The sequence below is a fragment of the Maylandia zebra genome, linkage group LG14 (genome assembly GCF_041146795.1).
Source record: "Maylandia zebra isolate NMK-2024a linkage group LG14, Mzebra_GT3a, whole genome shotgun sequence".
NCBI classification, from domain to species: Eukaryota; Metazoa; Chordata; class Actinopteri; order Cichliformes; family Cichlidae; genus Maylandia; species Maylandia zebra.
In genome coordinates, this window is record NC_135180.1 from 9,427,314 (window position 1) to 9,498,836 (window position 71,523).

Below are 71,523 nucleotides of genomic sequence, written 5' to 3' on the forward strand. Positions count from 1 at the left end.
AGGCTCTGGATGTTTCAGGTCCAGATCATTGTTTGGAAAGCTGTTTGGTTGCGGCTTTAGGCAGCTCACAGTCTTCTGAATCTGGCTGGTCTCAGTCTTCGTGTGTAACAGATAGAGAATGAAGACAAAAGAACAGTAATCTGACAGTTACTAAAAATGCATCACTCAAGAGGATGAATAGACCATTTCACTATCGGCAAATAGCGTAAGGTACACATCGTGCATGAGAAACATTCATTAAAATCTGTCCTAGGTCAATGTTACCTCTTCAAAATCTTGCACTGAAGAAGAATGCATGGCTTCTGAGCCTTGCTGAGGCATTTCTTCATCAAGATCCTGCAACAAAGAAAAGATGGCACAAAGATTAGACCAAGTGCTCTTCTTGCAACTGTACTGGGCAGGCCTGTGCTTCTGTTTTTAATTTGCATGTGTGTGTGTGTGTGTGTGTGGGGGGGGGGGGCTTTCCACTCAAGAAATGTTTTCTTCTGAAAAAAATACTGGCTACAATAATTAACAACTGATTCCTTTGCAATCATCCATCCTCTTCCACTTATCCTTATCAGGATTGTGGGGTAGCAGTTTTGGGGCCTATACCAGCTACCATAGGGCAGTACAACCTGGACAGATCACCAGTCTAACATGGAAGGACAAGCATTTGCATTCACACCAAAGGGCAGTTTTGAATCACCAGTTAACCTAACCCCATAAGCTACATCTTTGGACTGTGGGAAGAAGCCAGAGTACACAGCCAGAGAGAGCCCATGCACTAAAGCAGTAAAAAGTGCCTAAAACAAGTTAAGAAGTTGTATAGTACTATCTATCTTAATGTTCAAGCCTGAGTTTCAAAAAATTTCAACATAGAAACAAAGCACATGCAGTCAGTTCTGCATGCTGTAGGTCAAACTGTCAAGACATACGAGAAGACCCCTCCTAAAACCAGAGTGATGTCACCATGAAGCAAACTTTGACGGAGTCCCCCAATAACAGTGTGGTCCTCCTAAGTCACATTTGGGTGGTTAACACACACACACACACACACACACACACTCAGATGTTATCCAGACTTGCACTTTGAAACAATGAAAAGGACCTACAAGCCACGGTCCATGTAAATCACATCACACCCAGGTGACTGCCAAACACACACACACACAGCATCCATAAAGAATGATGATAGATTAAATTATTAGTTCATTAAGTGGTACACTGGATTATATTTACCCTTTCAGGCTCTGGATGTTTCAGGTCCAGATCATTGTTTGGAAAGCTGTTTGGTTGCGGCTTTAGGCAGCTCACAGTCTTCTGAATCTGGCTGGTCTCAGTCTTCGTGTGTAACAGATAGAGAATGAAGACAAAAGAACAGTAATCTGACAGTTACTAAAAATGCATCACTCAAGAGGATGAATAGACCATTTCACTATCGGCAAATAGCGTAAGGTACACATCGTGCATGAGAAACATTCATTAAAATCTGTCCTAGGTCAATGTTACCTCTTCAAAATCTTGCACTGAAGAAGAATGCATGGCTTCTGAGCCTTGCTGAGGCATTTCTTCATCAAGATCCTGCAACAAAGAAAAGATGGCACAAAGATTAGACCAAGTGCTCTTCTTGCAACTGTACTGGGCAGGCCTGTGCTTCTGTTTTTAATTTGCATGTGTGTGTGTGTGTGTGTGTGGGGGGGGGGGGGGGGGGGGGGGGGCTTTCCACTCAAGAAATGTTTTCTTCTGAAAAAAATACTGGCTACAATAATTAACAACTGATTCCTTTGCAATCATCCATCCTCTTCCACTTATCCTTATCAGGATTGTGGGGTAGCAGTTTTGGGGCCTATACCAGCTACCATAGGGCAGTACAACCTGGACAGATCACCAGTCTAACATGGAAGGACAAGCATTTGCATTCACACCAAAGGGCAGTTTTGAATCACCAGTTAACCTAACCCCATAAGCTACATCTTTGGACTGTGGGAAGAAGCCAGAGTACACAGCCAGAGAGAGCCCATGCACTAAAGCAGTAAAAAGTGCCTAAAACAAGTTTAAGCCAAAAATTTCAACATAGAAACAAAGCACATGCAGTCAGTTCTGCATGCTGTAGGTCAAACTGTCAAGACATACGAGAAGACCCCTCCTAAAACCAGAGTGATGTCACCATGAAGCAAACTTTGACGGAGTCCCCCAATAACAGTGTGGTCCTCCTAAGTCACATTTGGGTGGTTAACACACACACACACACTCAGATGTTATCCAGACTTGCACTTTGAAACAATGAAAAGGACCTACAAGCCACGGTCCATGTAAATCACATCACACCCAGGTGACAGCCAAACACACACACACACAGCATCCATAAAGAATGATGATAGATTAAATTATTAGTTCATTAAGTGGTACACTGGATTATATTTACCCTTTCAGGCTCTGGATGTTTCAGGTCCAGATCATTGTTTGGAAAGCTGTTTGGTTGCGGCTTTAGGCAGCTCACAGTCTTCTGAATCTGGCTGGTCTCAGTCTTCGTGTGTAACAGATAGAGAATGAAGACAAAAGAACAGTAATCTGACAGTTACTAAAAATGCATCACTCAAGAGGATGAATAAACCATTTCACTATCGGCAAATAGCGTAAGGTACACATCGTGCATGAGAAACATTCATTAAAATCTGTCCTAGGTCAATGTTACCTCTTCAAAATCTTGCACTGAAGAAGAATGCATGGCTTCTGAGCCTTGCTGAGGCATTTCTTCATCAAGATCCTGCAACAAAGAAAAGATGGCACAAAGATTAGACCAAGTGCTCTTCTTGCAACTGTACTGGGCAGGCCTGTGCTTCTGTTTTTAATTTGCATGTGTGTGTGTGTGTGTGTGTGGGGGGGGGGGGCTTTCCACTCAAGAAATGTTTTCTTCTGAAAAAAATACTGGCTACAATAATTAACAACTGATTCCTTTGCAATCATCCATCCTCTTCCACTTATCCTTATCAGGATTGTGGGGTAGCAGTTTTGGGGCCTATACCAGCTACCATAGGGCAGTACAACCTGGACAGATCACCAGTCTAACATGGAAGGACAAGCATTTGCATTCACACCAAAGGGCAGTTTTGAATCACCAGTTAACCTAACCCCATAAGCTACATCTTTGGACTGTGGGAAGAAGCCAGAGTACACAGCCAGAGAGAGCCCATGCACTAAAGCAGTAAAAAGTGCCTAAAACAAGTTAAGAAGTTGTATAGTACTATCTATCTTAATGTTCAAGCCTGAGTTTCAAAAAATTTCAACATAGAAACAAAGCACATGCAGTCAGTTCTGCATGCTGTAGGTCAAACTGTCAAGACATACGAGAAGACCCCTCCTAAAACCAGAGTGATGTCACCATGAAGCAAACTTTGACGGAGTCCCCCAATAACAGTGTGGTCCTCCTAAGTCACATTTGGGTGGTTAACACACACACACACACACACACACACACACACACACACACACACACACTCAGATGTTATCCAGACTTGCACTTTGAAACAATGAAAAGGACCTACAAGCCACGGTCCATGTAAATCACATCACACCCAGGTGACTGCCAAACACACACACACACAGCATCCATAAAGAATGATGATAGATTAAATTATTAGTTCATTAAGTGGTACACTGGATTATATTTACCCTTTCAGGCTCTGGATGTTTCAGGTCCAGATCATTGTTTGGAAAGCTGTTTGGTTGCGGCTTTAGGCAGCTCACAGTCTTCTGAATCTGGCTGGTCTCAGTCTTCGTGTGTAACAGATAGAGAATGAAGACAAAAGAACAGTAATCTGACAGTTACTAAAAATGCATCACTCAAGAGGATGAATAGACCATTTCACTATCGGCAAATAGCGTAAGGTACACATCGTGCATGAGAAACATTCATTAAAATCTGTCCTAGGTCAATGTTACCTCTTCAAAATCTTGCACTGAAGAAGAATGCATGGCTTCTGAGCCTTGCTGAGGCATTTCTTCATCAAGATCCTGCAACAAAGAAAAGATGGCACAAAGATTAGACCAAGTGCTCTTCTTGCAACTGTACTGGGCAGGCCTGTGCTTCTGTTTTTAATTTGCATGTGTGTGTGTGTGTGTGTGTGGGGGGGTGGGGGTGGGGGGGGCTTTCCACTCAAGAAATGTTTTCTTCTGAAAAAAATACTGGCTACAATAATTAACAACTGATTCCTTTGCAATCATCCATCCTCTTCCACTTATCCTTATCAGGATTGTGGGGTAGCAGTTTTGGGGCCTATACCAGCTACCATAGGGCAGTACAACCTGGACAGATCACCAGTCTAACATGGAAGGACAAGCATTTGCATTCACACCAAAGGGCAGTTTTGAATCACCAGTTAACCTAACCCCATAAGCTACATCTTTGGACTGTGGGAAGAAGCCAGAGTACACAGCCAGAGAGAGCCCATGCACTAAAGCAGTAAAAAGTGCCTAAAACAAGTTAAGAAGTTGTATAGTACTATCTATCTTAATGTTCAAGCCTGAGTTTCAAAAAATTTCAACATAGAAACAAAGCACATGCAGTCAGTTCTGCATGCTGTAGGTCAAACTGTCAAGACATACGAGAAGACCCCTCCTAAAACCAGAGTGATGTCACCATGAAGCAAACTTTGACGGAGTCCCCCAATAACAGTGTGGTCCTCCTAAGTCACATTTGGGTGGTTAACACACACACACACACACTCAGATGTTATCCAGACTTGCACTTTGAAACAATGAAAAGGACCTACAAGCCACGGTCCATGTAAATCACATCACACCCAGGTGACTGCCAAACACACACACACACAGCATCCATAAAGAATGATGATAGATTAAATTATTAGTTCATTAAGTGGTACACTGGATTATATTTACCCTTTCAGGCTCTGGATGTTTCAGGTCCAGATCATTGTTTGGAAAGCTGTTTGGTTGCGGCTTTAGGCAGCTCACAGTCTTCTGAATCTGGCTGGTCTCAGTCTTCGTGTGTAACAGATAGAGAATGAAGACAAAAGAACAGTAATCTGACAGTTACTAAAAATGCATCACTCAAGAGGATGAATAAACCATTTCACTATCGGCAAATAGCGTAAGGTACACATCGTGCATGAGAAACATTCATTAAAATCTGTCCTAGGTCAATGTTACCTCTTCAAAATCTTGCACTGAAGAAGAATGCATGGCTTCTGAGCCTTGCTGAGGCATTTCTTCATCAAGATCCTGCAACAAAGAAAAGATGGCACAAAGATTAGACCAAGTGCTCTTCTTGCAACTGTACTGGGCAGGCCTGTGCTTCTGTTTTTAATTTGCATGTGTGTGTGTGTGTGTGTGGGGGGGGGGGGGGGGGGGGGGGGGGGGGGCTTTCCACTCAAGAAATGTTTTCTTCTGAAAAAAATACTGGCTACAATAATTAACAACTGATTCCTTTGCAATCATCCATCCTCTTCCACTTATCCTTATCAGGATTGTGGGGTAGCAGTTTTGGGGCCTATACCAGCTACCATAGGGCAGTACAACCTGGACAGATCACCAGTCTAACATGGAAGGACAAGCATTTGCATTCACACCAAAGGGCAGTTTTGAATCACCAGTTAACCTAACCCCATAAGCTACATCTTTGGACTGTGGGAAGAAGCCAGAGTACACAGCCAGAGAGAGCCCATGCACTAAAGCAGTAAAAAGTGCCTAAAACAAGTTAAGAAGTTGTATAGTACTATCTATCTTAATGTTCAAGCCTGAGTTTCAAAAAATTTCAACATAGAAACAAAGCACATGCAGTCAGTTCTGCATGCTGTAGGTCAAACTGTCAAGACATACGAGAAGACCCCTCCTAAAACCAGAGTGATGTCACCATGAAGCAAACTTTGACGGAGTCCCCCAATAACAGTGTGGTCCTCCTAAGTCACATTTGGGTGGTTAACACACACACACACACACTCAGATGTTATCCAGACTTGCACTTTGAAACAATGAAAAGGACCTACAAGCCACGGTCCATGTAAATCACATCACACCCAGGTGACTGCCAAACACACACACACACAGCATCCATAAAGAATGATGATAGATTAAATTATTAGTTCATTAAGTGGTACACTGGATTATATTTACCCTTTCAGGCTCTGGATGTTTCAGGTCCAGATCATTGTTTGGAAAGCTGTTTGGTTGCGGCTTTAGGCAGCTCACAGTCTTCTGAATCTGGCTGGTCTCAGTCTTCGTGTGTAACAGATAGAAAATGAATATACAGTGCATTTTTGAAGAGGATTTTGAAACATTAAATAAACTGTATGAGAAAGATAAGTTTCAAGCTATTGTCTTTAAAATATTCACTGTCATGTATAGAGAATTTAAGGCCCTATGATTAAGAGACAAATAGTCAGTGTGATTTCTTTATTTTTTAAGCCATTGCTAAAGGAGTAAAACAATCACCTGTAGCAGCAACGAACTGTCACTAGGGCCCATTTATCTTCGAGGGACAAAATTTAAAATGAATCTAACTAAAGAGGCTACACAGCAAAATCTCCAGTGTTAAATTAACACTAGAGAGTGTCTATATGGGTCCACACAACACTGTTGAGTGTTGAATTAACACTTTTGACAGTGTTATATGTTTAAAAGTAACCTAGTCAGTTTTGAAGATTAACAAAGACTAACACTGAGCAGTGCTGATTTTCTAACACTGGAATATTTCTAACATTTTGAGTTATTTTCCAGTGTTAGAAAATCAGCACTGCTCAGTGTTAGCCATTGTTAATCTTCAAAACTGACTAGGTTACTTTTAAACATATAACACTGTCAAAAGTGTTAATTTAACACTCAACAGTGTTGTATTTAACACTCAGAGGTGTGGACCCTTATAGACACTCTCCAGTGTTAATTTAACACTGGAGATTTTGCTGTGTAGAATCACATTAAACATCAATCACTGTTAAAATTTAGAAACCGAAAGCCATTTTTTATTTCTGCATACCTGCTGATATTTTTTTAGTGCTTTTAGAGGGCTTTGATGTGGCAGCCATCACAATTGCCTGTTTTCCATTAGTACCTACCCCTGTTTTTCCAGTAGGTTATAGTACCATGTAGTTTTTCAGTAACTACTGCACCAAGGTTCCAAGTGATCCAAAGTGATCAGAAAATTTGACATAGACTGAATGCCACCAGGTGGCTGGTCAATGGTGTCACTCGATAAGTTATGAGTGCGCCTCCTTCGTGAAAATCCAAGCCATCATTTTTGAAACTCTGAAATGTTTGAAATAGCGACCAAAATTAACAGCGTGATCCCTGAATTGAACACTAAAGTATAGACTGAGCAGCAGGCATTTTGTCACCTTGACGTCCATGCTTGCTGTGGCATTTATATCACTGGATGCTCGGCTGCATTGCTATAGTTACCCCAGGCACAGTAGGTGATACTCAATTTCAGTGAAAAACTAGATGCCGTAAGTCACGTTAAGCCAATTTGAGTAGGTACAAATGTAAAAATGGCTTAGGGTATGCAATTTATCAGTTCCAAAAAGTACAATTGTAGAAATACCTTGCATCTCCAGAGCCAATCCGAGTCACCATAATTATAGTCTATTTCTTCACCTGGACTTATGTCTCTGCTTGCAAATAAGCATAGATGGGGCTTTCCATTGATATTTAATATTTTCATCTTAGCACTTGGACTGATGTGGTTGTCGTTGACAAGTCTGCCTAATGACCCATCTTCTTGAGATGCATCCACACTGTGGGGTTAGGCAAAAAAGTATTAGCTTAACTAGTTAGGAAGCTTTTTTTTCATAAATCAAAAGCAATGTGTAATTTAATCTTAATCAAACTACACTGATATAATACGCACCACCAGAGTTTTCCATCAAACTTGAATTCAAACATGAACACCTTCAGGCTGTCATGATAAACTCTGTGTCTCCGCTCACATTCTTCTTTTGTTATGAGTTTACCTCTGTATTCCAAAAGAAAGTCTCCTTTTTGGAATGGAACAGTCGTGAAAATGCCCCGACCTGAATTGCAGAGGCATACCAAGTGAGTGACAAAAGACAAAGTGACAAACTCCAAATCTAATCCAAACTAAAGACCAACTTACCTTTGAAGGCATTTATGTAGTGGATATCAAGTCCCAGTTTGTCCCTTCCAGCAGAAACATGACAGACTGCATCCTCCCGTGGAGGAATGCGTCTCCTTCGCATGTTCTCCTGTACGATTGGCTGTATTACCAAAGCATATAAAGTATTACGATTATCGTCATCATTGTCATCATCATCAGTAGTAGCAGAACTAGCAGTAGTGTAGTTTACAGCATAAACACAGCTGACTTATTCATAGTGCTAATTTATGCCTTCTTTTAAAATGTTAAAGGCCTAGTACTCAAAATGGCGACATGTGACATTTCTGTAATGGCGACTGCAGAGAGTGATACAAGTACTGAGAAAGCTTAGGCATCAAAACTGTAAGAAGTTTTTTCTTCAGGCATATAAATAAATACACGACTAAATACACTTATACCCTTGCTTTTATTTTAGGGCTGTCAGCAGAATGGACAGACATTGGACAAACTGCCCGAAATTAGCTAACAGCGACATCAGGGATTTTGACTCAGACTGCGCTGGTTTAATTGTTAATCGCGTTAGTCGCGATGTCGGCATTAACACGTTTAAGCCACAATAATGCTTTAACACCGAGTAAATCCTAACACGGGTTAGCCCGCTTTATCGCGTTGACGCGGTTAGTCGTCAGCCCTATTTTATTTACTCAATGACAAACGCTGGGGCCGTTTTACTTCTTCAAAGACTCACTAACAGTCCATAAAGCATAAATTAAACCAGTTTAATATAGGCCTGTGCACCTATAATTTCATATAGTATTAAAGTCATGGTGCATTTTACATTAAAAAAGGCTTACCTTTGTGTTTTTAATCCGTCTTCGTATTGCCGTCGACATACACTTGTTAAAGGGCACGCGCGCGAAAGTTGTGGCGCCGTTTCCTGTAGGTACCGCCCATATATATAGCCTACCAATCACAATGACTTCCGGCCGTGTGTATTGAAAATGTGTATTAAATTGCAGTACCTACACACATCCACTCTAACTCGAAACGTCGCTGTGCAATACACTGGAATACACAAAAATCAGGTGAGGGGGTATAGGTGGACTTTTAAGAAAATCAGAAAATCTTTTAATTATAGTTTAATAAATGAATTTACACTACAGTTTAAGCAAATACAGGTCAAAAGATAAATAATGACCTCATAAGAAGTAGAAAAAATTATTATTTAGACACTTAAAAATGCATTTACAAGTCATGTTTTAGGGGGACACATGAATACACAGCAAAAAGTCGAAATGTCCCCGGAGCCCAGGTACAGCGCAGGTCAAATGTCAATCCATACCACATAGACGCACTCACACACACACACACACACACACACACTGAAGTATAAAATAAAGACAGGGGGCAGTGCTCAGCGCGAGTCTCTCTGTCTGGAGGTTGCCCTTGCTAGCAAGACGTTCTGTGTGTCTCTCTTCTCTGAGTCTTTACTGAAGAAGTGTTTTAGAACATTTTCCTTAACAGGCGCTAAACCTGCCAGGCCTGTCAGTGGTTGTAAATATAAGACGTCTTTGTAATATAAAATAACAGAGCTTTGTGTGAGACTGTGTGTGACGACAGCGCACTGTAGCGCTGCGAGCTATTTTTAGACGGTGTGTGAACATGCAAATGAGGTGGCTGCTGTGAAGCGCACAGAGGACTTTTGCTTCCTGTTTAGCGTGTTATTGAGTTTTATAATTATGATTTGCAAACAATGATACATGCCTGTAATTAAAACGCTGATTTTGCTGATTATAATACTACAAATAAGGTTTTGAATGACTACGCTGAATGTTTGATGTTTGGCTGGGTTTTGATATAGAAGAGACAAATCGTGCATGATTTAGACCGGCACTTCAGTCGGCAGAGTAAGATTGTGATGAAAATGATATTAAATAAATCTCTTAGTGTGTTGATACAGGTGGCTACGGGCCTGGACCAACTGCCCCCACAAGCACAGCGGCCGAAGCAAAATTATAGTAATGGAAACCACACTCAGCAAGAATCAGCAGCTGTGGAAAAAACAGCAGCTAGGAAAGAATTAGAGAAGAAATTAAGAGAAGTTTTTAACACATAAAATTGGGGCCAACAGACTTGTGGAGGTTGGGAAGGCGTCCGGAGCATCACAACAAAAAGGTGAAACACAAAACACACACAAGCAGAGTAATGTGAGAGAGAGGCACGTGCTAGAGGAATGCCTTGTTTGAGAAAAAAAAAGTTAAATTAACCCACCTACAAACGCACATACACGCAATGAAGAAACAGCTTACATTCATGAACACGTGAAGATTTTCCAACAAGGTTAAAGTAGCGAAACTTAACACACACCTGTTGTTGAATAATAAAGTTTTCTCTGGTCCCCTCCCCAATCAGACCAGGAGTGACATGTTTAGCCGCATGTTCTCCTTAAATTGCTGGCTCTCTGAGTGGTGTCCCAGAAACGATGTGGGCTTCATAGATAATTGGCAAACCTTCTGGAGGAAACCTGGTCTTGTTAGGAGAGACGGCATCCATCCCACTTTGGATGGAGCAGCTCTCATTTCTAGAAATATGGACAAATTTATTAAACCCCCCAAAATATGACTATCCAGAGTTGGGACCAGGAAGCAGAGTTGCAGTCTTACACGCCTCTCTGCAGCTTCTCTCCTCCTGCTACCCCCCCCAAAAACCCATCTCCATAGAGACTGTGTCAGCTTCCAAAAAGACAAAAAACAAACTAAAAACCAGCAACAAACAACTTAAACATAAACAATTACAAAGAAAGAACAATACAGTATCCACATCTGAACCAAAGAGTAAAACAGTGAAATGTGGATTATTAAATATTAGGTCTCTCTCCTCCAAGTCTCTGTTAGTACATGACTTAATAATTGATCAACAAATTGATTTACTCTGCCTTACAGAAACCTGGTTGCAGCAGGATGATTATGTTAGTTTAAATGAATCAACACCCCCGAGTCATTCTAACTACCAGAAATCTCGAAGCACAGGCCGGGGGGGCGGTGTGGCAGCAATTTTTCACACCAGCCTATTAATTAATGAAAGACCAAGACAGACTTTTAATTCATTTGAAAGCCTGATGCTTAGCCTCGTCCACCCCAGCTGTAAAACTCAGAAACCAGTCTTACTTGTTATCATCTATCGTCCACCTGGGCCTTACACAGAGTTTCTGTCTGATTTCTCAGACTTTTTATCTGATTTAGTTCTCAGCTCAGATAAAATAATTATTGTGGGTGATTTTAACATCCATGTAGATGCTAAAAATGACAGCCTCAACATGGCATTTAATCTGTTATTAGACTCAATTGGTTTCTCTCAAAATGTAAAAGAACCCACCCACCACTTTAATCACACTCTAGATCTTGTTTTAACATATGGCATAGAAACTGAACATTTAACAGTGTTTCCTGAAAACCCTCTCCTGTCTGATCATTTCCTGATAACATTTACATTTACAATAATTGATTACACAGCGGTGGAGAGTAGACGTTATCACAGTAGATGTCTTTCTGAAAGCGCTGTAACTGAGTTTAAGAATATAATCCACCCACTGTTATCATCTTCAATGCCCTGTACCAACATAGAGCAGAGCAGCTATCTGAACGCTACCCCAACAGAGGTCGATTATCTTGTACGACTCTGGATACTGTAGCTCCTGTGAAAACTAAGGTCTCTAATCAGAAGTACCTGACTCCGTGGTATAATTCTCAAACACGTACCCTAAAGCAGATGACTAGTAATCTGGAGAGGAAATGGCGTGTCACAAATTTAGAGGATCATCATTTAGCCTGGAAAAATAGTTTGCTGCTTTATAAGAAAGCCCTCCGCAAAGCCAGAACATCTTACTATTCATCACTGATTGAAGTAAATAAGAACAACCCCAGGTTTCTCTTCAGCACTGTAGCCAGGCTGACAAAAAGTCAGAGCTCTTTTGAGCCAACAATCCCTTTAACGTTAACTAGTAATGACTTCATGAACTTCTTCACAAATAAAATTTTTATCATTAGAGAAAAAATTACCAGTAATCATCCCACAGATGTAATATTATCTACAGCTACTCTTAGTACCATTGATGTTAAGTTAGACTCTTTTTCTCTAATTGATCTTTCTGAGTTAACTTCAATAATTACTTCCTCCAAGCCATCAACGTGTCTTTTAGACCCCATTCCTACAAAACTGCTCAAAGAAGTCCTGCCATTAATTAATTCTTCGATCTTAAATATGATCAACCTATCTCTAATGATCGGCTATGTACCACAGGCCTTCAAGCTAGCTGTAGTTAAACCTTTACTCAAAAAGCCATCTCTAGACCCAGCAGTCTTAGCTAATTATAGGCCAATCTCCAACCTTCCTTTCATATCAAAAATCCTTGAAAGAGTAGTTGTCAAACAGCTAACAGATCATCTGCAGAGGAATGGTTTATTTGAAGAGTTTCAGTCAGGTTTCAGAGCTCATCACAGCACAGAAACAGCTTTAGTGAAGGTTACAAATGATCTTCTTATGGCCTCTGACAGTGGACTCATCTCTGTGCTTGTCCTGCTAGACCTTAGTGCAGCATTCGATACTGTCGATCATAATATCCTATTAGAGCGATTAGAACATGCTGTAGGTATTACAGGTACTGCGCTGCAGTGGTTTGTATCATATCTATCTAATAGACTCCAGTTTGTTCATGTAAATGTAAATGGAGAGTCCTCTTCACACACTGAGGTTAATTATGGAGTTCCACAGGGTTCAGTGCTAGGACCAATTCTGTTTACATTATACATGCTTCCCTTAGGCAGTATCATTAGAAGACATAGCATACATTTTCACTGCTATGCAGATGACACCCAGCTCTATCTGTCCATGAAGCCAGATAACACACACCAATTAGTTAAACTGCAGGAATGTCTTAAAGACATAAAGACCTGGATGGCCGCTAACTTTCTGCTTCTTAATTCAGATAAAACTGAGGTTATTGTACTCGGCCCTGAAAAGCCTAGAAATATGGTATCTAACCAGATTCTTACTCTGGATGGCATTACCTTGGCCTCCAGTAAAACTGTGAGGAACCTTGGAGTCATTTTTGACCAGGACATGTCCTTCAATGCACATATCAAACAAATATGTAAGACTGCGTTCTTCCATTTGCGCAACATCTCTAAAATTAGAAATATCCTGTCTCAGAGTGACGCTGAAAAACTAGTTCATGCATTTATTACTTCCAGGCTGGACTACTGTAATTCATTATTATCAGGATGTCCAAAAAACTCACTGAAAAGCCTTCAGCTAATCCAAAATGCTGCAGCAAGAGTACTGACAGGGACTAGAAAGAGAGAGCATATTTCTCCTGTTTTGGCTTCCCTTCATTGGCTTCCTGTTAAATCCAGAATTGAATTCAAAATCCTGCTCCTCACATACAAGGTCTTAAATAATCAGGCCCCATCTTATCTCAATGACCTTGTAGTACCATATCACCCTATTAGAGCACTTCGCTCTTGCTCTGCAGGCCTACTTGTTGTTCCTAGAGTATTTAAAAGTAGAATGGGAGGGAGAGCCTTCAGTTTTCAGGCCCCTCTTCTGTGGAACCAGCTTCCAGTTTGGATTCGGGAGACAGACACTATCTCTACTTTCAAGATTAGGCTTAAAACTTTCCTTTTTGCTAAAGCATATAGTTAGGGCTGGACCAGGTGACCCTGAATCCTCCCTTAGTTATGCTGCAATAGACATAGGCTGCCGGGGGATTCCCATGATGCATTGAGTTTTTCCTTTCCAGTCACCTTTCTCACTCACTATGTATTAACAGACCTCTCTGCATTGAATCATATCTGTTATTAACCTCTGTCTCTCTTCCACAGCATGTCTTTTATCCTGTCTTCCTTCTCTCACCCCAACCGGTCGCAGCAGATGGCCGCCCCTCCCTGAGCCTGGTTCTGCCGGAGGTTTCTTCCTGTTAAAAGGGAGTTTTTCCTTCCCACTGTTGCCAAAGTGCTTGCTCATAGGGGGTCATATGATTGTTGGGTTTTTTTCTCTGTATCTATGAAGCGCCTTGAGGCGACTTATGTTGTGATTTGGCGCTATATAAATAAAATTGAATTGAATTGAATTTATCCACTAATAACAAATAAACTCTCTGGGTTGCAGGACAACAACTTAACTTAAAAAAAAAAAAAGACACTGGTCTGACCAACCAGGGAAGACACAACAAATTTAGTGGTAAAAAGATTCAAATTGTGACATGTTTTCTGCTGATTGATTAATACAAGTGATTACTGAATGAAGGAAAATCCCATTTTTGGGCTTTTAAACATGATCTTAAGAATTTTAACATGTACCTGTGTTGTCCTGTCAACTTGGCGGGTCATGAGTGGATTATATGGTGAGAAAAAACAAAAAAAGGGGGAGAGAAGGCTGACACAGGGCCTGGTCCCGTTGTTTCTCCCCTCTCTGAATAACGTAGCCAAAATAACATCATTTTCCTGTTCGTTCGTTTTTGTTTTGTGTTTGTTTTGTTTTTTCTCTGTATGTTTGATTACAGGCTGCCTTGTCGGCCCGGAAAGCCGAGGCTGACCTGGACTCCTGCTCTCCCCCCCTACCATCTTTGCTCTCTCCTCTACTATCTTTGATGTGACCCTGACCAAATGCTACAGCAGCTGGACCCACAACAACAACCTGAAAATGTCAACAGTGCTGCAGGAAAACGATCTCATGCAACGGAGACGGAGAGCGTTAAATCCAAGGCCCGTTTCACTACACGGGGGAGATTTCCAGACAGCTTCAGCTGACAGAGCTGTGACGAGACGCCCATTAAGCCCGGAGGAAAAGTGAGGCCGAGCAAGACAATGCTGACCTTAACAACTCTGCATTAAAACTGTGCAGGACAGTGACGGACCAACACGGATGATCGGGCAGCAAAAAGGGCGTGCCAGAAACAGGAGGAGTAACTGAGGTCAGGAGGCACCTCGGAATGAACAAAGGCACCAGGAGAAAATAAGCTGAAGGCACAGGTGTCGGGGCTCGGCCAGGAGCTGACCTCTGAGAAGAGCCGAACAGCAGAGCTGTAGAAGGCCGTGGAGCAAAGCAAGGGAAACATCAATGGACTTCAATCTGACTTGTACGGAAAAGACTCTGAGGTTTCTCAAGGCATCAGAGCAGAAACTGAGCATGGCTCAGGAGGAGCTGGCTGATAATCGAACCCATCAGGCTTGGAGTCCCAGACACAGGACTTGAAATCAGGCCGGACCTTGCTGGAGCAGGAGGTCGCCAAACCTGACGAAAAAGCTCCAACAGCAGGAGCAAGCCCTGAAGGAGCTACAGAAGCAAAAGGGTCAAGTTAAGGAGGAGCGGAACAAGGAGAAGATGCAGGACACTGGAGAAAAGCACTGCCTCAATTGGGGCCAGAACCAGTATGGACAGAACTTTGAGCAGCAGCAGCACCAACGGATGCAAACGGACTGAAAAGGAGGAGGGCAGGACCCCAGGGCACGCTTCAGGCCGTGGTTTACCCAGAACACCAGAACAGGAAAGTGATGAATACAAACACCCACACAAACACACACATCCACATGCACTGACTCAGAATGAAGAGAAACACACATATGCACATATGCACTCGTTGATTGAGTGAGAAATGACACACACACACGTGCAAAAAATCGAAATGCTGATTCAATTCACTGAAGAGTGATACACACACACACGCTGATGCAATGAAGAATGCTTTACTAACAAATGCTGCACACAAACATCCAAATATGGAGTCGGTTACAACAACAAGAACCCATTGATTGTTTATTGGTTAAATGCATTTCATGTCACCCAGAGGGCATTTGTGTAGATTTAGGGGACAAGGTCTAAAGCAGTTGGGTTGTGAAAACAATGTCTGTGCGTGATGTCTGTTTATGGCTTAAGGCCTCCACTGAATTGTTTATTGTGCTTCACACAGCCTCATAAGGAGCAGTGGTACAGAGTGAAAATGATGAATTAACGGTGTGAGTTTTATTTCGGAGAGAATATGAAAAGGTTGTGTTGATTTAACTCAGTTGTTTAAGTTTCTGCCAAAGCAAAGCATTTGTGTGCAACCAGTGTCCAACATGTTTTTGTCAGTGCAAAAAGGAGTTACAGTACCTGCATGCCTACACAATATTGTCCTGGGAGGGAGAAAAACTTTCTGGTGAAGTTTTGGTTGATTTTTGGGTTTTGTTTGACACTAGGTTGATTCTATCAGTGAGGTTTGGATTGTTTTCCTTCTCTAAGAGAGAGAAGGATGGTTTTAGGCTTGGACATGTTTGCAATGGGCCCCAGTATTTGTTATTATTTGAGTATTTTATTGTTTACGTTTGTTTTTGCTTTTGTTACAGTGCACTGAAATAAGAACATCTGAGAGGTGTGATCCACCGGTGGTGATATTTTGGTATTTTGTGAGTTCCCGATTTAACAAATCGGCTCTTTAATCCAGGCCTGAGAGATTGAACTTTAAAGTGCTATAAAATGTTCTTACTGAAAACAGTCGCGAAGTATTTTTCTCCATGATTATAATGGGCTTGGGAGAAATTCACTTATATGGGACACTGATCGAATGAGAAGTCCTGAGCCTAAAAGGATTGCAGTGAGTCAATCCAGTCCAAAGAAGGAAAAAACAAACAAGGAACTGTTTCCTTTAAAATGATGACGTCATCTTGCTGGTGATGGAGGCTCGAATAGGTTGCGCGTGACACTCTTCGTGAGACTCCCTTATCAGCAATACCTGGTATAAATGTGTGTGGATGTATGCATGTGACTGGACTGTGACGGACTGACGACTAAAAGTTTTAACTGACTTAATACTGAGACAAAAACGGTACTGACTTTAGGATTAGTAGATGTCCACAGACAATTCACCCAGCCTGTAAAAGAAGGGTGGATGTTTTGTCTTGCTTTGTTTTTGTTTTTGCAGGAACAGAAGGAGGACAGAGACTAAAGAGGGAGGCTGTAGCTTCACAGGAGTGTGAACTGCAGACTTAACCCTTTGGTTGCTAATTTTGAGTTACTGATGTTTACATTAAGAAAATTGTGTTTTAGTAGCTGTGTTTCGATTAATGTATCATATTATATGGTTGGGAATGTTAAATGCTAAAGTGAAGAAAAGGTTTGATTTCACTCATGACTGAACATGTTATTATTAACCATAGCGGGTCACTGTAAAGAGTCAATTAACTTTTATAGAGGTAAAAAAAAAACCTCCACTGAGGTCTATGAATAACAGGGGAATGATAGATTTGTCACACTCAAAATGGAGATATGTAATGATAGACACTTTTGGGTGCTTTCTTGAAATAATTAGCAATTTAAAAGTAAGATAGAACCAACAGGGGCATGTGCTGAGGGGTGGTACTGCACAAGAACAAGAGCAAAATAAAGAAAAATATTGTGTTTAGCTTTGAGAAATTAAAATTAAAATGTACCATTACACTCAGAGGATCAATATGAAGTTCGATATATGCTAATTTTGTATGAAGTACATGACTGGTGACTGTTCTGTCCTGAGCTTTTGTTTTTACAGCACCCGCTTGACCACACCAACAGTTTCTCGCCACCGAAAAGGGGTACTTGCAAAGAATAGAGAATGGGGAGGAATATCATCAAAACTGGGAAAGGTAAGCCCCAACGGGGGTGATAACGCCATAACTTTCACTTATGGTCAAATTCTCAAAATTTGACCCCGAACTTGAAAAATTCTTCAAACATTTAGAGACAGAGTGGAGGTTTAGATAAACATAATGTCACAAACCACATAAGGATGGAGCACTTGAATCGATAAGATGGTGAATTGACACGCAGTAAAATGTTGATCATGTTGATTATGTTTATTCCAGTGTGCAGAGCAAGATTATTATTATTAGAGAAAACAAATGAAATAACGAAAACTAGAAGTGGAAAAACATTCGCGTTAATGAAAATAAAATCAAAACAAAAAAGGAAAACTGACTAAAAACTGTAATGAATGTTCACAAAACTAACTAAACTTAACTGGAGTTATAGCAAAATGTGTTTAGTTTCATTGATGTGTGCGTGCCCTGCAATAGTGAAGTCAAGGCAGAACGTTGGTCAAGTCGTCCAAACTTATAAACAGTATATTTGCATAATGACTGAAAGCAGCCCACTGAAGGAACAGTGGGCTTGGAGGTCAGTTCCTTCATCACGATTATGCAAATTCTCATGACCATTGATCAACAACCACTGATCAAAGACCCATGAGTAGAAGGAAGAAAGAAGTGCCAAGATACAATTGTCAGAAGTGGGATTCGAACACACGCCTCCAGGGGAGACTGCGCCCTGAACGCAACCCCTTAGACCGCTCAGCCATCCTGACACATTGCAACAGCCAACAAGTTGAATAATCCCACGCAGTTGCTGATTTCCATTTGACATACTTGTATGTTAAGTGCATGTAATAAACAAATAAAAATAATTACTAAGAAAATATATTGATTTAAAAGTTTGTGTTAAATGTTGTAAGTCAGATCGAAATAGAAAGATCAGGTGTGGTGGACAGGAATGATTAGATGTCAACAACTTGATTGGATGGCCAAAGTGTGAAATGTGACGTCCTGTGAGGGAAGCGTGAAAAAGCGTGAGCAGGTATAAAAAGACATTCTGGGTTCTTCTATTTTGTCTTTTGCGAGATGAGCAGTTGGGAAGGTTGGATCTAAGAGGTTCACAGTTGAAAGTTCAAGCAGACACGCTAGAGGGGGAACCACAGCCCAACCTGTGAACTGGTTTCAAATGAATGCCCAGCTGCTTTCCTGTTAACAGGGCTTTTAACCATGTCTGAGGTAACATCTAGCAGCTGTTCAGCCATGGAAACGTAGTGCGAATAATCTACAATGTCATCCATACTGATCATTTGGCTGAATACTTTTAGGCAGGTTGCCATGAAATGACAGTTCACACAGTTTCACATTGGTTCCATGGTGTAATGGTTAGCACTCTGGACTTTGAATCCAGCGATCTGCGTTCAAATCTTGGTGGGACCTGCTTATTGGGAGGTGAAACCATACTGCATGTCACATAGTGATAACTTGTTTTTGGTCGCCAAGCGGTCGAAGGCACTGCGTTCAGGTCGCAGTCTCCTCTGAAGGCGTTTGTTCGAATATAGCAGCTATTCAGCCATGTAAACACATACTACGAAGCTCGTGGCGCCCACTTTCTGTGCTGACTTTGAGGTCGGAAGAGGTTTGGAGCTGTACAGTTAGTGAGTCAGCAGAGTGTTTGTGACTTTTGCGCACAAGCGCACCTCAGCACTCGGATACTCCAATCTGTAACTTTGTGTGGGTTGTAACTGAATTTCGTTGACCGCGGCCCTGCAGAGAATCAGTGCCAAAAAAACCAAGGTACTCCGAGTTGGCTATGCACGTGCCCGCATTCCTGTCATGATCAACCAACAACGTGCTGAAGAGGTGGAGAATTTTACATATCTTGGCAGCATCATCTCGAATGACGGGGTCTCTGATCGGGATGTCGACGGCAGAGTAGGGAAGGCAGTTGGTGTCCTGCGACGTCTCCAACCTATTTGGAACTCGACCTCCCTGAATGTAAGGGTCAAGATCAGACTACTGAACTCTATAGTCTTCCCTACTGCACGTTACGCTAGTGAAACCTGGCGCTCAACAAGTGCAATTATTCAACACCTGAACGTGCTTCAACAACGTGGCTTGCGGCGAATCCTGAGAATTTCCTACCGGGACCGAATAACAAATGAGGAGGTCCCACGAAGAGCAGGCACCCGCCCATTAGCCGATGTTGTTGCAGAAAGGTGCTTTCGCTTTGCGGGACATATTTTACACCTACCCCCTCATCGCCCAGCTAAGATTACCATGACATGGCGTCCACGCACTGGCAAGCGAAAGCAAGGCCGACCAAAGATCACATGGCGTCGAACATTTATGGACGATCTGAGAACTGTCGACATTGCCTGGGACGAAGCTGAAGCAGTCGCTGCTGACCGACATCGATGGAGATCACTAGCTGCCCGATGCGCCGCTCGGCGTAGGAGGAACATAGTACTAAGTAAAGTAACTGAATTTCAGACAGCTCTTTAGTACCACATAGTGACTGACAAGTGAAGGAACTCTTTAGTGATTGACAAGTGTTTTGTAAAGGCAGACGTCATGGTTAGCTGCTTGATTTTATAAAGCTCTCACAGAAAACACAAGTCATACAGAAATTCAATGTGCCAGAGAAGACATGCAGTATGGTTTCACCCCCCAAAAATCAGGTCCCACCGATTTCACCAGATTTCACTCCATAAGAGTTTCCTCTTTTCAAAACTCTCCCAATTCATCCAGTGACCCTGCTTGGCCAGCGCTATGGCTCTGGCGTGTCTTACTGTTTCCTCCTTTCGACACACCTCCTCCACCACCATTTTTTGACGTTCGGTTACAGATGCCTGTTGCCACCGAGGTTGCCAAGACCAAATCCTTCTCTGCCCTGTTGGACGCGACCCACCATGTCATTATGGCTCAGAGCCGATTTGGCCTGTAGCACAGACGTGGCTGTGGTCCACTTCCTCCCTGTTGCTAGGGTGGGAGCAGCGCCCCTCACTATGGGGTCCCGGGAGTCCTTGAGTGACATCTCAAGCCTCACTCAAGGAGTGCAGTGTTGTTAATCCGCCTGAGGTCATTAGCCAAGTTTTGCCTTCGTTTGTCAAGTTGCCAGGTATCATTGAGGTCTACATTATACCACCGTCCCAGGCTCTTGATGGACATCTCTTAGACTGTTGGAATTGGTTCTCCACTGATATAGAATTGCCAGTTTCAAGTGTAATTTCTCACAACAGTAAGAAGTCTCCAAAGGTTGATTCTGTTCATCTGAATGTAGCGTTTTCAGTGGGAAAAATGTCTCGTCACTCATCCAAGTGACTTCTTCAGTCTCAGCTGACTGCAGGTTTCCCCAATCTTATAAACAGTATATTTGCATAATGACTGAAAGCAGCCCCCTGAAGGAACAGTGGGCTTGGAGGTCAGTTCCTTCATCACGATTATGCAAATTCTCATGACCATTGATCAACAACCACTGATCAAAGACCCATGAGTAGAAGGAAGAAAGAAGTGCCAAGATACAGTTGTCAGAAGTGGGATTCGAACCCACGCCTCCAGGGGAGACTGCGACCTGAACGCAGCGCCTTAGACCGCTCGGCCATCCTGACACATTGCAACAGCCAACTAGTTGAATAATCCCACGCAGTTGCTGATTTCCATTTGACATACTTGTATGTTAAGTGCATTTAATAAACAAATAAAAATAATTACTAAGAAAATATATTGATTTAAAAGTTTGTGTTAAATGTTGTAAGTCAGATCGAAATAGAAAGATCAGGTGTGGTGGACAGGAATGATTAGATGTCAACAACTTGATTGGATGGCCAAAGTGTGAAATGTGACGTCCTGTGAGGGAAGCGTGAAAAAGCGTGAGCAGGTATAAAAAGACATTCTGGGTTCTTCTATTTTGTCTTTTGCGAGATGAGCAGTTGGGAAGGTTGGATCTAAGAGGTTCACAGTTGAAAGTTCAAGCAGACACGCTAGAGGGGGAACCACAGCCCAACCTGTGAACTGGTTTCAAATGAATGCCCAGCTGCTTTCCTGTTAACAGGGCTTTTAACCATGTCTGAGGTAACATCTAGCAGCTGTTCAGCCATGGAAACGTAGTGCGAATAATCTACAATGTCATCCATACTGATCATTTGGCTGAATACTTTTAGGCAGGTTGCCATGACATGACAGTTCACACAGTTTCACATTGGTTCCATGGTGTTATGGTTAGCACTCTGGACTTTGAATCCAGCGATCTGCGTTCAAATCTTGGTGGGACCTGCTTATTGGGAGGTGAAACCATACTGCATGTCACATAGTGATAACTTGTTTTTGGTCGCCAAGCGGTCGAAGGCACTGCGTTCAGGTCGCAGTCTCCTCTGAAGGCGTTTGTTCGAATATAGCAGCTATTCAGCCATGTAAACACATACTACGAAGCTCGTGGCGCCCACTTTCTGTGCTGACTTTGAGGTCGGAAGAGGTTTGGAGCTGTACAGTTAGTGAGTCAGCAGAGTGTTTGTGACTTTTGCGCACAAGCGCACCTCAGCACTCGGATACTCCAATCTGTAACTTTGTGTGGGTTGTAACTGAATTTCGTTGACCGCGGCCCTGCAGAGAATCAGTGCCAAAAAAACCAAGGTACTCCGAGTTGGCTATGCACGTGCCCGCATTCCTGTCATGATCAACCAACAACGTGCTGAAGAGGTGGAGAATTTTACATATCTTGGCAGCATCATCTCGAATGACGGGGTCTCTGATCGGGATGTCGACGGCAGAGTAGGGAAGGCAGTTGGTGTCCTGCGACGTCTCCAACCTATTTGGAACTCGACCTCCCTGAATGTAAGGGTCAAGATCAGACTACTGAACTCTATAGTCTTCCCTACTGCACGTTACGCTAGTGAAACCTGGCGCTCAACAAGTGCAATTATTCAACACCTGAACGTGCTTCAACAACGTGGCTTGCGGCGAATCCTGAGAATTTCCTACCGGGACCGAATAACAAATGAGGAGGTCCCACGAAGAGCAGGCACCCGCCCATTAGCCGATGTTGTTGCAGAAAGGTGCTTTCGCTTTGCGGGACATATTTTACACCTACCCCCTCATCGCCCAGCTAAGATTACCATGACATGGCGTCCACGCACTGGCAAGCGAAAGCAAGGCCGACCAAAGATCACATGGCGTCGAACATTTATGGACGATCTGAGAACTGTCGACATTGCCTGGGACGAAGCTGAAGCAGTCGCTGCTGACCGACATCGATGGAGATCACTAGCTGCCCGATGCGCCGCTCGGCGTAGGAGGAACATAGTACTAAGTAAAGTAACTGAATTTCAGACAGCTCTTTAGTACCACATAGTGACTGACAAGTGAAGGAACTCTTTAGTGATTGACAAGTGCAAAGGCAGACGTCATGGTTAGCTGCTTGATTTTATAAAGCTCTCACAGAAAACACAAGTCATACAGAAATTCAATGTGCCAGAGAAGACATGCAGTATGGTTTCAACCCCCAAAAATCAGGTCCCACCGATTTCACCAGATTTCACTCCATAAGAGTTTCCTCTTTTCAAAACTCTCCCAATTCATCCAGTGACCCTGCTTGGCCAGCGCTATGGCTCTGGCGTGTCTTACTGTTTCCTCCTTTCGACACACCTCCTCCACCACCATTTTTTGACGTTCGGTTACAGATGCCTGTTGCCACCGAGGTTGCCAAGACCAAATCCTTCTCTGCCCTGTTGGACGCGACCCACCATGTCATTATGGCTCAGAGCCGATTTGGCCTGTAGCACAGACGTGGCTGTGGTCCACTTCCTCCCTGTTGCTAGGGTGGGAGCAGCGCCCCTCACTATGGGGTCCCGGGAGTCCTTGAGTGACATCTCAAGCCTCACTCAAGGAGTGCAGTGTTGTTAATCCGCCTGAGGTCATTAGCCAAGTTTTGCCTTCGTTTGTCAAGTTGCCAGGTATCATTGAGGTCTACATTATACCACCGTCCCAGGCTCTTGATGGACATCTCTTAGACTGTTGGAATTGGTTCTCCACTGATATAGAATTGCCAGTTTCAAGTGTATTTTGTCACAACAGTAAGAAGTCTCCAAAGGTTGATTCTGTTCATCTGAATGTAGCGTTTTCAGTGGGAAAAATGTCTCGTCACTCATCCAAGTGACTTCTTCAGTCTCAGCTGACTGCAGGTTTCCCCAATCTTATAAACAGTATATTTGCATAATGACTGAAAGCAGACCCCTGAAGGAACAGTGGGCTTGGAGGTCAGTTCCTTCATCACGATTATGCAAATTCTCATGACCATTGATCAACAACCACTGATCAAAGATACATGAGTAGAAGGAAGAAAGAAGTGCCAAGATACAATTGTCAGAAGTGGGATTCGAACCCACGCCTCCAGGTGAGACTGCGACCTGAACGCAGCGCCTTAGTCCGCTCGGCCATCCTGACACATTGCAACAGCCAACTAGTTGAATAATCCCACGCAGTTGCTGATTTCCATTTGACATACTTGTATGTTAAGTGCATGTAATAAACAAATAAAAATAATTACTAAGAAAATATATTGATTTAAAAGTTTGTGTTAAATGTTGTAAGTCAGATCGAAATAGAAAGATCAGGTGTGGTGGACAGGAATGATTAGATGTCAACAACTTGATTGGATGGCCAAAGTGTGAAATGTGACGTCCTGTGAGGGAAGCGTGAAAAAGCGTGAGCAGGTATAAAAAGACATTCTGGGTTCTTCTATTTTGTCTTTTGCGAGATGAGCAGTTGGGAAGGTTGGATCTAAGTGGTTCACAGTTGAAAGTTCAAGCAGACACGCTAGAGGGGGAACCACAGCCCAACCTGTGAACTGGTTTCAAATGAATGCCCAGCTGCTTTCCTGTTGGGTGATTTTCATCAACACAGAACACGGGGATAAATGCATTTTTGGTTCCATCCTCTCTCCTCACCAAGGAAATGTCCTACTTTGAGTTTGTCTCCACCTGCTGGGCGGTGGCGTGTTTAGAGTGGAGGATGTAGTTGCAGCTGTCCTGCAGGTGGAGGTGGTGCCGGACAAGCAGAGCAGCAGATTTGTGAGTGTTTTGGACTTGAATTAAAAAGACCAAGACATGCTGATGAGGCTGCTGTGTGATCTAGAGACAAGTATAAGGATGTGTATAAAGATTGGGTCTAGCTGTATTGCTCAGGCTGCGCTACAGCATCTATTCACAGGTGCGATCCCACTACTGAGCGACACGGGGGCTTTGACCTGCTCCGTCTCCGACCTGGGCCGGTGCACCCCTCCTTAGGTGACCTGGTGGTCTCAGGCTCCCCCAGGATCACCATATCAATGCCGAACGCAATGCGGACACCCGATCGACATAGCCTGCTGCAGCTCAGAGCTCCTGAGCTCAAACAATCCTCAAACCTCAGCCTCCCGGTAGCTTGGATTACAGGCACGCGGCACCAGACACGGCGAGAAGCACTTACGTTATCAGGGCTTTTAACCATGTCTGAGGTAACATCATGACACTATCCTGCTGCCCATCATTAGCAAAGTTGTAATGATGGGCAGCAAAGATGAGGAATGAATGGTGCACAATTGTTATATGCAAGTTTTTAGAAAGCTCGTGGTTAACCCAAGAGTATTTTGTCACAATATCAAGAAGAGTAAAGCTTCAATGTCAGAAGTGGGATTCAAAGCCACACCTCCAGAGGAGACTGTAACCTGAACGCAGCGCCTTAGACCGCTCAGCCATTCTGACATTGCAGTGCCAGTTTGGTGGAGGTTACCACTGTTAGATACTTTGGAAGAAACACACATTATCCTTCTCATAACACATATAGCAGCTGTTCAGCCATGGAAACGTAGTGCAAATAATCTACAATGTCATCCATACTGATCATTTGGCTGAATACTTTTAGGCAGGTTGCCATGACATGACAGTTCACACAGTTTCACATCGGTTCCATGGTGTAATGGTTAGCACTCTGGACTTTGAATCCAGCGATCCGCGTTCAAATCTCGGTGGGACCTGCTTATTGGGAGGTGAAACCATACTGCATGTCACATAGTGATAACTTGTTTTTGGTCGCCAAGCGGGCGAAGGCACTGCGTTCAGGTCGCAGTCTCCTCTGAAGGCGTTTGTTCGAATATAGCAGCTGTTCAGCCATGTAAACACATACTACGAAGCTCGTGGCGCCCACTTTCTGTGCTGACTTTGAGGTCGGAAGAGGTTTGGAGCTGTACAGTTAGTGAGTCAGCAGAGTGTTTGTGACTTTTGCGCACAAGCGCACCTCAGCACTCGGATACTCCAATCTGTAACTTTGTGTGGGCTGTAACTGAATTTCAGACAGCTCTTTAGTACCACATAGTGACTGACAAGTGAAGGAACTCTTTAGTGATTGACAAGTGTTTTGTAAAGGCAGACGTCATGGTTAGCTGCTTGATTTTATAAAGCTCTCACAGAAAACACAAGTCATACAGAAATTCAATGTGCCAGAGAAGACATGCAGTATGGTTTCACCCCCCAAAAATCAGGTCCCACCGATTTCACCAGATTTCACTCCATAAGAGTTTCCTCTTTTCAAAACTCTCCCAATTCATCCAGTGACCCTGCTTGTTTTACTGTTGCACCCAACCATTCTACAACTGAAATGCCTTGGACTGTTACCATTTCAGGCAAGTGGAGTGAACCATATTTTGCTACATTCTCATCTGATTGGGGCTTCCTTTTCTTGATTTTTGGAGAGAACTCTTAATTACTGGTATTATTCAGGTCTCGCTCACATGTTTGTCCCTGGTTTCTCAGCCAAGAGGAGCTTGAACTCCAGATACTGTGAGTTCTTTTCACACATTGAGATCATTGATAATTTTTAGCAACGACGTGATCTTGTAGAAATAATTAGGTGTCATGGATTTAGCTATAAATGCGACTCTTATTTTTTACCTTACTGGAAAACATTTCTGCATTTTACCCATATTTTATTTTTAACTCAAAATCAAAAATTCCAGATTCTCCTACATGTTGGTTTTGGACCAGATAGGACGACAGATTTCAGGTGGCCCTGTGTTTTTCTCTATTACATCTGCCACTGAATCTCGATAATCTTTGTGTGGCTCCTCCTGGGTTCTCACCCTCTCCTATCTGGCTCACATGACTCTCATCTTCTGAAAAATCTATGTTTGAATCTCGCTCAATTATTCTGTTGAGAATTTTCTCTGCCTTTGTTAAAGAGTTGTCTACTAGGAAAAAGTGAAATAAATATAAGTACAAAGTCCCGACGTGCACTAGAGTACACATTAATAAATTAGTCATTTCCTCTGTGAAACTAAATAAGCATAATTCTTAAGAACCCCTCAAATTATTTACTAGATGTTTATTTTTGAAAAGTAATCAAGATCTGAGTTTAACAAAACATTTTAATTGTATCAAGTTTACCTTTCTTTCTTCCATAAAATGTGCTTGTGGGCATGCCAGCCATTTTGAAAAGGTGGGGGGAAAAAACAAAACAATTGGCAAGGCCACGCCCCCACACATTTGATATAATTTTAAAGGTACTGTTGTCCTCTCTAAGAAACATCAGGACTTAGATGAGTGGTAAGTAGAGTATGAGAGCTACAAGCAAAAACTAAATGTGTACTAGTGCGCAAAAATGAAGTACTGGGTCATCAGGAGGTTATGAGGGACATTTATAAAACTAAAAATCCCACAAACCTTGAAGGGCACTTGAAAAGCTCACACAAGAAGGCTAACCTAGCTTACCTTGAAGAGCTCATCAGGGGGAGCACACTCCCCCTCCTTGAAGAGCTCCCCCACTCAACCCGCATCCCCAGAAAACAGCTAACCCCAGATAAGGCAGCGTGATGCATCCCGAGACAACAGGACGGGGACACCTATATAACTGTGTGAGTCAATCGCCTTCAAAAAGTTTATCAATTCACTTGAACCAAAATTAGGAGCACCCGGTGCTGCAAGAGTTAATAGTCTCAATACCCAAGGATAAGCAGAAGAGCATGACTGATATGATGGAGCTGGGATTTGGTGACACTTAATTTTTGCAAAACACTACTAAAACTATAACTGGCGCTAATCAAAACATTTTTATACATATTGCAGTTTGTTGCTCATTATAGAGTTGTGCTCAAGTTAATAAGGGTTAAAAGCTACAGTCAGCACGATGTCTGGCTGATCTATGGAGGGGAAAGGCTTCGAGCATGGAAGGCCGCACGCGCTTACATAACACTGATATCATGTTATTCTCTGTGATCTTTTATTCAATTATATCTTTAAGTTAAGTTTTAAGTAGTGGCAGTTAATTACACGAGATTCATTTAATATTATATACCTGAGTCAGAGAATCACATGCAGATCAACTTGACAACCTGGGAGACCTTGTAGCTGCAATATTGTGTCTCCATAAGGGACAGTAGGCAGAAGCAAACACATGATTTTTGGGGGGCAAATGTTAGGATTAAAAATGGCTAATTTGTTTTTGATGTCTTTTCTTAATATGAGTGGCTTTAGTAATTTTCAGACACACTTTGCAAATGTGCTTATAATGAGTTGGCACTCAGTCTTTTGAAGGTCATAAGCTTCGTTCGGCGTGATGGTCCGGACTGATAAAGTGTAGGAAATGCCTTGAGTGCAGAGGGCTAAATGCAAACACGCTTACACACACATAGGATATGATTACAATAAGTCCCTGGGACATTCTGAATATTCTAAACCAATTCTGAATCACTAGAAGGTCAGTAGATAACAACATTAGGTTATTAGGGTTAGGAAGAGAGGTGTTTTGGTTTTCTGTCTCTTACAGAGAAAGGAACAGACACCAGACGAGGTCACAGATAGGCGAGGATCCTTCGCAGCAGAGATGGACACAGTGACTGCCGAGACGCCAGCTGGGTGCAAGTGTCATGGCGTTTGGGCTCCAGCTAGTCACCTCAAAAGGATGGATCCCATAAACACAGCAATAACCATGAAGGGGTTGGCGGAAATCCGGGAACACCAGACCAACGAGGTTCGAGAGGCTCTTGGGCAAAAGGGGGACGCGTTCCTGTTCTTTTTCTGGAGGATACACAGGACACACAGGACCCGAGGATACACAGATCGTCGTTTGAAATCGAGGCAGAACAATCCCCTGATCTGTGCCACGACTGAAGGGTTGTCTAACCCCTGAGGTTGAAGAAAGAAGAGCAGAGGATCACCCAACTGGACGACACTGGTAGCTGCAGCAATAAAATAAAGGCTAAAAGCTCCTTGGACAGAGGTTCTAGTCTGAGTACGTCTGAAGGGTATAAGGTAGCACCAAATAAAGCTGTGGGAGAACTGGGGAGTGTCATCTGTACCGGCTACTGTTGTAATAATAGTTTTTCTTACATCTGAACTGCGCAAACTCAGAGGTCATCTCACATGTGGTTCGCCCATCAGGGGGACAAAGGACCTCAGGAGTAAGAAGAAATGAACCCGGCCACACTGGAGTACAGGGTGTAGGTGAGCTCATTATTCTAACGAGCTCATCAGGGGAAGTGTTAGATTATAATATTATTTTATGCCATGTTAGACCCCTAATTAAAGGTTGTGAATTATTATGTAGTTTTAGTTTGCATTATTCTCCTGAATTAGAAGAAGCTGATAACTATTGCATTTGTTAAACTGATTTGCATTACATTAGACTGCTGATTTATTGTGGATGAATGATGTTGTTTTATGATGTTATAAGAAATACTGTTTGCAGAAAGTCATCGCCTTATTTGTCTGATTAGAAGAGAACGGAACATGCTGGAGTTTTCTGCCCCATCTCAGCAGGAGCAGATAAACAGGGAGCCAAGGTCGTAGCTTAGGCGCCGTGTGAGAGAAAGCATGTGAATGTTTAGGCTTTTATGATAAGGTGGGGACACCAGAGGCTATAAGAGTTTGATCAATGCTCCACCATTTTGAGATCTGAGGCTGTCTGCATACAGTGTCCATCTCCCACGCGTGTGACTATTAAAATCATCGTTTGACTTAACCCGGCCGGACCAGTGTTGTTATTGTGGTTTTTCCTCTTGTATCCATCCCCAATTTTGAACTCGTAACAACAACTACACGAAGTTTGCAAAACAATGGACATATGGCCAATCCTTTTGGTCAGGGGATAACCAAAATCGGATGTCTGGTGTAGGTTTTTTGATTAACAATAAAACTGTTAATATAGAAAAAGTGGAGGTAGTGGTGGACGGAAGAGCTTTATGTATAGATGTAGAAAAAAATGGGAGTAAACTCAGGATTATTAATGTCTATGGACATACAGAGTTGAAAGAACGGACGGCATTATTTCAAATATTACAACCATTTCTTTGTAATAGAAGACCGATAATAATGGGTGGGGATTTTAACTGTACACCAGAAACAAGTGGAATCCAGGGGGCGGCTTCAACAGTGAAGAAAGATTCAAGTACTTGTGCATTAGATAATTTGATTAAAGACGGTAATTTGAAAGACGTGTTTAGATTTCTTAACCCGTCAGACCCTGGATATACCTGGTCTAATAATAAGTCCTCTTCACGGATTGATTTTTTGTTTGCCAGTGAAGGCTTAATACCCCTGTCATGTAAAGTGGAACCAGTACCTTTTTCTGATCACCATAAGGTCATGTGTGGATTTAGTATTCAATCTTCTTTTCAGTCGGCCCCAGGGCCATGGAAACTAAACCTGAATCTATTGAAGGACGGAAAGGTTACGGGAAGGTATAAACTTAAATTACAACAATGGGTCTCTCTACAACCACTATATGAATCTGTAGGGGAATGGTGGGAGAGTATAAAGATTAGGACCCAAGTATTTTTTAGTCTTGAAGGGAAAAGGCGGGCAAAGAGGAGGTTATTGAGAAAGCAAGAAAATTACAAAGGTTTTACAACCTCCTGAATTTGGGCTTTGATGTTAGTGAAGAGATTACAAATCTGAAAAAAGAAATGATGGTAGTTTTAAATGACAAAAGCAAGGGAGTATTAATATGGAGTAGGGTAAAACATGTGGAAGAAAATGAAAAATGTACGAGATATATTTTTTAAAAATTGTATAAATCTAAACCTGCTATTGACAGCCTGATTAATGAAGAAGGGAAAGAAGTGAAAAGTACCCAAGAAATTTTAAAGGTAGTATATTCCTTTTATATCAACTTGTACAAAGAACAAAGTATTGATGAGGCGATTGTAGAATCCTTTATCTCAAAGTTAACACAAAAATTGGATCCAGAAGATGGTATAAATTTAGATGAAGGTATAACACTAGAGAAAATCACAAGAGCCATGGAAAGTATGCAAGATATCAAGTCACCAGGTATGGATGGCTTACCTAAGAAATACTATCAGGCCTTTTGGGAACAACTTAGCCCGTCGTTGTGCAAGATTTATAAAGAAGCATGGGATAAAGGTGTATGGTCAACGTCCATGAATACAGGAGTGATTTCCCTGTTATGGAAAAGGGGTTCTAAAAAAGATTTGAGAAATTGGAGACCCCTGACATTGTTAGGGGTAGATATTAAGATTTTAGCAAAAGCCCTTTTTTTTCGTTTACAGACAGTAGTACCTAAGTTAGTTGGAGTGGAACAAACATGTGGGATACAAGGACGTAAGATGACAGATAGTTTAGTGATTATAAGGGATAGCTACCTTTATAGCCATGAGCGGAATATCCCCCTTTGTGGGTTAAGCTTGGATTTAGAAAAAGCCTTTGACAATGTCAGTCATGCCTTTCTGATGAAAGTCCTAGATAAATTAGGATTTGGAGAAGTCTTTCAGAGATGGATTGAGGTGTTGTATTCTGGTTGTAGTAGTGTTGTGAATGTGAATGGTGTACAGACTACTACAGTTGCAGTGAAAGCTGGAGTAAGGCAGGGATGCCCGTTGTCTCCCACCTTATTTATATTGGTGATGGAGCCATTAGCGTGTGCATTACGAGCTAATGAGCTAATTAAAGGGTTGACCCCACCGGGTAGCGGAGGGTTGGAAATTAAATTTTCCATGTATATGGACGATATAACTCTGCTGCTTACGGACAATAAGTCGATTGAAGTAAGTTTGGCAGTTTGTGAAGCTTTTTCAGCAGCCTCAGGGATGAAAATGAATAAAGAGAAGAGTGAGGTGATTTATTTTAAGTGGCGGAAGATTAAAGAAAAATGGGGATTGCAAGAAAAATCAGAAACGTTGAAAATTTTAGGGGTGGAAATAGGAGAAAATATGAGAATTAAGAACTGGAATTCAAAATTACAAAAAATATGATGATGATGATGATGATAGGGTGGGGGTCGCTAGGACCCCCTCGGGGCATATATGTGTTATGATGATGATGATGATGATGATGATGATGATAGGGTGGGGGGGGGGGGTCGCTAGGACCCCCTCGGGGCATATGTGTGTTATGGTGATTAGGGTGGGGGTCGCTAGGACCCCCCTCGGGGCATATGTGTGTTATGATGATGATGATGATGATGATGATGATAGGGTGGAGGGGGGTCGCTAGGACCACCGTGGGGCGCTTGTGTTATCACGGCGTCGGTGGCGTCTGGGGAGCGGCGGCGCGGGAAGAAGCGGCGCAGTTGGGACAGTACGTGACGGCGCAGTTTGTACACACGTGCACTCGGCACTCGCGGCACAGGATCTTGGTCTTGACGTCTTTGCTCATTTTTGCTCAAATGAAAAAGAAAGAGGAAAAAGGGGCAATTATGGAACTGGAAAGGGAAGGGAAATCGGTTACTGGACGGGATAATATTTTGAAGATGGTAGAGGAGTACTACAGTTCATTGTTTGGTGTGGAAGAAGTAGATAGAGGGGCTCAAGAAATGGTTTTAGGTTTTCTGAAAGAGAGGTTACCAGAGGACGCAAGGAAGCTTTTGGAAAGGAGCATAACAAACCACGAACTATACGAGGCGATAAAGACAATGAAGAATAACAAGGTACCTGGGATAGATGGACTCACAAAGGAGTTTTACATCACCTTTTGGGATCTCATCGGAGACCACTTGTTGGAGGTATTTGAAGAAATGTGTGAAACGGGTAGAATGCCAAAGAGTATGAGGACGGGTGTGATAAGTTTTCTACATAAGAAAGGCTCACCTGCTGTGCTTTCAAATTATAGGCCTCTTTCAATGGTCTGCGTGGACTACAAAATTTTGAGTCGAACTCTAGCAAGACGCCTGGCCCGAGTCTTGCCTGCTATTATTAATGCAGACCAGACATGCGGGGTAAAGGGCAGGCAGATTGGTTGGAACTTACAATTACATAGAGATGTGCTTACATACATCGAAGAGAGGAACTTGACAACAATATGCGTAACACTTGATCAGGAAAAAGCTTTTGATAGGGTCAATCATGATTTCTTATGGAGGGTGATGAGAAATTTTGATATAGGAGGTAAATTTTTGAATTGGATAAGTATGATGTATACTGACATAATCTGCAAGATAAAGATAAATGGACACTTAACAGAGGAAGTACAACAAACGAGAGGGCTACGGCAGGGTTGCCCCCTGTCCGCCCTACTCTATGTTATATATGTAGAACCTTTAGCATGTGCAATAAGAGGAAACGAGAAAATTAGAGGAGTGCCCTTGCCAGGGGGGAGGTGTTGAAGATCTCCCAGTACGCTGACGACACAGTTCTTTACTTGGAAGATGATGGAAGTGTGAGGGAGATGATACGAACAATACAGACCTTTGAGAGCGCTGCGGGGTCAAAGGTCAATGAGGAGAAATCAAAATATACATTTTTGGGACGATGGGCAGGTAGGAGACAGACGCTTTGCGGGCTTTCTTTGTGTGAAGGGTCCATGCAGGTCCTGGGCATTGATTTTGGAAATCCAGCAAATTACAACTGGGATTTGAAGATAGCGAAGATCTTAAAGAAATTGGGGATGTGGTCAAAAAGAAAGCTCACTATAACTGGCAAAGTTTTGGCCGTAAAAGCTGACATCTTACCTGCCCTACTCCATTTGGCATATGTCTTTCCAATGCCACAGACTCATAGGAAGGTGCTAACACGGGGAATTTTTAAATTAATATGGGGGGGGGGGGGGTATGAATATGTAAAAGAACAACTATGTATCAGACAATATCAAAAGGTGGGAGGGATGTCCAATACATCCCTTTGAAATTGGATGTGATGTATTACAGTAACATATGTGCTCCTCTCCAGTCACCCCTTTCCTGTCAAAGTGGAACTCTGGAGCAGAGCAGGCGGGGCCTGAGATCTGCCCCTTCAGCCAAGCAAACAGGGCCTACCGTGACGCCGGAAGCCGGGACGAGGAGTCACTGCGGCTTCCTGCGAGGCCAAAGAAACACACACTCTGGCTTCTCTTCAAAACGTACAAGTCTTTCGCCTTTTACTAAAGACTTCCGTGGAGAGTGAGGCTAAGGAGTTGCACCTATTTTTGGCAGGGTCTGCCGTCTGGCTGGCCCCTCTCCTCGTTGTTCAAAAGAAGAAATAGAAGAAAGCGCGTGTAGCAGATTTCAAATGGTTGACTGCGTTGTGACGACAGACTGGCTGGAAACTGGATTTATTTCTAAAAGACAAAGTGCAGCAGCAAAATCAGTGTCACACAGCAACAGCAGGCCTCTCCTCATCCCAGTGTGGAGTCCATGCAGCTCTGCTTACAATATATAAAAGAAAATACAATCTATCAAAACAACGATTCTCCCAACAGCCACTTTAAAGTCAAATGTTATAGTGGGGTAAAACAGAGACAAATATGAAGCCACTAATAATAACTTGTAATATTTAAATCCCCACTAAGATGGATCAATTACACAATACATATTCAAACAACTTTAACTTTTCTCAACATGGCTGAAAATACTATGCAGTGTGCAGCCTCAGGTGATGAACTCATTATACACATAAAACATAACCTATACATTTACACATACCTAGAAGACAAAGTGCAGCAGCAAAATCAGTGTCACACAGCAACAGCAGGCCTCTCCTCATCCCTGTTTAGCACAAGTAAGGACCACATAAACGGATGGTGTAACAGATAAAACGCAGTTCCAATTACTATTTTTCTCGTTCAAAGCAATCAAAAACACTTTGGGAGCTTTTAGCCATGAGAACTAATAGTTAGCAAAGAAAAATACACCAAATTTAAATGTATAATTTAGTACAGGGAGAGGAGCTACAGAAAGTGTGCCTCACCAGTGTGGAGTCCATGCAGCTCTGGCTGGGAAACCCCACACACGCAACATGTTTACAAGTGGCGTCACACTGATTAATGCCCCACTTCAACAGTGACACGTGGAACCTTAGTTTTACATAAATTAAATTTACACAATAAAAAATAAATCAACTATATACAATACAGTTTTGAGAATGTTCACACTCAGTATATTATATCTCAGCTACACGCACAGTTCCAGGAAGCTCCGCAGGCCTCTGAGGTACTGTAGGTGGGCGGAGATTTGAAGCGGCTCCCTCCCTGTGAGCCAAGTGAAAGAGCGCACCGTCACAAGCGAGAAGTGTCCCGAGAAGGCGGCTCAGCCAGGAACCTGCGAGAGGCCATCGCTTCTCGGCCTTTTGGCTAAGATCAAGTGTAGTAGCTGTTCTTATCAGTTTAATATCTGATACGCCCCCGATTTGGGGGCAACGTATTAAACGCATTTTTAGAACAGGGAGCCGAATAAGGGGCTCGCTCCGTTCGCTCCACGCATCGACCCGGTATTGCAGCGCCTCCGGGAACGGTGCCCCCTTTGCTGACTTTGTGCAAAAGCAAGAAAGCCAAACAAAGTAAGGTCGGCCAAACCAAGAGCCAGAAAGCAGCCGCAAGCGGCGAAAGTGCAGGGATAGAAGCTCAGAGAAATAAGGAAAAAAACTGGGAAGATAGCGAGGAACTGAATATATTATTAAAGGAACAGGAGGTTTTGTTTCAGGAGAGGGCAAAAACAAGAATGTTTAAATTTATGCAGGAGGAGTATATGCAACAGGAGAAGTGCTCGGCCTATTTTTTTGCTCAAATGAAAAAGAAAGAGGAAAAAGGGAAGGGAAATCGGTTACTGGACGGGATAATATTTTGAAGATGGTAGAGGAGTACTACAGTTCATTGTTTGGTGTGGAAGAAGTAGATAGAGGGGCTCAAGAAATGGTTTTAGGTTTTCTGAAAGAGAGGTTACCAGAGGACGCAAGGAAGCTTTTGGAAAGGAGCATAACAAACCACGAACTATACGAGGCGATAAAGACAATGAAGAATAACAAGGTACCTGGGATAGATGGACTCACAAAGGAGTTTTACATCACCTTTTGGGATCTCATCGGAGACCACTTGTTGGAGGTATTTGAAGAAATGTGTGAAACGGGTAGAATGCCAAAGAGTATGAGGACGGGTGTGATAAGTTTTCTACATAAGAAAGGCTCACCTGCTGTGCTTTCAAATTATAGGCCTCTTTCAATGGTCTGCGTGGACTACAAAATTTTGAGTCGAACTCTAGCAAGACGCCTGGCCCGAGTCTTGCCTGCTATTATTAATGCAGACCAGACATGCGGGGTAAAGGGCAGGCAGATTGGTTGGAACTTACAATTACATAGAGATGTGCTTACATACATCGAAGAGAGGAACTTGACAACAATATGCGTAACACTTGATCAGGAAAAAGCTTTTGATAGGGTCAATCATGATTTCTTATGGAGGGTGATGAGAAATTTTGATATAGGAGGTAAATTTTTGAATTGGATAAGTATGATGTATACTGACATAATCTGCAAGATAAAGATAAATGGACACTTAACAGAGGAAGTACAACAAACGAGAGGGCTACGGCAGGGTTGCCCCCTGTCCGCCCTACTCTATGTTATATATGTAGAACCTTTAGCATGTGCAATAAGAGGAAACGAGAAAATTAGAGGAGTGCCCTTGCCAGGGGGGAGGTGTTGAAGATCTCCCAGTACGCTGACGACACAGTTCTTTACTTGGAAGATGATGGAAGTGTGAGGGAGATGATACGAACAATACAGACCTTTGAGAGCGCTGCGGGGTCAAAGGTCAATGAGGAGAAATCAAAATATACATTTTTGGGACGATGGGCAGGTAGGAGACAGACGCTTTGCGGGCTTTCTTTGTGTGAAGGGTCCATGCAGGTCCTGGGCATTGATTTTGGAAATCCAGCAAATTACAACTGGGATTTGAAGATAGCGAAGATCTTAAAGAAATTGGGGATGTGGTCAAAAAGAAAGCTCACTATAACTGGCAAAGTTTTGGCCGTAAAAGCTGACATCTTACCTGCCCTACTCCATTTGGCATATGTCTTTCCAATGCCACAGACTCATAGGAAGGTGCTAACACGGGGAATTTTTAAATTAATATGGGGGGGGGGGGGGGGGGGGGGGTATGAATATGTAAAAGAACAACTATGTATCAGACAATATCAAAAGGTGGGAGGGATGTCCAATACATCCCTTTGAAATTGGATGTGATGTATTACAGTAACATATGTGCTCCTCTCCAGTCACCCCTTTCCTGTCAAAGTGGAACTCTGGAGCAGAGCAGGCGGGGCCTGAGATCTGCCCCTTCAGCCAAGCAAACAGGGCCTACCGTGACGCCGGAAGCCGGGACGAGGAGTCACTGCGGCTTCCTGCGAGGCCAAAGAAACACACACTCTGGCTTCTCTTCAAAACGTACAAGTCTTTCGCCTTTTACTAAAGACTTCCGTGGAGAGTGAGGCTAAGGAGTTGCACCTATTTTTGGCAGGGTCTGCCGTCTGGCTGGCCCCTCTCCTCGTTGTTCAAAAGAAGAAATAGAAGAAAGCGCGTGTAGCAGATTTCAAATGGTTGACTGCGTTGTGACGACAGACTGGCTGGAAACTGGATTTATTTCTAAAAGACAAAGTGCAGCAGCAAAATCAGTGTCACACAGCAACAGCAGGCCTCTCCTCATCCCAGTGTGGAGTCCATGCAGCTCTGCTTACAATATATAAAAGAAAATACAATCTATCAAAACAACGATTCTCCCAACAGCCACTTTAAAGTCAAATGTTATAGTGGGGTAAAACAGAGACAAATATGAAGCCACTAATAATAACTTGTAATATTTAAATCCCCACTAAGATGGATCAATTACACAATACATATTCAAACAACTTTAACTTTTCTCAACATGGCTGAAAATACTATGCAGTGTGCAGCCTCAGGTGATGAACTCATTATACACATAAAACATAACCTATACATTTACACATACCTAGAAGACAAAGTGCAGCAGCAAAATCAGTGTCACACAGCAACAGCAGGCCTCTCCTCATCCCTGTTTAGCACAAGTAAGGACCACATAAACGGATGGTGTAACAGATAAAACGCAGTTCCAATTACTATTTTTCTCGTTCAAAGCAATCAAAAACACTTTGGGAGCTTTTAGCCATGAGAACTAATAGTTAGCAAAGAAAAATACACCAAATTTAAATGTATAATTTAGTACAGGGAGAGGAGCTACAGAAAGTGTGCCTCACCAGTGTGGAGTCCATGCAGCTCTGGCTGGGAAACCCCACACACGCAACATGTTTACAAGTGGCGTCACACTGATTAATGCCCCACTTCAACAGTGACACGTGGAACCTTAGTTTTACATAAATTAAATTTACACAATAAAAAATAAATCAACTATATACAATACAGTTTTGAGAATGTTCACACTCAGTATATTATATCTCAGCTACACGCACAGTTCCAGGAAGCTCCGCAGGCCTCTGAGGTACTGTAGGTGGGCGGAGATTTGAAGCGGCTCCCTCCCTGTGAGCCAAGTGAAAGAGCGCACCGTCACAAGCGAGAAGTGTCCCGAGAAGGCGGCTCAGCCAGGAACCTGCGAGAGGCCATCGCTTCTCGGCCTTTTGGCTAAGATCAAGTGTAGTAGCTGTTCTTATCAGTTTAATATCTGATACGCCCCCGATTTGGGGGCAACGTATTAAACGCATTTTTAGAACAGGGAGCCGAATAAGGGGCTCGCTCCGTTCGCTCCACGCATCGACCCGGTATTGCAGCGCCTCCGGGAACGGTGCCCCCTTTGCTGACTTTGTGCAAAAGCAAGAAAGCCAAACAAAGTAAGGTCGGCCAAACCAAGAGCCAGAAAGCAGCCGCAAGCGGCGAAAGTGCAGGGATAGAAGCTCAGAGAAATAAGGAAAAAAACTGGGAAGATAGCGAGGAACTGAATATATTATTAAAGGAACAGGAGGTTTTGTTTCAGGAGAGGGCAAAAACAAGAATGTTTAAATTTATGCAGGAGGAGTATATGCAACAGGAGAAGTGCTCGGCCTATTTTTTTGCTCAAATGAAAAAGAAAGAGGAAAAAGGGAAGGGAAATCGGTTACTGGACGGGATAATATTTTGAAGATGGTAGAGGAGTACTACAGTTCATTGTTTGGTGTGGAAGAAGTAGATAGAGGGGCTCAAGAAATGGTTTTAGGTTTTCTGAAAGAGAGGTTACCAGAGGACGCAAGGAAGCTTTTGGAAAGGAGCATAACAAACCACGAACTATACGAGGCGATAAAGACAATGAAGAATAACAAGGTACCTGGGATAGATGGACTCACAAAGGAGTTTTACATCACCTTTTGGGATCTCATCGGAGACCACTTGTTGGAGGTATTTGAAGAAATGTGTGAAACGGGTAGAATGCCAAAGAGTATGAGGACGGGTGTGATAAGTTTTCTACATAAGAAAGGCTCACCTGCTGTGCTTTCAAATTATAGGCCTCTTTCAATGGTCTGCGTGGACTACAAAATTTTGAGTCGAACTCTAGCAAGACGCCTGGCCCGAGTCTTGCCTGCTATTATTAATGCAGACCAGACATGCGGGGTAAAGGGCAGGCAGATTGGTTGGAACTTACAATTACATAGAGATGTGCTTACATACATCGAAGAGAGGAACTTGACAACAATATGCGTAACACTTGATCAGGAAAAAGCTTTTGATAGGGTCAATCATGATTTCTTATGGAGGGTGATGAGAAATTTTGATATAGGAGGTAAATTTTTGAATTGGATAAGTATGATGTATACTGACATAATCTGCAAGATAAAGATAAATGGACACTTAACAGAGGAAGTACAACAAACGAGAGGGCTACGGCAGGGTTGCCCCCTGTCCGCCCTACTCTATGTTATATATGTAGAACCTTTAGCATGTGCAATAAGAGGAAACGAGAAAATTAGAGGAGTGCCCTTGCCAGGGGGGAGGTGTTGAAGATCTCCCAGTACGCTGACGACACAGTTCTTTACTTGGAAGATGATGGAAGTGTGAGGGAGATGATACGAACAATACAGACCTTTGAGAGCGCTGCGGGGTCAAAGGTCAATGAGGAGAAATCAAAATATACATTTTTGGGACGATGGGCAGGTAGGAGACAGACGCTTTGCGGGCTTTCTTTGTGTGAAGGGTCCATGCAGGTCCTGGGCATTGATTTTGGAAATCCAGCAAATTACAACTGGGATTTGAAGATAGCGAAGATCTTAAAGAAATTGGGGATGTGGTCAAAAAGAAAGCTCACTATAACTGGCAAAGTTTTGGCCGTAAAAGCTGACATCTTACCTGCCCTACTCCATTTGGCATATGTCTTTCCAATGCCACAGACTCATAGGAAGGTGCTAACACGGGGAATTTTTAAATTAATATGGGGGGGGGGGGGGTATGAATATGTAAAAGAACAACTATGTATCAGACAATATCAAAAGGTGGGAGGGATGTCCAATACATCCCTTTGAAATTGGATGTGATGTATTACAGTAACATATGTGCTCCTCTCCAGTCACCCCTTTCCTGTCAAAGTGGAACTCTGGAGCAGAGCAGGCGGGGCCTGAGATCTGCCCCTTCAGCCAAGCAAACAGGGCCTACCGTGACGCCGGAAGCCGGGACGAGGAGTCACTGCGGCTTCCTGCGAGGCCAAAGAAACACACACTCTGGCTTCTCTTCAAAACGTACAAGTCTTTCGCCTTTTACTAAAGACTTCCGGGGAGAGTGAGGCTAAGGAGTTGCACCTATTTTTGGCAGGGTCTGCCGTCTGGCTGGCCCCTCTCCTCGTTGTTCAAAAGAAGAAATAGAAGAAAGCGCGTGTAGCAGATTTCAAATGGTTGACTGCGTTGTGACGACAGACTGGCTGGAAACTGGATTTATTTCTAAAAGACAAAGTGCAGCAGCAAAATCAGTGTCACACAGCAACAGCAGGCCTCTCCTCATCCCAGTGTGGAGTCCATGCAGCTCTGCTTACAATATATAAAAGAAAATACAATCTATCAAAACAACGATTCTCCCAACAGCCACTTTAAAGTCAAATGTTATAGTGGGGTAAAACAGAGACAAATATGAAGCCACTAATAATAACTTGTAATATTTAAATCCCCACTAAGATGGATCAATTACACAATACATATTCAAACAACTTTAACTTTTCTCAACATGGCTGAAAATACTATGCAGTGTGCAGCCTCAGGTGATGAACTCATTATACACATAAAACATAACCTATACATTTACACATACCTAGAAGACAAAGTGCAGCAGCAAAATCAGTGTCACACAGCAACAGCAGGCCTCTCCTCATCCCTGTTTAGCACAAGTAAGGACCACATAAACGGATGGTGTAACAGATAAAACGCAGTTCCAATTACTATTTTTCTCGTTCAAAGCAATCAAAAACACTTTGGGAGCTTTTAGCCATGAGAACTAATAGTTAGCAAAGAAAAATACACCAAATTTAAATGTATAATTTAGTACAGGGAGAGGAGCTACAGAAAGTGTGCCTCACCAGTGTGGAGTCCATGCAGCTCTGGCTGGGAAACCCCACACACGCAACATGTTTACAAGTGGCGTCACACTGATTAATGCCCCACTTCAACAGTGACACGTGGAACCTTAGTTTTACATAAATTAAATTTACACAATAAAAAATAAATCAACTATATACAATACAGTTTTGAGAATGTTCACACTCAGTATATCTCAGCTACACGCACAGTTCCAGGAAGCTCCGCAGGCCTCTGAGGTACTGTAGGTGGGCGGAGATTTGAAGCGGCTCCCTCCCTGTGAGCCAAGTGAAAGAGCGCACCGTCACAAGCGAGAAGTGTCCCGAGAAGGCGGCTCAGCCAGGAACCTGCGAGAGGCCATCGCTTCTCGGCCTTTTGGCTAAGATCAAGTGTAGTAGCTGTTCTTATCAGTTTAATATCTGATACGCCCCCGATTTGGGGGCAACGTATTAAACGCATTTTTAGAACAGGGAGCCGAATAAGGGGCTCGCTCCGTTCGCTCCACGCATCGACCCGGTATTGCAGCGCCTCCGGGAACGGTGCCCCCTTTGCTGACTTTGTGCAAAAGCAAGAAAGCCAAACAAAGTAAGGTCGGCCAAACCAAGAGCCAGAAAGCAGCCGCAAGCGGCGAAAGTGCAGGGATAGAAGCTCAGAGAAATAAGGAAAAAAACTGGGAAGATAGCGAGGAACTGAATATATTATTAAAGGAACAGGAGGTTTTGTTTCAGGAGAGGGCAAAAACAAGAATGTTTAAATTTATGCAGGAGGAGTATATGCAACAGGAGAAGTGCTCGGCCTATTTTTTTGCTCAAATGAAAAAGAAAGAGGAAAAAGGGAAGGGAAATCGGTTACTGGACGGGATAATATTTTGAAGATGGTAGAGGAGTACTACAGTTCATTGTTTGGTGTGGAAGAAGTAGATAGAGGGGCTCAAGAAATGGTTTTAGGTTTTCTGAAAGAGAGGTTACCAGAGGACGCAAGGAAGCTTTTGGAAAGGAGCATAACAAACCACGAACTATACGAGGCGATAAAGACAATGAAGAATAACAAGGTACCTGGGATAGATGGACTCACAAAGGAGTTTTACATCACCTTTTGGGATCTCATCGGAGACCACTTGTTGGAGGTATTTGAAGAAATGTGTGAAACGGGTAGAATGCCAAAGAGTATGAGGACGGGTGTGATAAGTTTTCTACATAAGAAAGGCTCACCTGCTGTGCTTTCAAATTATAGGCCTCTTTCAATGGTCTGCGTGGACTACAAAATTTTGAGTCGAACTCTAGCAAGACGCCTGGCCCGAGTCTTGCCTGCTATTATTAATGCAGACCAGACATGCGGGGTAAAGGGCAGGCAGATTGGTTGGAACTTACAATTACATAGAGATGTGCTTACATACATCGAAGAGAGGAACTTGACAACAATATGCGTAACACTTGATCAGGAAAAAGCTTTTGATAGGGTCAATCATGATTTCTTATGGAGGGTGATGAGAAATTTTGATATAGGAGGTAAATTTTTGAATTGGATAAGTATGATGTATACTGACATAATCTGCAAGATAAAGATAAATGGACACTTAACAGAGGAAGTACAACAAACGAGAGGGCTACGGCAGGGTTGCCCCCTGTCCGCCCTACTCTATGTTATATATGTAGAACCTTTAGCATGTGCAATAAGAGGAAACGAGAAAATTAGAGGAGTGCCCTTGCCAGGGGGGAGGTGTTGAAGATCTCCCAGTACGCTGACGACACAGTTCTTTACTTGGAAGATGATGGAAGTGTGAGGGAGATGATACGAACAATACAGACCTTTGAGAGCGCTGCGGGGTCAAAGGTCAATGAGGAGAAATCAAAATATACATTTTTGGGACGATGGGCAGGTAGGAGACAGACGCTTTGCGGGCTTTCTTTGTGTGAAGGGTCCATGCAGGTCCTGGGCATTGATTTTGGAAATCCAGCAAATTACAACTGGGATTTGAAGATAGCGAAGATCTTAAAGAAATTGGGGATGTGGTCAAAAAGAAAGCTCACTATAACTGGCAAAGTTTTGGCCGTAAAAGCTGACATCTTACCTGCCCTACTCCATTTGGCATATGTCTTTCCAATGCCACAGACTCATAGGAAGGTGCTAACACGGGGAATTTTTAAATTAATATGGGGGGGGGGGGTATGAATATGTAAAAGAACAACTATGTATCAGACAATATCAAAAGGTGGGAGGGATGTCCAATACATCCCTTTGAAATTGGATGTGATGTATTACAGTAACATATGTGCTCCTCTCCAGTCACCCCTTTCCTGTCAAAGTGGAACTCTGGAGCAGAGCAGGCGGGGCCTGAGATCTGCCCCTTCAGCCAAGCAAACAGGGCCTACCGTGACGCCGGAAGCCGGGACGAGGAGTCACTGCGGCTTCCTGCGAGGCCAAAGAAACACACACTCTGGCTTCTCTTCAAAACGTACAAGTCTTTCGCCTTTTACTAAAGACTTCCGTGGAGAGTGAGGCTAAGGAGTTGCACCTATTTTTGGCAGGGTCTGCCGTCTGGCTGGCCCCTCTCCTCGTTGTTCAAAAGAAGAAATAGAAGAAAGCGCGTGTAGCAGATTTCAAATGGTTGACTGCGTTGTGACGACAGACTGGCTGGAAACTGGATTTATTTCTAAAAGACAAAGTGCAGCAGCAAAATCAGTGTCACACAGCAACAGCAGGCCTCTCCTCATCCCAGTGTGGAGTCCATGCAGCTCTGCTTACAATATATAAAAGAAAATACAATCTATCAAAACAACGATTCTCCCAACAGCCACTTTAAAGTCAAATGTTATAGTGGGGTAAAACAGAGACAAATATGAAGCCACTAATAATAACTTGTAATATTTAAATCCCCACTAAGATGGATCAATTACACAATACATATTCAAACAACTTTAACTTTTCTCAACATGGCTGAAAATACTATGCAGTGTGCAGCCTCAGGTGATGAACTCATTATACACATAAAACATAACCTATACATTTACACATACCTAGAAGACAAAGTGCAGCAGCAAAATCAGTGTCACACAGCAACAGCAGGCCTCTCCTCATCCCTGTTTAGCACAAGTAAGGACCACATAAACGGATGGTGTAACAGATAAAACGCAGTTCCAATTACTATTTTTCTCGTTCAAAGCAATCAAAAACACTTTGGGAGCTTTTAGCCATGAGAACTAATAGATAGCAAAGAAAAATACACCAAATTTAAATGTATAATTTAGTACAGGGAGAGGAGCTACAGAAAGTGTGCCTCACCAGTGTGGAGTCCATGCAGCTCTGGCTGGGAAACCCCACACACGCAACATGTTTACAAGTGGCGTCACACTGATTAATGCCCCACTTCAACAGTGACACGTGGAACCTTAGTTTTACATAAATTAAATTTACACAATAAAAAATAAATCAACTATATACAATACAGTTTTGAGAATGTTCACACTCAGTATATCTCAGCTACACGCACAGTTCCAGGAAGCTCCGCAGGCCTCTGAGGTACTGTAGGTGGGCGGAGATTTGAAGCGGCTCCCTCCCTGTGAGCCAAGTGAAAGAGCGCACCGTCACAAGCGAGAAGTGTCCCGAGAAGGCGGCTCAGCCAGGAACCTGCGGGAGGCCATCGCTTCTCGGCCTTTTGGCTAAGATCAAGTGTAGTAGCTGTTCTTATCAGTGATAAGGCGAGAAGCAATGCAGGATGGCGGCATCATCGGCCAACTTCCATGAGAGGAATGCATGGATGCAAGGTACAAGAAATACTTTGAGATTCGAGCTGATGGAGAAAGATGAGGAAATCCATGACAGAATTAATTTTGGACGGAGGATCCTATACGAGGCTTTAAAGATACAGCCTGAGGAAATCTACTGCCTTCAGCAGAGCACGGCAAGTAAACATTACGATGTAACCTTTTGCACGGGAGAATGCGCGGAGGAGGTGAGAAGGAAGTGTATTGGAGAAGAAAACGAAGAATTGAGAAAATACATGGTAACCCCTATGTACAGAAATGATTATAGGATCCTAACTGTTCATATGTACAACCCATGGGTTTCTGAAGAGACTATTAAGTATTTCTTGGGAAGGTACGTCACAGTACTACCAGGAGTGCGGAAAATAAAGGATGGCTTAGGCCTATGGACCGGAAAAAGACAATTTCGAGTCAAATTAAATGTGGATATGGCCACCGAAGACGGGTATTGCCACCCGCCCGCGGTGTTCTCTATTGGAGCGGATAGGGGCTTCCTAGTGTATGCCGGGCAGCCCCAAGCGTGCAGAAAATGTGGTAGCACCGGACACAATGCGGACAGTTGCGAACAAATGAGGTGCAGGAGTTGTGGAAAGATAGGCCATATAACAAAAGACTGCAAGGAGCCTAGAAAATGTCACTTGTGTGATTCGGAGACGCACATGGCAAGAGACTGTACTAGGCCAAGGTCATATTCTGAAGCGGCAAAATCTGGAACTAAAGACGGATATCATAGAAAAACGGACACAGAAACTGATACTGAAAGGAGAGCACAGGAGGCGCCAACGGCTGCCGAAGATCAGACTAATGAGGAGAGAGATGGGAGCAAGGAAGGTGGAGCAGAGCAGAGAAAGGAGGAGGGAGGAAATCCACGCGAACTGGATGCCGAGAGAGAGAAACAAGGGGAGGACGGACAGGTGTGGGAAGTAGTAGCGAAGCCTCGGAGAAAATCAGCTAAGAGGCGGAGAAAGGTGAGCTCGGGCGCTTCTTCAGAAGAGACTAAAATGAAAAGTAGAGAGGACAGAGAGGAACGGACCGAGGAGGTGGAAAATGTGGAGGGACATGTTCTGAGAGGTACACAGACTGAATGTATGCACACGCCTTTAAGTGACTTAACTAGTGATGGGGATACGGGGGAAGAGGCCGAAAGTGAAGAAAAGTCGGAAGATTCCTTTATAAAAAACTTGCTGGCGCAAGTTAATATGGAGAGTTAAAAATGGGGATTTCGGAATAAAAGAAGATTTTTTAGGTTACTTAATGCAGTTATTTAATTTTTTCCTCCGGACTTTAATTATAAACGTATTCCCATGGTTTTGTTTGGTAATGATTTGGTTTTGTTGTTAAGATATGGGAAAATTCCGAATAATTACTTTAAATGTAAGGGGGCTTAAAAACGCCCGAAAGAGGAAAATGGTTTATGAATTTTTGTTACATTATAATTTTGATGTTTGCCTACTGCAAGAAGTACATCTAAAGGATGAGGGGGATATTGACCTTTTTACGGAGGAATGGAGAGGAGGTGAATCGGCTTGGAGTATAGGGGGGGTACACGGGACTGGGGTCGGAGTGTTATGTGGAAACAAAAGTATAAGGATAAAGGAAAGTTACACGTTAATACAGGGAAGGGTGATGGTTGTAGATGTGGAAAAAAGTGGAATGCAAAACCGGATAATAAACGTGTACGCACATGTGGATCCAAAGTTGAGAAGAGAACTACTCTTAAAAATGGATACCTGTTTTATGACAAAAAAAAAATATTCTGGTGGGAGGGGATTTCAACTGCACCTTGGAGAAGGAAAAATCCTCCCTCCCCTTCAAGACTTTCATAAAAAAATATGGTTTGATAGATGCAATGGCTACACTACAGGGGAAACAAGTGGGGCACACATGGAAGAATACAAGAGGGGTGGAAAGTAGATTAGATTATATATTGGTAGACAAAAAGTGCAAAATAAAGCAAGGAAAACTAATACCGGCACTGTTCACGGATCATCAAATGGTAGAGGTGGAAGTGGAGATAAAAGGAACAGATTATGGAAAAGGTTACTGGAAACTAAATAATGAAGTACTTATGGAAAAAGAATATAAGAAAAAATTTGCAGAGCTCTTCCCCTTATGGGCAGAGACGGAGAAGTTATACATGAATAAACTGGATTGGTGGGAGGATGTAAAAAATAAAATAAAAAAGTTCACAGTGGATTATTGTACGGAAAGGTCAAGAGCTAGGAATGAGGAATTCCGCACGCTGCAAAAAGAAATAGAATATACTTACGCACTACAAACAAAAGAAAAAAATAAAAATAAGGACGAGAAAATAGAAATTTTAAGATCGAAACAGGAAGAATTACTTGAGAGGAAGGCAAGGGCTGAAACATATAAATTAAAACAGGAGGAGTATGAGGAAAACGAGAAATGTTCCGCTTTTTTCTTTAAAAAGATGAAAAGTAGGGAAAAAAGGGGAGTCATAACAAAATTGGAGAAGGATGGGAAAATGACGGAAGGGAGAGAAGATATGTTAAAGGTGGCGAAGGAATATTATGAGGAGCTGTTCAGCAAAGAAAATCTAGAGGGAGGGAAAGGGGATTTCTTCTTGAAGAAAATAAAGAAGAGACTAACGGGAGAAGAAAGGGAAAGGCTAGAGGGGGAAGTGACAATAGAGGAGGCATATAAAGTAATAAAAGGAATGAAGGCAAATAAAGTGCCGGGAATAGATGGTTTAACAAAGGAATTTTACGAAACCCTTTGGGGGGTGGTGGGGATACATTTGGTGGGAGTTTTTAAGGAAATCATGGAGGGAGAGGCGATGACAGAGAGTATGAAGATGGGTGTGGTTTCCGTATTATTTAAGAAAGGCAACCCACATCAACTTGATAACTATAGACCGTTAACCATGTTATGTGTGGATTATAAGATCTTGAGTAGGATATTTGCAAATAGACTTGCAGGAGTAATGTCGCACATAGTGGAGAAGGATCAAACGTGTGGGGTACGGGGGAGGCAAATTACCTGGAATGTGCAACTACACAGAGATATACTTACATATGTGAGGGATAGAAACTTGGCAGCAATATGTGTGAGCTTGGATCAGCAAAAGGCCTTTGATAGGGTAGATCACGAATTTTTGTGGAGGGCAATGGAGTATATGGGGCTGGGAGGGACCTTTATAAAATGGGTAAAGAATTTATATAAGGGCATAAACTCGAAAATAAAATTAAATGGATTTCTTACAGAAAAGGTGTATCAAACAAGGGGTTTGAGACAAGGATGTCCATTATCTGTTGTGCTTTATGTACTTTATGTTGAACCTTTGGCCTGTGCAATAAGGGAAAGCCAAAGAGTGAAAGGGATAATGATGCCACGGGGAGAATGTTTAAAAATATCACAATACGCGGACGACACGATATTATATTTGGCAGATGATGATAGTCTAAGGGATGTGATAGAAATTTTAAATGCTTATGAAAAAGCGACGGGATCTAGGATAAATAAAGAGAAGACAAAGTATAAATATTTGGGGATATGGGAGGGTAGAAGAGATAACATCTGTGATTTTACTTTGTGTGAAGGTCCAATGGATATTTTAGGAATCTCTTTTGGAAACAAGGAAGGCGATGAGCTTTGTAATTGGAGAGAAAAGATGAACGCGGTGGAAAAGAAGTTGGGTCTTTGGAAAGTAAGAAAATTATCAATCTCGGGGAAAGTTTTGGTTATAAAGAGTGAGGTAGTGCCGAAATTACTACATTTGGCCTACGTGTTCCCGATGCCACAGATATATAGAGCACAAATAATGAGGGGGATATTTAAATTCATATGGGGGGGTTACGAGTATGTAAAAAGACTACAAATGTATCAAGAAATAGAAGATGGTGGGAAGGGGGTACCAAATGTCCCGTTGAAGTTAGATACAATGTTTTATACAAATGTGTGTACATTATTGAAACAGACTTATGTGCATAAATGTCAAATATTGCTATGGTTTTGGTTGGCGATACCATACCGTTTTTTGATAGGGTGGGAAAATAAGGGACCTAAGGCGGAGTTTAGACCAAAATATTTTCAGAGGATGGTGGGATGGGGAAAGAAACATCCGGAATGCAAAGAGGTGGATACAGTATTAAACCATAAACTTCTATACAAGAAAATGGTACGGAAAGCCAACCAAAATCAGGTACCGGTGAGTCCAGAAGTGTGGAAACTCACACAGGATAAGAGTTTTAAAAATGTCATAAAGGATTTTAATTGGATGCATTTACATAAAAGGCTACCCGTGAGGGTTACTATGTACGCACATAATTTGGGAAAACAGAAAAAGTGTCCGAGGGACAATTGTGTAAAAGAAGAAACAATTGAACATGTACTATGGGGATGCGAATACGCAAAAAAGGTATGGGAAGGGGTAAAGGGGAAGTATAAAGGTTTGGGGACGGTGACTTATGAAGAGATCACCTTCTTTGGGACTAAAGGTACAGAAAAAGAGAGATATAAAATACGTTGCATGTTGTTATCAATTGTTAAACTTAAGTTGTGGAGGGCAAGACAGAGTTGTATAATGGGGGGATACAAAGAGGGGGAAATTGGGACGATCAAGGCTATAGAAAGGGAATTTGAAAAGATATATTGGCATGAACTACAAAAATGGGGAATAGACACAATTAAGGACAGATGGAAAGATTTCTCTCCTTTTTTTGCTCTGAAGGTACCCAAAAGGTGGTGGTAGGTAAAGTGTAAGAAAAGGAGTAATGATAAGCTACACGTCAAATGAAAAGGTCATATGAAAATGTTAATCAGTTTGTCATGAACGAATGTGGGGAAAAATGGAAATGTAAACTTGTCATTGTAAAGGAAATGGTAAAATGTTTTTGAATGATTGTGGAAAGAAAATAAAAAAAAGGAAAAAAATCTGTTCTTATCAGTTGTTGTCAATTATTAAGCTTAAATTATGGAAGGCAAGACAGGGCTGCATAACGGGGGGATTTAAATGGGGGGAAATTGGGACGATTAAGGCTATAGAGAAGGAATTTGAAGGGATATATTGGTATGAACTACAAAAATGGGGAATCGATACGATTAAGGATAGATGGAAAGATTATTTTTTGAAAGTACCCAAAAGGAGGTGGTAGATAAAGGGTAAGGGGTAAAGTGGGGAGGGGGAGATAAGGAGTAATATGATAAGTTATTTGAAAATGTTACTTTGTATGGGGAAAGATGAAAATAGAATTTTTTTTTTTTTTTTTTTTTTTTGTTATGAACAAATGTTGGGAGAAAAGTGAATGTAACGTTATCATTTTAAAGGAAAAGGTAAAATGTTGGAATTGTTGTGGAAAGAAAATAAAAAGAAGGAAAAAAAAAAAAAATCTGTTCTTATCAGTTTAATATCTGATACGCCCCCGATTTGGGGGCAACGTATTAAATGCATTTTTAGAACAGGGAGCCGAATAAGGGGCTCGCCCAAGAAATGCCTTATTTGAGGGCTTTTGCATTGTATTTGTTTTTGAAGATCCCACTTTTTTATTACATAAAAGAGTTGTTAATAAAAAGTGATCATCTAATACTGTGAAAAAAAAAAAAAAAAAAAATCTGTTCTTATCAGTAGGCGAGAAGCAATGAAGGATGGCGGCGGCGTCGGCCAATTTTCATGAGAGGAATGCATGGACGCATGGTACAAGAAATACTTTGAGATTTGAACTTATGGAGAAAGAAGAAGATTTCCACGACAGAATCAACTTTGGACGAAGGATCCTCTATGAAGCTTTAAAGATACAGCCGGAGGAGATCTACTGTCTTCAGCAGAGCACGGCGAGTAAACACTACGACGTGACCTTTTGCACGGGACAGTATGCGGAGGAAGTAAGAAGGAGGTGCATCGGAGAAGAAGATGAAGAACTGAGGAAATATACGGTAACTCCATTGTATAGGAATGATTATAGGATCTTAACTTTACACATGTACAATCCTTGGGTTACTGAAGAGACTATTAAGTATTTCCTGGGAAGATACGTTACTGTACTCCCAGGAGTACGGAAAATAAAGGACGGTTTGGGCCTATGGACCGGAAAAAGACAATTTCGTGTCAAACTTAAAGTGGATGCGGCCACCGAGGACGGGTATTGTCACCCGCCCGCGGTGTTCTCTATTGGAGCGGATAGAGGCTTCCTGGTTTATGCAGGGCAGCCTCAAGCATGCAGGAAATGTGGTAGCACTGGGCATAATGCAGACAAGTGTGAACAAATGAGGTGCAGGAGTTGTGGAAAAATTGGCCACATAACAAGAGACTGCAAGGAGCCTAGAAGGTGTCATTTATGTGACTCGGATGCGCATATGGCAAGAGACTGTACTAAGCCCAGGTCATATTCGGAGGCGGCAAAGGTTGGAATCGAGGTTGAACATCACAGAGAAGCGGACATAGAAACTGATACTGGAGAAAAAGCACAGGAGGTGCCACCAGCTGCCGAAAATCAGACTAATGAGGAGAAAGCTGGGAGTATGGAAGATGGAGTGGAACAGAGAAAGGAGAAAGGAGAAACGATTTGTGAACAGGATGCCGAGAAGCAAGGTGAGGACGGTCAGATATGGGAAGTGGTAGCTAAGCCACGGAGAAAAACTGCCAAGAGACGGAGGAAGGTGAGTTCGGGCGCTTCTTCAGAAGAGACTAAGATGAAAGGTAAGGAGGGCAGAGAGGAGCGGACTGAGGAGGTGGGGAATGAGGAGGGGTACGTCCTGAGAGGAACACAGACTGAATGTATGCATACTCCTACAAGTGACTTAACAAGCGATGGGGACATAGAAGAGGAGGCCGAAAGTGAAGAAAAGTCAGAAGATTCCTTTATAAAAAACTTATTGGCACATGTTAATATGGACAGTTAAAGTTGGTATTTTTATTTTTATTTTTTTTTGTTGTTGTCTCCGGATCTTAAGTTTAAATATGTCCCCATGGTTTTGTTTTTGTATTTCCTTTTTGTTGTTGGGATATGGGGAAAATTCGAATAATTACGTTAAACGTAAGGGGGCTTAAAAATGCCCGAAAGAGACAAATGGTTTATGAATTTTTATTATTTTATAATTTTGATGTTTGTTTATTGCAAGAAGTACATTTAAAGGATGAAGGGGATGTTGCTGTTTTTACGGAGGAATGGAGAGGAGGAGAATCTGCGTGGAGTATAGGGGGGGTACATGGGACAGGGGTTGGAGTGTTATGTGGAAATAAAAGTATACAGATAAAGGAAAGTTATACGATAATACAGGGAAGGGTGATGGTCGTAGATGTGGAAAAAAGCGGGATGCAAAGTCGGATAATAAATGTGTATGCACAGGTGGATCCAAAGTTGAGAAGAGAACTTTTTTTAAAAATGGATACCTGTTTCATGACAAGAAAGAATATTATAGTGGGAGGGGATTTTAATTGTTCTTTGGAGAAGGAAAAATCTTCCCTCCCCTTCAAGACATTCATAAAAAAATATGGTTTGATAGATGTAATGGCCAAATTACAGGGGAAACGAGTAGAGTATACATGGAAGAATACAAGAGGGGTGAAAAGTAGATTGGATTATATATTGGTAGACAAAAAGTGTAAAATAAAGCGAGGGAAAATAATACCGGCACTGTTCACGGATCATCAAGCTGTAGAGGCGGAATTGGAGATAGAAGGAACGGAATTTGGAAAGGGATATTGGAAATTAAATAATGAAGTACTTACGGAAAAAGATTATAGGGAAAAATTCTTAGAGCTCTTCCCGTTATGGGCAGAGATGAAAAATCTATATATGAAGAAATTAGATTGGTGGGAGGATGTAAAAAATAAAATTAAAAAATTCACAGTGGATTACTGTACGGAGAGGTCAAAATCAAGAAAAGAAGAATTTTGTACGCTACAGAAAGAGATAGAACATACTTATGTAAAACAAAACGAGGGAAAAAATAAAAATATGGACGAGAAAATAGAAAATTTAAAATTGAAGCAAGAAGAATTACTTGAGAGGAAGGCAAGGGCTGAAATATATAAAATAAAGCAGGAGGAGTACGAGGAAAATGAGAAATGTTCAGCTTTCTTTTTTAAAAAAATGAAAAGTAGGGATAAAAGAGGGGTTATAACGAAATTAGAGAAGGATGGGAAAATGATCGAGGGGAGGGAAAATATGTTAAAAGTGGTGAAAGAATATTATGAGGATTTGTTCAGGAAAGAAAAACTAGAGGGAGAGAAGGGGGATTTCTTCTTAAAGAAAATAAAGAAGAGATTAACGGGAGAAGAAAGGGATAGGCTAGAAGGAGAAGTGACAATAGATGAGGCATATAACGTGATAAAGGGAATGAAGGCAAATAAAGTGCCGGGAATAGATGGTCTAACAAAGGAATTTTATGAGACGGTTTGGGGAGTGGTGGGGATACATTTGTTGGGGGTTTTTAAGGAAATCATGGAGGGAGAGGTGATGACAGAGAGTATGAAGATGGGCGTGGTTTCTATATTATTTAAGAAAGGTAATCCACATCAACTCGATAATTATAGACCTCTAACCATGTTATGTGTGGACTACAAGATTTTGAGCAAGATACTCGCAAATAGACTGGTAGGAGTAATGTCACACATAGTGGAGAAGGATCAAACGTGTGGGGTCCAGGGGAGGCAAATTACTTGGAACGTACAATTACATAGGGATATACTTACATATGTAAGAGATAGAAATATAGCAGCAATTTGTGTTAGTTTGGATCAGCAAAAGGCGCTCGATAGGGTAGATCATGATTTTTTGTGGAGGGTAATGGAGGAAATGGGGTTAGGAGAGGCTTTTATAAAAAGGGTAATAATTTTATACAAGGGTATAAACTCAAAAATTAAATTAAATGGTTTTCTTACAGAAAAAGTGTACCAAACAAGAGGTTTGAGACAAGGGTGTCCATTACCTGTAGTACTTTACGTGCTTTATGTCGAACCTCTGGCCTGTGCAATAAGGGAGAGCCAAATAGTGAAAGGGATAATGATGCCACGGGGGGAAAGCTTAAAAATATCGCAATATGCAGACGATACGATATTATATCTGGCAGATGATGACAGCTTAAGGGAAGTGATAGAAATTTTAAAAGCTTACGAAAAAGCGACGGGATCGAAAATAAATAAAGAGAAAACAAAGTACAAATATTTGGGGATATGGGAGGGTAGAAAAGACAACATTTGTGAATTCACTTTGTGTGAAGGTCCTATGGACATTTTAGGAATTTCATTTGGAAATAAGGAAGGTGATGCTTTCTGTAATTGGAAAGAGAAGATGAATGCGGTGGATAAAAAATTAGGCCTATGGAAAGCAAGAAAACTTACAATATCGGGGAAAGTTTTGGTCATAAAGAGCGAGGTAGTGCCGAAACTATTACATTTGGCCTATGTGTTTCCGATGCCTCAGATTTACAGAGTACAAATAACGAGGGGGATATTCAAATTCATATGGGGGGGGTTATGAGTATGTAAAAAGAGTACACATGTATCAAGAAATTGCAGATGGTGGGAAAGGGGTACCGAACGTTCCTTTAAAGTTGGATACAATATTTTATGCAAATGTTTGTACATTATTGAAAAAGACTTATATGCATAAATGCCAAATATTGTTATGGTTTTGGTTAGCGATACCATACCGGTTTTTGATTGGGTGGGAAAATAAAGGTCCCAAAGCAGAGTCTAGACCAGAATATTTGCAGAGGATGGTTAGATGGGGGAAGAAACATTCGGAATGTAAAGAGGTGGATACAGTATTAAATCATAAACTTTTATACAAAAAACTGGTATGGAAAGCTAATCACAATCAGGTAACGGCGAGCCCGGAAGTGTGGGAACTTGCACAGGACAAGAGTTTCAAAAATGTTTTAAAGGACTTTAACTGGATGCACTTACATAAAAGGCTACCAGTGAGGGTCACAATGCATGCACATAATTTGGGGAAACAAAAAAAGTGTCCAAGGGAAAATTGTGTAGAAGAAGAAACAATTGAACATGTACTATGGGGATGTGAATACGCTAAAAAGGTATGGGAAGGGGTAAAGGGGAAGTACAAAGGGTTGGGGATGGTGACGTATGAAGAAATCACTTTTTTTAGGGCTAAGGGCAAAACAAATGAGAGACATAAAATACGTTGTATGTTGTTGTCAATTATTAAGCTTAAATTATGGAAGGCAAGACAGGGCTGCATAACGGGGGGATTTAAATGGGGGGAAATTGGGACGATTAAGGCTATAGAGAAGGAATTTGAAGGGATATATTGGTACGAACTACAAAAATGGGGAATCGATACGATTAAGGATAGATGGAAAGATTATTTTTTGAAAGTACCCAAAAGGAGGTGGTAGATAAAGGGTAAGGGGTAAAGTGGGGAGGGGGAGATAACAAAAGGCAAAGGAAGGAAGAAAAGATACAGGCAGATCCTCAGGAGAAGATGAGCGGCAAAAGGAAAAGGAAGGAAGAAAAGATACAGGCAAAGCCTCAGGAGAAGATGAGCGGGAAAAGGAAGGAAGAAAAGATACAGGCAGAGCCTCAGGAGAAGATGAGCGACAAAAGGAAAAGGAAGGAAGAAAAGATACAGGCAGAGCCTCTGGAGAAGATGAGCGACAAAAGGCAAAGGAAGGAAGAAAAGATACAGGCAGAGCCTCAGGAGAAGATGAGCGGCAAAAGGCAAAGAAAGGAAAAAAAGATACAGGCAGAGCCTCAGGAGAAGATGAGCGACAAAAGGAAAAGGAAGAAAGAAAAGATACAGGCAGAGCCTCTGGAGAAGATGAGCGACAAAAGGAAAAGGAAGAAAGAAAAGATACAGGCAGAGCCTCTGGAGAAGATGAAGAGTGAAGCCAAAGTAGGAAAGAGAAAAGAAAAAGTACAGCAGGAGCCTCTGGAGAAGATGAAGCGTGAAGACAAAGTAGAAAAGAGAAAAAAAAGTACAGCAGGAGCCTCTGGAGAAGATGAGTGAAGGGGGAAAAAGGACTCTGAAAATAAGGTGCAATTTATTCCATTGCTCCCAGTAAGCCCAAGAAATGCCTTATTTGAGGGCTTTTGCATTGTATTTGTTTTTGAAGATCCCACTTTTTTATTACATAAAAGAGTTGTTAATAAAAAGTGATCATCTAATACTGTGAAAAAAAAAAAAAAAAAAAATCTGTTCTTATCAGTAGGCGAGAAGCAATGAAGGATGGCGGCGGCGTCGGCCAATTTTCATGAGAGGAATGCATGGACGCATGGTACAAGAAATACTTTGAGATTTGAACTTATGGAGAAAGAAGAAGATTTCCACGACAGAATCAACTTTGGACGAAGGATCCTCTATGAAGCTTTAAAGATACAGCCGGAGGAGATCTACTGTCTTCAGCAGAGCGCGGCGAGTAAACACTACGACGTGACTTTTTGCACGGGACAGTATGCGGAGGAAGTAAGAAGGAGGTGCATCGGAGAAGAAGATGAAGAACTGAGGAAATATACGGTAACTCCATTGTATAGGAATGATTATAGGATCTTAACTGTACACATGTACAATCCTTGGGTTACTGAAGAGACTATTAAGTATTTCCTGGGAAGATACGTTACTGTACTCCCAGGAGTACGGAAAATAAAGGACGGTTTGGGCCTATGGACCGGAAAAAGACAATTTCGTGTCAAACTTAAAGTGGATGCGGCCACCGAGGACGGGTATTGTCACCCGCCCGCGGTGTTCTCTATTGGAGCGGATAGAGGCTTCCTGGTTTATGCAGGGCAGCCTCAAGCATGCAGGAAATGTGGTAGCACTGGGCATAATGCAGACAAGTGTGAACAAATGAGGTGCAGGAGTTGTGGAAAAATTGGCCACATAACAAGAGACTGCAAGGAGCCTAGAAGGTGTCATTTATGTGACTCGGATGCGCATATGGCAAGAGACTGTACTAAGCCCAGGTCATATTCGGAGGCGGCAAAGGTTGGAATCGAGGTTGAACATCACAGAGAAGCGGACATAGAAACTGATACTGGAGAAAAAGCACAGGAGGTGCCACCAGCTGCCGAAAATCAGACTAATGAGGAGAAAGCTGGGAGTATGGAAGATGGAGTGGAACAGAGAAAGGAGAAAGGAGAAACGATTTGTGAACAGGATGCCGAGAAGCAAGGTGAGGACGGTCAGATATGGGAAGTGGTAGCTAAGCCACGGAGAAAAACTGCCAAGAGACGGAGGAAGGTGAGTTCGGGCGCTTCTTCAGAAGAGACTAAGATGAAAGGTAAGGAGGGCAGAGAGGAGCGGACTGAGGAGGTGGGGAATGAGGAGGGGTACGTCCTGAGAGGAACACAGACTGAATGTATGCATACTCCTACAAGTGACTTAACAAGCGATGGGGACATAGAAGAGGAGGCCGAAAGTGAAGAAAAGTCAGAAGATTCCTTTATAAAAAACTTATTGGCACATGTCAATATGGACAGTTAAAGTTGGTATTTTTATTTTTATTTTTCTTTGTTGTTGTCTCCGGATCTTAAGTTTAAATATGTCCCCATGGTTTTGTTTTTGTATTTCCTTTTTGTTGTTGGGATATGGGGAAAATTCGAATAATTACGTTAAACGTAAGGGGGCTTAAAAATGCCCGAAAGAGACAAATGGTTTATGAATTTTTATTATTTTATAATTTTGATGTTTGTTTATTGCAAGAAGTACATTTAAAGGATGAAGGGGATGTTGCTGTTTTTACGGAGGAATGGAGAGGAGGAGAATCTGCGTGGAGTATAGGGGGGGTACATGGGACAGGGGTTGGAGTGTTATGTGGAAATAAAAGTATACAGATAAAGGAAAGTTATACGATAATACAGGGAAGGGTGATGGTCGTAGATGTGGAAAAAAGCGGGATGCAAAGTCGGATAATAAATGTGTATGCACAGGTGGATCCAAAGTTGAGAAGAGAACTTTTTTTAAAAATGGATACCTGTTTCATGACAAGAAAGAATATTATAGTGGGAGGGGATTTTAATTGTTCTTTGGAGAAGGAAAAATCTTCCCTCCCCTTCAAGACATTCATAAAAAAATATGGTTTGATAGATGTAATGGCCAAATTACAGGGGAAACGAGTAGAGTATACATGGAAGAATACAAGAGGGGTGAAAAGTAGATTGGATTATATATTGGTAGACAAAAAGTGTAAAATAAAGCGAGGGAAAATAATACCGGCACTGTTCACGGATCATCAAGCTGTAGAGGCGGAATTGGAGATAGAAGGAACGGAATTTGGAAAGGGATATTGGAAATTAAATAATGAAGTACTTACGGAAAAAGATTATAGGGAAAAATTCTTAGAGCTCTTCCCGTTATGGGCAGAGATGAAAAATCTATATATGAAGAAATTAGATTGGTGGGAGGATGTAAAAAATAAAATTAAAAAATTCACAGTGGATTACTGTACGGAGAGGTCAAAATCAAGAAAAGAAGAATTTTGTACGCTACAGAAAGAGATAGAACATACTTATGTAAAACAAAACGAGGGAAAAAATAAAAATATGGACGAGAAAATAGAAAATTTAAAATTGAAGCAAGAAGAATTACTTGAGAGGAAGGCAAGGGCTGAAATATATAAAATAAAGCAGGAGGAGTACGAGGAAAATGAGAAATGTTCAGCTTTCTTTTTTAAAAAAATGAAAAGTAGGGATAAAAGAGGGGTTATAACGAAATTAGAGAAGGATGGGAAAATGATCGAGGGGAGGGAAAATATGTTAAAAGTGGTGAAAGAATATTATGAGGATTTGTTCAGGAAAGAAAAACTAGAGGGAGAGAAGGGGGATTTCTTCTTAAAGAAAATAAAGAAGAGATTAACGGGAGAAGAAAGGGATAGGCTAGAAGGAGAAGTGACAATAGATGAGGCATATAACGTGATAAAGGGAATGAAGGCAAATAAAGTGCCGGGAATAGATGGTCTAACAAAGGAATTTTATGAGACGTTTTGGGGAGTGGTGGGGATACATTTGTTGGGGGTTTTTAAGGAAATCATGGAGGGAGAGGTGATGACAGAGAGTATGAAGATGGGCGTGGTTTCTATATTATTTAAGAAAGGTAATCCACATCAACTCGATAATTATAGACCTCTAACCATGTTATGTGTGGACTACAAGATTTTGAGCAAGATACTCGCAAATAGACTCGTAGGAGTAATGTCACACATAGTGGAGAAGGATCAAACGTGTGGGGTCCAGGGGAGGCAAATTACTTGGAACGTACAATTACATAGGGATATACTTACATATGTAAGAGATAGAAATATAGCAGCAATTTGTGTTAGTTTGGATCAGCAAAAGGCGTTCGATAGGGTAGATCATGATTTTTTGTGGAGGGTAATGGAGGAAATGGGGTTAGGAGAGGCTTTTATAAAAAGGGTAAAAATTTTATACAAGGGCATAAACTCAAAAATTAAATTAAATGGTTTTCTTACAGAAAAAGTGTACCAAACAAGAGGTTTGAGACAAGGGTGTCCATTATCTGTCGTACTTTACGTGCTTTATGTCGAACCTTTGGCCTGTGCAATAAGGGAGAGCCAAATAGTGAAAGGGATAATGATGCCACGGGGGGAAAGCTTAAAAATATCGCAATATGCAGACGATACGATATTATATCTGGCAGATGATGACAGCTTAAGGGAAGTGATAGAAATTTTAAAAGCTTACGAAAAAGCGACGGGATCGAAAATAAATAAAGAGAAAACAAAGTACAAATATTTGGGGATATGGGAGGGTAGAAAAGACAACATTTGTGAATTCACTTTGTGTGAAGGTCCTATGGACATTTTAGGAATTTCATTTGGAAATAAGGAAGGTGATGCTTTCTGTAATTGGAAAGAGAAGATGAATGCGGTGGATAAAAAATTAGGCCTATGGAAAGCAAGAAAACTTACAATATCGGGGAAAGTTTTGGTCATAAAGAGCGAGGTAGTGCCGAAACTATTACATTTGGCCTATGTGTTTCCGATGCCTCAGATTTATAGAGTACAAATAACGAGGGGGATATTCAAATTCATATGGGGGGGTTATGAGTATGTAAAAAGAGTACACATGTATCAAGAAATTGCAGATGGTGGGAAAGGGGTACCGAACGTTCCTTTAAAGTTGGATACAATATTTTATGCAAATGTTTGTACATTATTGAAAAAGACTTATATGCATAAATGCCAAATATTGTTATGGTTTTGGTTAGCGATACCATACCGGTTTTTGATTGGGTGGGAAAATAAAGGTCCCAAAGCAGAGTCTAGACCAGAATATTTGCAGAGGATGGTTAGATGGGGGAAGAAACATTCGGAATGTAAAGAGGTGGATACAGTATTAAATCATAAACTTTTATACAAAAAACTGGTATGGAAAGCTAATCACAATCAGGTAACGGCGAGCCCGGAAGTGTGGGAACTTGCACAGGACAAGAGTTTCAAAAATGTTTTAAAGGACTTTAACTGGATGCACTTACATAAAAGGCTACCAGTGAGGGTCACAATGCATGCACATAATTTGGGGAAACAAAAAAAGTGTCCAAGGGAAAATTGTGTAGAAGAAGAAACAATTGAACATGTACTATGGGGATGTGAATACGCTAAAAAGGTATGGGAAGGGGTAAAGGGGAAGTACAAAGGGTTGGGGATGGTGACGTATGAAGAAATCACTTTTTTTAGGGCTAAGGGCAAAACAAATGAGAGACATAAAATACGTTGTATGTTGTTGTCAATTATTAAGCTTAAATTATGGAAGGCAAGACAGGGCTGCATAACGGGGGGATTTAAATGGGGGGAAATTGGGACGATTAAGGCTATAGAGAAGGAATTTGAAGGGATATATTGGTACGAACTACAAAAATGGGGAATCGATACGATTAAGGATAGATGGAAAGATTATTTTTTGAAAGTACCCAAAAGGAGGTGGTAGATAAAGGGTAAGGGGTAAAGTGGGGAGGGGGAGATAACAAAAGGCAAAGGAAGGAAGAAAAGATACAGGCAGATCCTCAGGAGAAGATGAGCGGCAAAAGGAAAAGGAAGGAAGAAAAGATACAGGCAAAGCCTCAGGAGAAGATGAGCGGGAAAAGGAAGGAAGAAAAGATACAGGCAGAGCCTCAGGAGAAGATGAGCGACAAAAGGAAAAGGAAGGAAGAAAAGATACAGGCAGAGCCTCTGGAGAAGATGAGCGACAAAAGGCAAAGGAAGGAAGAAAAGATACAGGCAGAGCCTCAGGAGAAGATGAGCGGCAAAAGGCAAAGAAAGGAAAAAAAGATACAGGCAGAGCCTCAGGAGAAGATGAGCGACAAAAGGAAAAGGAAGAAAGAAAAGATACAGGCAGAGCCTCTGGAGAAGATGAGCGACAAAAGGGAAAGGAAGAAAGAAAAGATACAGGCAGAGCCTCTGGAGAAGATGAAGAGTGAAGCCAAAGTAGGAAAGAGAAAAGAAAAAGTACAGCAGGAGCCTCTGGAGAAGATGAAGCGTGAAGACAAAGTAGAAAAGAGAAAAAAAAGTACAGCAGGAGCCTCTGGAGAAGATGAGTGAAGGGGGAAAAAGGACTCTGAAAATAAGGTGCAATTTATTCCATTGCTCCCAGTAAGCCCAAGAAATGCCTTATTTGAGGGCTTTTGCATTGTATTTGTTTTTGAAGATCCCACTTTTTTATTACATAAAAGAGTTGTTAATAAAAAGTGATCATCTAATACTGTGAAAAAAAAAAAAAAAAAAAATCTGTTCTTATCAGTAGGCGAGAAGCAATGAAGGATGGCGGCGGCGTCGGCCAATTTTCATGAGAGGAATGCATGGACGCATGGTACAAGAAATACTTTGAGATTTGAACTTATGGAGAAAGAAGAAGATTTCCACGACAGAATCAACTTTGGACGAAGGATCCTCTATGAAGCTTTAAAGATACAGCCGGAGGAGATCTACTGTCTTCAGCAGAGCACGGCGAGTAAACACTACGACGTGACTTTTTGCACGGGACAGTATGCGGAGGAAGTAAGAAGGAGGTGCATCGGAGAAGAAGATGAAGAACTGAGGAAATATACGGTAACTCCATTGTATAGGAATGATTATAGGATCTTAACTGTACACATGTACAATCCTTGGGTTACTGAAGAGACTATTAAGTATTTCCTGGGAAGATACGTTACTGTACTCCCAGGAGTACGGAAAATAAAGGACGGTTTGGGCCTATGGACCGGAAAAAGACAATTTCGTGTCAAACTTAAAGTGGATGCGGCCACCGAGGACGGGTATTGTCACCCGCCCGCGGTGTTCTCTATTGGAGCGGATAGAGGCTTCCTGGTTTATGCAGGGCAGCCTCAAGCATGCAGGAAATGTGGTAGCACTGGGCATAATGCAGACAAGTGTGAACAAATGAGGTGCAGGAGTTGTGGAAAAATTGGCCACATAACAAGAGACTGCAAGGAGCCTAGAACGTGTCATTTATGTGACTCGGATGCGCATATGGCAAGAGACTGTACTAAGCCCAGGTCATATTCGGAGGCGGCAAAGGTTGGAATCGAGGTTGAACATCACAGAGAAGCGGACATAGAAACTGATACTGGAGAAAAAGCACAGGAGGTGCCACCAGCTGCCGAAAATCAGACTAATGAGGAGAAAGCTGGGAGTATGGAAGATAGAGTGGAACAGAGAAAGGAGAAAGGAGAAACGATTTGTGAACAGGATGCCGAGAAGCAAGGTGAGGACGGTCAGATATGGGAAGTGGTAGCTAAGCCACGGAGAAAAACTGCCAAGAGACGGAGGAAGGTGAGTTCGGGCGCTTCTTCAGAAGAGACTAAGATGAAAGGTAAGGAGGGCAGAGAGGAGCGGACTGAGGAGGTGGGGAATGAGGAGGGGTACGTCCTGAGAGGAACACAGACTGAATGTATGCATACTCCTACAAGTGACTTAACAAGCGATGGGGACATAGAAGAGGAGGTCGAAAGTGAAGAAAAGTCAGAAGATTCCTTTATAAAAAACTTATTGGCACATGTTAATATGGACAGTTAAAGTTGGTATTTTTATTTTTATTTTTCTTTGTTGTTGTCCCCGGATCTTAAGTTTAAATATGTCCCCATGGTTTTGTTTTTGTATTTCCTTTTTGTTGTTGGGATATGGGGAAAATTCGAATAATTACGTTAAACGTAAGGGGGCTTAAAAATGCCCAAAAGAGACAAATGGTTTATGAATTTTTATTATTTTATAATTTTGATGTTTGTTTATTGCAAGAAGTACATTTAAAGGATGAAGGGGATGTTGCTGTTTTTACGGAGGAATGGAGAGGAGGAGAATCTGCGTGGAGTATAGGGGGGGTACATGGGACAGGGGTTGGAGTGTTATGTGGAAATAAAAGTATACAGATAAAGGAAAGTTATACGATAATACAGGGAAGGGTGATGGTCGTAGATGTGGAAAAAAGCGGGATGCAAAGTCGGATAATAAATGTGTATGCACAGGTGGATCCAAAGTTGAGAAGAGAACTTTTTTTAAAAATGGATACCTGTTTCATGACAAGAAAGAATATTATAGTGGGAGGGGATTTTAATTGTTCTTTGGAGAAGGAAAAATCTTCCCTCCCCTTTAAGACATTCATAAAAAAATATGGTTTGATAGATGTAATGGCCAAATTACAGGGGAAACGAGTAGAGTATACATGGAAGAATACAAGAGGGGTGAAAAGTAGATTGGATTATATATTGGTAGACAAAAAGTGTAAAATAAAGCGAGGGAAAATAATACCGGCACTGTTCACGGATCATCAAGCTGTAGAGGCGGAATTGGAGATAGAAGGAACGGAATTTGGAAAGGGATATTGGAAATTAAATAATGAAGTACTTACGGAAAAAGATTATAGGGAAAAATTCTTAGAGCTCTTCCCGTTATGGGCAGAGATGAAAAATCTATATATGAAGAAATTAGATTGGTGGGAGGATGTAAAAAATAAAATTAAAAAATTCACAGTGGATTACTGTACGGAGAGGTCAAAATCAAGAAAAGAAGAATTTTGTACGCTACAGAAAGAGATAGAACATACTTATGTAAAACAAAACGAGGGAAAAAATAAAAATATGGACGAGAAAATAGAAAATTTAAAATTGAAGCAAGAAGAATTACTTGAGAGGAAGGCAAGGGCTGAAATATATAAAATAAAGCAGGAGGAGTACGAGGAAAATGAGAAATGTTCAGCTTTCTTTTTTAAAAAAATGAAAAGTAGGGATAAAAGAGGGGTTATAACGAAATTAGAGAAGGATGGGAAAATGATCGAGGGGAGGGAAAATATGTTAAAAGTGGTGAAAGAATATTATGAGGATTTGTTCAGGAAAGAAAAACTAGAGGGAGAGAAGGGGGATTTCTTCTTAAAGAAAATAAAGAAGAGATTAACGGGAGAAGAAAGGGATAGGCTAGAAGGAGAAGTGACAATAGATGAGGCATATAACGTGATAAAGGGAATGAAGGCAAATAAAGTGCCGGGAATAGATGGTCTAACAAAGGAATTTTATGAGACGTTTTGGGGAGTGGTGGGGATACATTTGTTGGGGGTTTTTAAGGAAATCATGGAGGGAGAGGTGATGACAGAGAGTATGAAGATGGGCGTGGTTTCTATATTATTTAAGAAAGGTAATCCACATCAACTCGATAATTATAGACCTCTAACCATGTTATGTGTGGACTACAAGATTTTGAGCAAGATACTCGCAAATAGACTCGTAGGAGTAATGTCACACATAGTGGAGAAGGATCAAACGTGTGGGGTCCAGGGGAGGCAAATTACTTGGAACGTACAATTACATAGGGATATACTTACATATGTAAGAGATAGAAATATAGCAGCAATTTGTGTTAGTTTGGATCAGCAAAAGGCGTTCGATAGGGTAGATCATGATTTTTTGTGGAGGGTAATGGAGGAAATGGGGTTAGGAGAGGCTTTTATAAAAAGGGTAAAAATTTTATACAAGGGCATAAACTCAAAAATTAAATTAAATGGTTTTCTTACAGAAAAAGTGTACCAAACAAGAGGTTTGAGACAAGGGTGTCCATTATCTGTCGTACTTTACGTGCTTTATGTCGAACCTTTGGCCTGTGCAATAAGGGAGAGCCAAATAGTGAAAGGGATAATGATGCCACGGGGGGAAAGCTTAAAAATATCGCAATATGCAGACGATACGATATTATATCTGGCAGATGATGACAGCTTAAGGGAAGTGATAGAAATTTTAAAAGCTTACGAAAAAGCGACGGGATCGAAAATAAATAAAGAGAAAACAAAGTACAAATATTTGGGGATATGGGAGGGTAGAAAAGACAACATTTGTGAATTCACTTTGTGTGAAGGTCCTATGGACATTTTAGGAATTTCATTTGGAAATAAGGAAGGTGATGCTTTCTGTAATTGGAAAGAGAAGATGAATGCGGTGGATAAAAAATTAGGCCTATGGAAAGCAAGAAAACTTACAATATCGGGGAAAGTTTTGGTCATAAAGAGCGAGGTAGTGCCGAAACTATTACATTTGGCCTATGTGTTTCCGATGCCTCAGATTTATAGAGTACAAATAACGAGGGGGATATTCAAATTCATATGGGGGGGTTATGAGTATGTAAAAAGAGTACACATGTATCAAGAAATTGCAGATGGTGGGAAAGGGGTACCGAACGTTCCTTTAAAGTTGGATACAATATTTTATGCAAATGTTTGTACATTATTGAAAAAGACTTATATGCATAAATGCCAAATATTGTTATGGTTTTGGTTAGCGATACCATACCGGTTTTTGATTGGGTGGGAAAATAAAGGTCCCAAAGCAGAGTCTAGACCAGAATATTTGCAGAGGATGGTTAGATGGGGGAAGAAACATTCGGAATGTAAAGAGGTGGATACAGTATTAAATCATAAACTTTTATACAAAAAACTGGTATGGAAAGCTAATCACAATCAGGTAACGGCGAGCCCGGAAGTGTGGGAACTTGCACAGGACAAGAGTTTCAAAAATGTTTTAAAGGACTTTAACTGGATGCACTTACATAAAAGGCTACCAGTGAGGGTCACAATGCATGCACATAATTTGGGGAAACAAAAAAAGTGTCCAAGGGAAAATTGTGTAGAAGAAGAAACAATTGAACATGTACTATGGGGATGTGAATACGCTAAAAAGGTATGGGAAGGGGTAAAGGGGAAGTACAAAGGGTTGGGGATGGTGACGTATGAAGAAATCACTTTTTTTAGGGCTAAGGGCAAAACAAATGAGAGACATAAAATACGTTGTATGTTGTTGTCAATTATTAAGCTTAAATTATGGAAGGCAAGACAGGGCTGCATAACGGGGGGATTTAAATGGGGGGAAATTGGGACGATTAAGGCTATAGAGAAGGAATTTGAAGGGATATATTGGTACGAACTACAAAAATGGGGAATCGATACGATTAAGGATAGATGGAAAGATTATTTTTTGAAAGTACCCAAAAGGAGGTGGTAGATAAAGGGTAAGGGGTAAAGTGGGGAGGGGGAGATAAGGAGTAATATGATAAGTTATTTGAAAATGTTACTTTGTATGGGGAAAGATGAAAATAGGATTTTTTTTTTTTTTTTTTTTTTTTTGTTATGAACGAATGTTGGGAGAAAAGTGAATGTAACCTTATCATTTTAAAGGAAAAGGTAAAATGTTGGAATTGTTGTGGAAAGAAAATAAAAAGAAGGAAAAAAAAAAAAAATCTGTTCTTATCATTTCGCACTTGATTTTGGTTTTAGGCTAGGACTGCGACCCTCTCCTTTGGGTGTCTGGGCGGTGAAACCTTGGTTATTTATTGCAGCGCAAAGGTACGTGGTTTTTTATAGAAATTATTTGTTTGTATTGAAAACGTTTCCTTTTTAATCTTCTGTTGTGTGTTTGTAGCAGGTGTTTTTTCTAAACCTTTGGTGCCTCCGCAATGGCTGGGTATGCCAGTATGCGGAGGCACCACTGTGTGCGCTTCAGTTTAATTGAGAATGTTGGAGAAGTGCCAAAGATGTCCAGGCTGGATTTCTCCAGGAAATTGATTCAACAGGTGTTGGGATTTTCACCAAATGACTTGAATTGCATTTTGACCCTCCCTTTTAACAGGGGTTTTGATGTAAGTTTCAGCTCAAGCGAATTGTTGGAAGAGTTTTGGAGAAGATTCGAAAATTTGAGACCACAATTTGAAATTTTCAATGTGGAGAAACTGACAGACAATACTATGAAAACAGTAATAGTTAAAATGTTTAATGAAACGGTGAATGCCCAAGACATTTGTGTGTGGTTGGGGAGATATTGTACGGTGAAGGGTCAGCCGAGGAAGGTGAGAGATGTGGATGGAATATGGAATTGTGTATGGAAAGTACCAATACAGCAATGGGAAGATCCCCAAGGGTTCCGGGGTTTAAAACATCTCCCGTCCATGATAGTTTTGGGAGATAATAAGAGGCTATATCCATTACCAGGGCCAACCAAAGCTCTGCCGGAGGTGTGGGGAGCATGGGCATTTGATAGAGGCATGCGAGGAAATAGTCTGTGGGAAATGTAAAGAGAAAGGGCATACGTATGCTGATTGTAAAAATGACCGTAAGTGTAACTTGTGTGGAGGGGAAGGTCACCTCTTTAGGGACTGTCCGCGGTCCTTTGCAAATAAACTTAAAAAAGGAAACCAGATTAATGAGGGAAACCTGATTGCAATGGTAAACGAGGATGTCTTGATTGATGCAGCTGGGACAGATATTTTAAATCAGTTCCCAGCACCTGAAGACGGAGGGGAGGAACAGGAGGAGGAGGGAAAAGGGGAGGAGCATGGAAGACCTGCCCAACCAGAACCCTCAGAGGAGGGGGAGAGAGGGCAGGAGGAGAGTGGAGTTCAGAAAGGAGTAAGTGGTGAAAGTGAAAATGCTCAAGGGCAGCCCCCCCCTGCCCCCCTGGCCTTCCTGATTCACAGGTGGCAAAGAGGACTGCAGCAGAACTGTCTTCTGGGACAATTGTTTCAGGAAAGAGAGGGAGGCATGAAACACCTTCAGGGAGTTCCTCAGGGGAGGACTCCAGGGTCTTCCCCTCTGACTCACCAAATGAGGTTTCCTTCCTTAACATACATAGTTCTGCAGTCAACGCCAAAGGAGCGGATGGTAAATGCAGCTCTGCGACAAAGGCCGTCACCTAGAGTACGAAAAGGGAATAGAGTGGCGGTCCCCCCTTCGGAACCCGGAGAGGTGAAGGAAGAGTTACACTCACAAGAAATAAATTGATGGTATGCCCCCCCAAAGTTTGGGTTGAGCCTTTGAAGAGAACAATCTTTCCTTAGTTTCATAATGACTAGCTTGTGTTCTGTATTAATCTTCATGGCTCTGACCTTCTCATCCATAAATGTCAGGAGTGTTAGGTCTAAAGTAAGAGCCCAAAGTGTTCTATCCTTCTTGAATAGTGTAACATCAGATGTTATTTTAATACAGGAATGTGCTATACCTTTCCTAAAAGCATATGGTCAGTGGCAGGATATGTGGCCACAAATGTCCATCTGGAGTGGATCAAATGAAAATAAAAATGATGGAGTAGCCATATTGGTGAAAAACCCTCTGGTGTCGGTGAAGGGAAGTACTGTAGTAAGTGATGGAAGAGCACTTGTTGTTAACCTTATTTATATGGAAAAGGAATTTAAGCTCTTGAACATTTATGGCCCAAATGACAAACACGAAAGATATGATCTTTTAGAGGCTTTGCAACCCCACTTGTTGGGAAAAGCGCCTTTAGTGTTTGGAGGGGATTTTAACTGTATTTTAAACAGGAAAGATAGAAAAAGAGCCACACAAGATGTGAAGATTGATAAGACGTCACTTTTACTACAAGGTTTAGTCAGAGACTTTAAATTGATAGATTGTTTTCCAACGGTTCATCCAATGGAGGAGGGTTTTACTTGGTATAGTGGAAACGGTGACAGGGCCTCTAGAATTGATTATATCTTTGTTAGAGACTTTTCACCAGTAGAGGCCACTTTGATGCCCGTCTTTTTTTCTGACCATCTGATGTTAACTGTTAAAATTTCCCTTGAACTAGATATAACAATGGGGAGGGGAGTGTGGAGGTTAAACTGCTCCCTACTGGAGGATCAGGATCTGCTCAGACAGTATAAGGAGAGGTATACTGAATGGCAGACTCTCCAGGATTTCTATGCAACACGTGTCTCATGGTGGGAAATGGTGAAGTGTAGGACTCGGTCCTTTTTTAAACAAGCAGGAAAGAGAAAGAAGGCCGCAAAAGACAGGTGTATGAGAGGACTACAGAAAAGGTTACAGAGGTACCATCTCTTAAATAGGTGGGGTTTACACTTCTACGAAGAAATTAGAGAGGTTAAAAAAGAAATGCAGAAAATAGCAAATGATAAAAGTATGGGAGTCATACTAAGGAGTAGAGAGAGAGCGAGAGAGGAGGGAGAAAAATGTACGAGATACTTTTTCAAAAAAATTATGAACAAACCTGGCTCTGTCTCTCAGCTAAGAAACAGAGCTGGAGAAAAAGTAGTGAGTACTGAAGGTATAATAAAAGTGATTGAAGAATATTATGAAAACCTGTATGGGGAGAAAAATGTGGAGGAAAGAGTCATTGAGCAAACCCTGGAATATATTGATAAGATTGTTGAGTCTAGTGATATGTTAAGTCAACCTTTTACTACAGCCGAGTTAGGTCAGTGTCTTAAGAGTTTTAAAACTGGAAAATCCCCTGGTTTAGATGGCCTGCCGATTGAGTTTTATCTGACATTTTGGGATATTTTAGCTACTGATTTACTTTCAATTTTTACAGATTTTAGTGAATTAGATAAGCTGCCTGAAAGTTTTAGAATGGGTTTAGTCACACTCATTCATAAAGGGAAGGATAAAAATCTCTTGGAAAATTGGAGACCGATTACGCTTTTAAACTGTGACTGTAAATTATTCAGCAAGCTTCTAGCAGAAAGGACAAGACCGGTTTTGGACCAGATAATCCACCAAGACCAAGCATGTACTGTAAAGGGCAGGAAGATCACGGATAGTCTGGTGTTGATTAGAGACACGATTTGTTTTGCTCGAAAGAGAAACAAGCGACTGATTGTTTTGAATTTAGACTTTGAAAAAGCCTTCGATAGAATATCTCACCGGTACCTTTTTTAAAGTTTTGCAGAAGATGGGTTTCCCAGAAAGGCTTATATCCTGGGTAAAGTTGTTGTACACAGATATAAAGAGCAGATTTGTCATGAATGGGACCCTGACGAATGCAGTTCAGGTGAACTGTGGTTTACGACAGGGATGTCCCCTGTCCGCTCTTTTATATGTTATTTGTATTGAACCCCTGGCACAAATTTTGAGGAAAGATAAGAGTATAAACGGGATGAACATACCTGGGAGTGGGGGGCAGGTGGCAAAGTGTGTACTGTACATGGATGATATTAGCATCCTGTGTACAGACATATCCTCGATGAGAAGGACTTTTGAAGTTACGGACTGGTTCGGAAGGGCTTCGGCCTCTAGACTCAACAGGGGCAAGACTCAGGTACAATTCTACGGGCCATGGGAGACTATAGAATTGACTGGACTTGGAATAAATGTGACACAAACCGACCAAAAAATTTTAGGGGTTAGATTTGATAAGGATGGTGGAGGAAAGGCAAATTGGCCGGGAATGATAGGAAAAGTGAATCAACGATTAGGCCTATGGAGACTGAGAAAGCTGACTCTTGGAGGGAAGGTTTTAGTAATTAAGGCAGTGATTTTACCCTTGCTTCTTTTAGTCAGCGCAGTCTTTTTGCCACCAAAGGACGTATTGTTAAAACTAGAACGAGCCATCTTTTACTTTCTATGGGACTCCAAATGGGAGAGACTTAAAAGAGGGATAATGAAGAAATTAAAGGAAGATGGTGGCAAAGGAGTCCCAGATCTGTATTTATTCATGGGAAGCCTCTATACAAGTAGCCATATGAGACAGGCTACGAGTCCTAATAGTAATCCTCTGACACAGGCATGGGTTAGATTTTGGTTAGGTAGCTACCTAAGACAAAAGAAAATCCTGCCAGTAGATCTTAGAGTCCCCGTCTCCTTTGATGTTCCTGAAGCCTATGTAGAGCTGAAATCCTTTTTAACCTCCTTTAAATTGGAAGATCAGAGTTTGGACATTTTAACAAAACATCATTCTCTCATTTCAGTTGTGCAGGAGAGGGGAGAGGTGGTCCCAGTCAGAGGCCTCCCTATTGGAGAGGCCATAGAAGTGTGGCGTCTGACAAACCATCCCGTCCTTTCTAACAGGCTCCAGGATGTGTCCTGGATGGTGGCTCATGAGATTCTCCCAGTCAGGGCTGTCATGTACTCCAGAGGAATGTCGACAACAGAAATGTGTCCCCGACCGGGTTGTGGCGCGCCTGAGACGGTGAGGCACCTACTCTGGGAGTGCAGTGCTGCTATAGACCTGTGGGACATGGCCGG

General features: G+C 41.8%; 1 protein-coding gene, 11 non-coding genes and 1 pseudogene across 12 annotated transcripts; 10 read left to right on the forward strand and 3 right to left on the reverse strand.

The window, feature by feature from the left end:
- Positions 1-6,087: 6,087 nt before the first annotated feature.
- On the reverse strand, positions 6,088-9,426 carry LOC143412531 (histone-lysine N-methyltransferase set-1-like). Its single transcript, XM_076873576.1, has 5 exons — positions 8,905-9,426; positions 8,090-8,210; positions 7,844-8,006; positions 7,538-7,730; positions 6,088-6,216 (listed from the first exon to the last, which is right to left on the reverse strand). The coding sequence occupies exons 1-5, from the start codon at positions 8,941-8,943 to the stop codon at positions 6,088-6,090; spliced, it is 645 nt and encodes a 214-aa protein (XP_076729691.1). The 5' UTR covers positions 8,944-9,426.
- An 11,748-nt stretch (positions 9,427-21,174) lies between these two features.
- Positions 21,175-21,257, reverse strand: trnal-cag (transfer RNA leucine (anticodon CAG)). The gene has a single exon. It is a non-coding gene; the product is annotated as a tRNA-Leu (tRNA).
- Positions 21,258-24,004: 2,747 nt separating this feature from the next.
- trnal-cag (transfer RNA leucine (anticodon CAG)) lies at positions 24,005-24,087 on the reverse strand. The gene has a single exon. It is a non-coding gene; the product is annotated as a tRNA-Leu (tRNA).
- A 1,498-nt stretch (positions 24,088-25,585) lies between these two features.
- On the forward strand, positions 25,586-25,657 carry trnaq-uug (transfer RNA glutamine (anticodon UUG)). Its single transcript has one exon. It is a non-coding gene; the product is annotated as a tRNA-Gln (tRNA).
- Positions 25,658-33,942: 8,285 nt separating this feature from the next.
- LOC112432048 (U5 spliceosomal RNA) lies at positions 33,943-34,055 on the forward strand. Its single transcript, XR_003022785.1, has one exon. It is a non-coding gene; the product is annotated as a U5 spliceosomal RNA (small nuclear RNA).
- A 1,099-nt stretch (positions 34,056-35,154) lies between these two features.
- LOC112432043 (U2 spliceosomal RNA) lies at positions 35,155-35,345 on the forward strand. Its single transcript, XR_003022779.2, has one exon. It is a non-coding gene; the product is annotated as a U2 spliceosomal RNA (small nuclear RNA).
- A 1,893-nt stretch (positions 35,346-37,238) lies between these two features.
- Positions 37,239-37,351, forward strand: LOC143412537 (U5 spliceosomal RNA). Its single transcript, XR_013093059.1, has one exon. It is a non-coding gene; the product is annotated as a U5 spliceosomal RNA (small nuclear RNA).
- Positions 37,352-38,450: 1,099 nt separating this feature from the next.
- On the forward strand, positions 38,451-38,641 carry LOC143412536 (U2 spliceosomal RNA). Its single transcript, XR_013093058.1, has one exon. It is a non-coding gene; the product is annotated as a U2 spliceosomal RNA (small nuclear RNA).
- Positions 38,642-40,525: 1,884 nt separating this feature from the next.
- Positions 40,526-40,638, forward strand: LOC112432052 (U5 spliceosomal RNA). Its single transcript, XR_003022787.2, has one exon. It is a non-coding gene; the product is annotated as a U5 spliceosomal RNA (small nuclear RNA).
- Positions 40,639-41,732: 1,094 nt separating this feature from the next.
- Positions 41,733-41,923, forward strand: LOC112432059 (U2 spliceosomal RNA). The gene has a single exon (XR_003022795.2). It is a non-coding gene; the product is annotated as a U2 spliceosomal RNA (small nuclear RNA).
- Positions 41,924-43,805: 1,882 nt separating this feature from the next.
- Positions 43,806-43,918, forward strand: LOC112432054 (U5 spliceosomal RNA). Its single transcript, XR_003022789.1, has one exon. It is a non-coding gene; the product is annotated as a U5 spliceosomal RNA (small nuclear RNA).
- Positions 43,919-45,012: 1,094 nt separating this feature from the next.
- On the forward strand, positions 45,013-45,113 carry LOC112432046 (U2 spliceosomal RNA; annotated as a pseudogene).
- A 5,332-nt stretch (positions 45,114-50,445) lies between these two features.
- LOC112432044 (U2 spliceosomal RNA) lies at positions 50,446-50,638 on the forward strand. Its single transcript, XR_003022781.2, has one exon. It is a non-coding gene; the product is annotated as a U2 spliceosomal RNA (small nuclear RNA).
- The last annotated feature ends 20,885 nt before the right edge of the window (positions 50,639-71,523 follow it).

Bases quoted from the DNA above. Each gene is read 5' to 3' on its own strand.
- LOC143412531 (XM_076873576.1), bottom strand. From the start codon at position 8,943: ATGTCGACGGCAATACGAAGACGGATTAAAAACACAAAG. The intron at 7,731-7,843 runs GTGCGTATTATA...CTAACCCCACAG, and splicing joins TTTGATGGAAAACTCTGGTG to TGTGGATGCATCTCAAGAAG. The intron at 6,217-7,537 runs GTATTTCTACAA...TTACACACGAAG, and splicing joins ATTGGCTCTGGAGATGCAAG to ACTGAGACCAGCCAGATTCA.